General features: G+C 46.1%; 3 protein-coding genes, 2 long non-coding RNA genes and 1 pseudogene across 7 annotated transcripts; 5 read left to right on the top strand and 1 right to left on the bottom strand.

Annotated features, from left to right (window-relative positions):
* The first annotated feature begins 21,997 nt into the window (after positions 1-21,997).
* Positions 21,998-24,527, top strand: LOC147990069 (uncharacterized; annotated as a pseudogene).
* A 2,900-nt stretch (positions 24,528-27,427) lies between these two features.
* LOC125547071 (uncharacterized) lies at positions 27,428-42,420 on the bottom strand. 3 transcript variants are annotated; one of them, XM_048711097.2, is made up of 12 exons: positions 42,210-42,365; positions 40,767-41,028; positions 40,430-40,658; positions 30,652-30,913; positions 30,498-30,540; positions 30,312-30,403; positions 30,056-30,104; positions 29,762-29,835; positions 29,569-29,688; positions 28,662-28,750; positions 28,186-28,231; positions 27,428-28,025 (listed from the first exon to the last, which is right to left on the bottom strand). In XM_048711097.2, the coding sequence occupies exons 2-12, from the start codon at positions 40,927-40,929 to the stop codon at positions 27,954-27,956; spliced, it is 1,239 nt and encodes a 412-aa protein (XP_048567054.1). In that variant the 5' UTR covers positions 40,930-41,028; positions 42,210-42,365; the 3' UTR covers positions 27,428-27,953. The 3 variants fall into 3 exon arrangements, with proteins under 3 accessions (XP_048567054.1, XP_048567057.1, XP_048567062.1); XM_048711100.2 differs by lacking the exon at positions 40,767-41,028; XM_048711105.2 differs by lacking the exons at positions 40,430-40,658; positions 40,767-41,028 and having other exon boundaries at positions 42,210-42,420.
* Positions 42,421-54,627: 12,207 nt separating this feature from the next.
* Positions 54,628-57,485, top strand: LOC125556228 (uncharacterized). The gene is made up of 5 exons (XR_007305045.2): positions 54,628-54,836; positions 54,964-55,078; positions 55,550-55,621; positions 56,695-57,302; positions 57,390-57,485. It is a non-coding gene; the product is annotated as an uncharacterized LOC125556228 (long non-coding RNA).
* Positions 57,486-57,563: 78 nt separating this feature from the next.
* LOC125556158 (uncharacterized) lies at positions 57,564-58,351 on the top strand. Its single transcript, XR_007305031.2, has 3 exons — positions 57,564-57,702; positions 57,782-57,853; positions 57,945-58,351. It is a non-coding gene; the product is annotated as an uncharacterized LOC125556158 (long non-coding RNA).
* A 10,847-nt stretch (positions 58,352-69,198) lies between these two features.
* LOC147990068 (uncharacterized) lies at positions 69,199-70,125 on the top strand. The gene has a single exon (XM_087522160.1). The coding sequence runs from the start codon at positions 69,199-69,201 to the stop codon at positions 70,123-70,125; it is 927 nt and encodes a 308-aa protein (XP_087378286.1).
* Positions 70,126-70,131: 6 nt separating this feature from the next.
* On the top strand, positions 70,132-71,169 carry LOC147990067 (uncharacterized). The gene has a single exon (XM_087536989.1). It carries the CDS (start codon positions 70,132-70,134, stop codon positions 71,167-71,169), a length of 1,038 nt encoding a protein of 345 aa, XP_087393115.1.
* Positions 71,170-71,820: the final 651 nt, after the last annotated feature.

Below are 71,820 nucleotides of genomic sequence, written 5' to 3'. Positions count from 1 at the left end.
TCGACCACTTCGAGACTCCTCGTCATGTCCGTGATCACATCCGGGACTCCGAACAACCTTCGGTACATCAAAATGCATAAAATCATAATATAACTGTCATCGTAACCTTAAGCGTGCGGACCCTACGGGTTCGAGAACAATGTAGACATGACCGAGATATGTCTCCGGTCAATAACCAATAGCGGGACCTGGATGCCCATATTGGCTCCTACACATTCTATGAAGATCTTTATCGGTCAGACCGCATAACAACATACGTTGTTCCCTTTGTCATCGGTATGTTACTTGCCCGAGATTCGATCGTCGGTATCCAATACCTAGTTCAATCTCGTTACCGGCAAGTCTCTTTACTCGTTCCGTAATACATCATCTCACAACTAACATATTAGTTGTAATGCTTGCAAGGCTTATGTGATGTGTATTACCGAGAGGTCCCAGAGATACCTCTCCGACAATCGGAGTGACAAATCCTAATCTCGAAATACGCCAACCCAACATCTACCTTTGGAGACACCTGTAATGCTCCTTTATAATCACCCAGTTACGTTGTGACGTTTGGTAGCACCCAAAGTGTTCCTCCGGCAAATGGGAGTTGCATAATCTCATAGTCATAGGAACATGTATAAGTCATGAAGAAAAGCAATAGCAACATACTAAACGATCGGGTGCTAAGCTAATGGAATGGGTCATGTCAATCAGATCATTCAACTAATGATGTGACCTCGTTAATCAAATAACAACTCATTGTTCATGGTTAGGAAACATAACCATCTTTGATTAACAAGCTAGTCAAGTAGAGGCATACTAGTGACACTTTGTTTGTCTATGTATTCACACATGTATTACGTTTCCGGTTAATACAATTCTAGCATGAATAATAAACATTTATCATGATTATAAGGAAATAAATAATAACTTTATTATTGCCTCTAGGGCATATTTCCTTCAAAGGTTCCATCCCAGAGGTGTCTGAATTGTGGCAACAGGAGTGGTTCTACATCACGGCTCCTAGAAGTGCCAAGTGGGCGGCCGCCCCTATTTTCCGCTCGGGCCCTCCACCACAACTGATGTCATGGATCAGCAGAGGTCTGAGCTGGGGTCCAGCCAAGGACGTGCCTATACTGCAAAGCCGCATTCGGGATCTCTTCAATGGGGATTTCAGTTTGGTTGCGGTAATACAAGTTATGCTGGTTCGTCAAGTCCAGCCTTGCAAACGCCGGCCTCTTCGCCTATGGGAGTTCAATCCCGAGGGACCGCGTGTCATTCAAAATTTTCTCGGCTTGACGCACGAGGAGATGTACAAGTCATTCTTCGGACCTCAGGTGGAGTGTCCGGAAATCACCGAGGATGTGGGCCTGAGTAGTAACCGCGCTGCCGAACAGGTAAGGTATCTTTCAGCCGAACATACTATCTCTCCTTTGTTACGAAGTTATTTTTGGGAGTTTGCTTTTTGACCAGGACTGGCTAACAAAGGCGAAGTTGATTCGGTGTTCGGCCCCCCTCCCTGAGGGTTTGGAAAATCCGGTATTGGAAAAGATGCTCCAGACCGCACCTTGCCCGGAGCCCTTGAAGGAAGATACTGTGGAGGATAATGCGGGCGGACGCGGGCCCTCTACGCTGCCCATTCTAACCGAGGGAGCGAGCGTCTCCATGAAGGAAGACGACCTGAAGAGGAAAAGGACTGCGCCCGGGGACTCAAAAGCCGAAGCTTCCAAACGGGAGAAAAAGTCTCCCACAGAGGGTCCCGCCTTGGGGGGCGCTGTTGCCGCACAAAGTCCGTGGGGTGATCAATTCTCCCGCGAGTCGTAAGTGACTCGAAATACTTTAATAGTACAGATATACCATCTTTTTCTTCTGAGAAGATAACCACCGCATATATTTTTGCAGTTCGGGCCTTAGCCCCTCTCAAATGAGCTCGTCTTCGGGGGATCTTCTTCTAGAGATGATGGAGAGCGAAACGCCTCCTCCGGACTCCTCCGCTCCGGAAGCGGGCGACCCTGAAGTGTCGTCGCGGAGGGCCTCTCCGAGTCCACTGAGGCCAGAAGATAATCCCATTGACCCCCGAAGCTCCCAGTGTCCGGCTCCCGAAGAGAGCAGACAAAAGAGTCCGGCACCGTCTAGTGTGCGATCGGATGTTCTGAGGGAGTTGGCGGGGCGAGCGGCCATCTCAGATGAACACCGTGTGCTGATGAATACGGTGATGGAGAGAATATCGTCCGCCGAAAGCGGATTGCATGAAGCTTTTATGAGTCTACTGACAGGCTTTGAGGTACGTGAAAGAATGTATGATAGTCCTGCACATACTAGGTGTGCCCTGTGTAGATAGTAGCCCCTGAGACTCTGGTTGTCGTCGGAAACGACGATGAACAGAGGATCATATTCCCAGGTAATAACCATACTGCCTCTATGTGCAGGTGATGGAAGCTCCGGTGGCTAGCCGGACTAGCGAGTTTGCCCATTTAGAACGGCAGTTGGATGCGACAGACGCCGACATCGAGCTTGTTAACAAAAGGCTTGACGAGGCACAGGGTAAGTGTCATTATCTGGTAAACGCCACAATAGGAAGAGCAGTATGATGCCAGCATCTTTAATATGTTGTGACTGCAGATGGAGCTGCCACTGTTGAAGCCTTGCGGGCAGAACTTGCCCGAGCCAAGGAACAAGCGAGGTTGGGTAATGCGGCTGCTTTGAAGGCGGCCGAAGAGTTGCAAGCCGAGAAGGCCGCACATGGCGAGAGACGAGACAAGATTACCAAGATGGCCCAAGAATTAAAAGCCGCCGCCAACCGTTGCCGGGTTCTTGAAAAGGAAAACCAGGCGAAGGCATCGGACCTTGAGAAGGCTGCTGCGACGAGAAAAGACCTCCTCTCTGCTATGAGGGCAAACAAGGAGGAGTTGCGGGAAGCCGGGGATATTGTAGCTGGGAAATCCTTTATGTTGCAGAGGAAATTCAGAGATCCACGGTATGCCCCTCTGGATCGGCTATGGAGTTCGGAGGATGTGTATATGGATTTAGCGGCGAGCGCTGCCGATGCGGCCAAGTACTTCCAGGGTCAGACGGACCGTGAAGTAGATCACCTGTTTTGGAGGCAATTCCATTCTCCTGAGCGTCCGCTTTCATTGACTGACCAATTAGCCGAATGGGCCGAACTAAATAGGTTGTCCGGACTCTCCATGAGGTCTGTTGTGGATCAGTTATGGCCGGAAGGGTCAAAACCGAACAACTATTTCGAGTGCAGCAACGTCAGGCCTGAGGACTTTGTCAAGTTTGCCTTGTTCCAACTCAAAGACCAAGCTGCAGAATGGTTTCAGCAATACAAAGATTCCAGAGGAGGCCGTGCGATTACCTGGGATGAATTCCGTCAAGACTTCAAAGCTCATCACATTCCTCAGAGTGTTGTTGAAAGAAAGCGTGAGGAATTTCGCAACCTGAAGCAAGGCAGCTTGTCTGTTTACCAGTATAACATTCTGTTCCAGAGGCTCGCTCGTTTCACCAAGCAGGACGTCCCTGACGAGAAGAGCATGATTTATCAGTTCCGGGGTGGCCTCAGAGAAGATCTCCAACTAGCTCTCCTCCTTTTTGAGCCGAGAAGTACGATGAGTTCTACAATATGGCAATGAAGCAAGAGACTGCTCAACTGAAGTGCGATGCTTCCAAGAAGCGAGTCAGAGATGTGACTTCTTATTCCTCAACTCAAGTGGCTAAGCAGCAAAAGTATTGGCTGCCTCCTCCTCCGTTCCGTCAGCCTTATCAGCAGAAGATCAAAGGTGGCAATGGATCTTCCCACCCACCCAACCCAAGCTTTCAGAACAAAGACTTCGTCTCAAGCTCCAAGATCAAGTGCTCCGTATCACCGTCCGCTTTTAGAGGTCACGTGCAACAAGTGCCAACAGAAGGGCCACTATGCCAACAAATGCTTCAATCAGAGGCGTCTTCCTCCTCCTCCTCCTGTGAGATCTGCCAGTACCGCAGTGGTCAAGCATAACCCCAAGCACGCCAAGGTCAACATGATGAATGCAGCTCAGGCAGAGGACTCGTCAGATGTCATCATGGGTAACCTTCCTTTTAATGATGTTCCTACAAAAGTGCTTTTTGACACTGGCGCATCGCATTACTTCTTGTCATTCCCATTTGCATCGAAGCACAATGTTGATACAGAGGTTATGCCTAAATTCATGCAAGTTGTTTCTCCCGGCAAGCTTTTGACTTCTAGTTTGGTTGCTCCCGATGTCTCTATCACGTTGGCCGACTACAAGTTTCTGTCCTCTCCAGTGGTCCTTGGTAACTCGGATATTGATCTTATTCTCGGAATGGATTGGCTTTCTAAGCATAAGGCTCACCTTGATTGTGCTGCCAGGCAGATTCAATTGACTCATTCGTCTGAGGATGTAATTGTCTTTGCCGCTCGTGATGATACCATTCGTCTGTTTTCTCTCAATGAGAAGGGTGAGCTGTTGGGAAACATAGTAATTTCAAAAATTTCCTATGCACATGCAAGATCATGGTGATGCATAGAAACGAGAGGGGAGAGTCTGATCTACATACCCTTGTAGACCGACAGCGGAAGCGTTAACACAACGCGGTTGATGTAGTCGTACGTCTTCACGGCCCGACCGATCAAGCACCGAAACTATGACACCTCCGAGTTTTAGCACATGTTCAGCTCGATGACGATCCCATGACTCCGATCCAGCAAAGTGTCGGGGAAGAGTTCCGTCAGCACGACGGCGTGGTGACGATCTTGATGTTCTACCGTCGCAGGGCTTCGCCTAAGCACCGCTACAATATTATCGAGGATTATGTTGGAAGGGGGCACCGCACACGGCTAAGAAAACGATCACGTGGATCAACTTGTGTGTCTAGGGGTGCCCCCTGCCCCCGTATATAAAGGAGCAAGGGGAGGAGGCTGGCCGGTCCTATAGGCGCGCCAAGGAGGAGTCCTCCTCTTAGTAGGAGTAGGACTCCTACTAGGAGGGGGAAGGAAGTGGGGAGGGAGAAGGAAAGGGGGGCGCCGCCCCCCCTCTCCTAGTCCAATTCGGACCAGGGGGAGGAGGCGCGCGGCCCACCCTGGCTGCCCTTCTCTCTCTCCACTAAGGCCCATAAGGCCCATTACTTCTCCCGGGGGGGGGGTTCCGGTAACCCTCCGGTACTCCGGTTTTCTCCGAAATCACCCGGAACACTTCCGGTGTCCGAATATAGCCGTATAGTATATCAATCTTTATGTCTCGACCATTTCGAGACTCCTCGTTATGTCCGTGATCACATCCGGGACTCCGAACTAACTTCGGTACATCAAAACTCATAAACTCATAATATAACTGTCATCGAAACCTTAAGCGTGCGGACCCTACGGGTTCGAGAACAATGTAGACATGACCGAGACATGTCTCCGGTGAATAACCAATAGCGGAACCTGGATGCTCATATTGGCTCCCACATATTCTACGAAGATCTTTATCGGTCAGACCGCATAACAACATACGTTGTTCCCTTTGTCATCGGTATGTTACTTGCCCGAGATTCGATCGTCGGTATCTCAATACCTAGTTCAATCTCGTTACCGGCAAGTCTCTTTACTCATTTCGTAATACATCATCTCGCAACTAACTCATTAGTTGCCATGCTTGCAAGGCTTATGTGATGTGCATTACCGAGAGGGCCCAGAGATACCTCTCCGACAATCGGAGTGACAAATCCTAATCTCGAAATACGCCAACCCAACATTTACCTTTGGAGACACCTGTAGAGCTCCTTTATAATCACCCAGTTACGTTGTGATGTTTGGTAGCACACAAAGTGTTCCTCCGGCAAACGGGAGTTGCATAATCTCATAGTCATAGGAACATGTATAAGTCATGAAGAAAGCAATAGCAACATACTAAACGATCAGGTGCTAAGCTAATGGAATGGGTCATGTCAATCACATCATTCTCCTAATAATGTGATCCTGTTAATCAAATGACAACACATGTCTATGGTTAGGAAACATAACCATCTTTGATTAACGAGCTAGTCAAGTAGAGGCATACTAGTGACGTTTAGTTTGTCTATGTATTCACACAAGTATTATGTTTCCGGATAATACAATTCTAGCATGAATAATAAACATTTATCATGATATAAGGAAATAAAATAATAACATTATTATTGCCTCTAGGGAATATTTCCTTCAGTCTCCCACTTGCACTAGAGTCAATAATCTAGATTACACAGTAATGATTCTAACACCCATGGAGCTTTGGTGCTGATCATGTTTTGCTCATGGAAGAGGCTTAGTCAACGGGTCTGCAACATTCAGATCCGTATGTATCTTGCAAATCTCTATGTCTCCCACATGGACTAGATCCCGGATGGAATTGAAGTGTCTCTTGATGTGCTTGGTTCTCTTGTGAAATCTGGATTCCTTTGCCAAGGCAATTGCACCAGTATTGTTCACAAAAGATTTTCATTGGACCCGATGCACTAGGTATGACACCTAGATCGGATATGAACTCCTACATCCAGACTCCTTCGTTTGCTGCTTCCGAAGCAGCTATGTACTCCGCTTCACATGTAGATCCCGCCACAACGCTTTGTTTAGAACTGCACCTACTGACGGCTCCACCGTTTAATGTAAACATGTATCCGGTTTGCGATTTAGAATCTTCCGGATCAGTGTCAAAGCTTGCATCAACGTAACCATTTACGATGAGCTCTTTCTCACCTCCATATATGAGAAACATATCCTTATTCCTTTTCAGGTATTTCAGGATGTTCTTGACCGCCGTCCAGTGATCCACTCCTGGATTACTTTGGTACCTCCCTGCTAGACTTATAGCAAGACACACATCAGGTCTGGTACACAGCATTGCATACATGACAGAGCCTATGGCTGAAGCATAGGGAACATCTTTCATTTTCTCTCTATCTTCTGCATTGGTCGGGCATTGAGTCTTACTCAATTTCACACCTTGTAACACAGGCAAGAATCCTTTCTTTGCTTGATCCATTTTGAACTTCTTCAAAATTTTGTCAAGGTATGTGCTTTGTGAAAGTCCAATTAAGCGTCTTGATCTATCTCTATAGATCTTAATACCCAATATGTAAGCAGCTTCACCGAGGTCTTTCATTGAAAAACTCTTATTCAAGTATCCCTTTATGCTATTCAGATATTCTATATCATTTCCGATTAGTAATATGTCATCTACATATAATATCAGAAATGCTACAGAGCTCCCACTCACTTTCTTGTAAATACAGGCTTCTCCAAAAGTCTGTACAAAACCAAATGCTTTGATCAAACTATCAAAGCGTTTATTCCAACTCCGAGAAGCTTGCACCAGTCCATAAATGGATCGCTGGAGCTTGCATACTTTGTTAGCTCCCTTTGGATCGACAAAACCTTCCGGTTGCATCATATACAACTCTTCTTCCAGAAATCCATTCAGGAATGCAGTTTTGACATCCATCTGCCAAATTTCATAATTATAAAATGCGGCAATTGCTAACATGATTCGGACAGACTTAAGCATCGCTACGGGTGAGAAGGTCTCATCGTAGTCAATCCCTTGAACTTGTCGAAAACCTTTTGCGACAAGTCGAGCTTTGTAGACAGTAACATTACCATCAGCGTCAGTCTTCTTCTTGAAGATCCATTTATTCTCAATTGCTTGCCGATCATTGGGCAAGTCAACCAAAGTCCATACTTTGTTCATATACATGGATCCCAGCTCAGATTTCATGGCTTCAAGCCATTTTGCGGAATCTGGGCTCACCATCGCTTCTTCGTAGTTCGTAGGTTCATCATGATCTAGTAGCATGACTTCCAGAACAGGATTACCGTACCACTCCGGTGCGGATCTTACTCTGGTTGATCTACGAGGTTCAGTAGTATCTTGTTCTGAAGTTTCATGATCATTATCATTAGCTTCCTCACTAATTGGTGTAGGTGTCACAGAAACTGGTTTCTGTGATGTACTACTTTCCAACAAGGGTGCAGGTACAGTTACCTCGTCAAGTTCTACTTTCCTCCCACTCACTTCTTTCGAGAGAAACTCCTTCTCTAGAAAGTTTCCGAATTTAGCAACAAAAGTCTTGCCTTCGGATCTGTGATAGAAGGTGTATCCAATAGTTTCGTTGGATATCCTATGAAGACACATTTCTCCGATTTGGGTTCGAGCTTATCAGGTTGAAGCTTTTTCACATAAGCATCGCAGCCCCAAACTTTCAAAAACGACAACTTTGGTTTCTTGCCAAACCATAGTTCATAAGGCGTCGTCTCAATGGATTTTGATGGTGCCCTATTTAACGTGAATGCGGCCGTCTCTATAGCATATCCCCAAAACGATAGCGGTAAATCAGTAAGAGACATCATAGATCGCACCATATCTAGTAAAGTACGATTACGACGTTCGGACACACCATTACGTTGTGGTGTTCCGGGTGGCGTGAGTTGCGGAACTATTCCACAATTTTTCAAATGTACACCAAACTCGTAACTCAAATATTCTCCTCCACGATCAGATCGTAGAAACTTTATTTTCTTGTTACGATGATTTTCCACTTCACTCTGAAATTCTTTAAACTTTTCAAATGTTTCAGACTTATGTTTCATTAAGTACATATAACCATATCTGCTTAAATCATCTATGAAGGTGAGAAAATAACGATATCCGCCACGAGCCTCAATATTCATCGGACCACATACATCTGTATGTATGATTTCCAACAAATTTGTTGCTCTCTCCATAGTACCGGAGAACGGTGTTTTAGTCATCTTGCCCATGAGGCACGGTTCGCAAGTACCAAGCGATTCATAATCAAGTGGTTCAAAAAGTCCATCAGTATGGAGTTTCTTCATGCGCTTTACACCGATATGACCTAAACGGCAGTGCCACAAATAAGTTGCACCATCATTATCAACTCTGCATCTTTTGGCTTCAACATTATGAATATGTGTATCACTACTCTCGAGATTCAATAAGAATAGACCACTCTTCAAGGGTGCGTGACCATAAAAGATATTACTCATATAAATAGAACAACCATTATTCTCTGATTTAAATGAATAACCGTCTCGCATCAAACAAGATCCAGATATAATGTTCATGCTTAACGCTGGCACCAAATAACAATTATTTAGGTCTAATATTAATCCCGAAGGTTGATGTAGAGGTAGCGTGCCGACCGCGATCACATCGACTTTGGAACTGTTTCCCACGCGCATCGTCACCTCGTCCTTAGCCAATCTTCGCTTAATCCATAGCCCCTGTTTCGAGTTGCAAATATTAGCAACAGAACCAGTATCAAATACCCAGGTGCTACTGCGAGCATTAGTAAGGTACACATCAATAACATGTATATCACATATACCTTTGTTCACCTTGCCATCCTTCTTATCCGCCAAATACTTGGGGCAGTTCCGCTTCCAGTGACCAGTCTGCTTGCAGTAGAAGCACTCAGTTTCAGGCTTAGGTCCAGACTTGGGTTTCTTCTCTTGAGCAGCAACTGGCTTGCCGTTCTTCTTGAAGTTCCCCTTCTTCTTTCTTTTGCCCTTTTTCTTGAAACTAGTGGTCTTGTTGACCATCAACACTTGATGCTCTTTCTTGATTTCTACCTCCGCAGCTTTCAGCATCGCGAAGAGCTCGGGAATAGTCTTGTTCATCCCTTGCATATTATAGTTCACCACGAAGCTCTTGTAGCTTGCTGGCAGTGATTGGAGAATTCTGTCAATGACGCAATCATCTGGAAGATTAACTCCCAATTGAATCAAGTGATTATTATACCCAGACATTTTGAGTATATGCTCACTGACAGAACTGTTCTCCTCCATCTTGCAGCTATAGAACTTATTGGAGACTTCATATGTCTCAATCCGGGCATTTGCTTGAAATATTAACTTCAACTCCTGGAACATCTCATATGCTCCATGACGTTCAAAACGGCGTTGAAGTCTCGATTCTAAGCCGTAAAGCATGGCACACTGAACTATCGAGTAGTCATCAGCTTTGCTCTGCCAGACGTTCATAACATCTGGTGTTGCTCCAGCAGCAGGCCTGGCACCCAGCGGTGCTTCCAGGACGTAATTCGTCTGTGCAGCAATGAGGATAATCCTCAAGTTACGGACCCAGTCCATGTAATTGCTACCATCATCTTTCAACTTTGCTTTCTCAAGGAACGCATTAAAATTCAACGGAACAACAACACGGTCCATCTATCTACAATCAAACATAAACAAGCAAGATACTATCAGGTACTAAGTTCATGACAAATTTAGGTTCAATTAATCATATTACTAAAGAACTCCCACTTAGATAGACATCCCTCTAATCCTCTAAGTGATTACGTGATCCAAATCAACTAAACCATGTCCAATCATCACGTGAGATGGAGTAGCTTCATTGGTGAACATCACTATGTTGATCATATCTACTATGATTCACGCTCGACCTTTCGGTCTCCGTGTTCCGAGGCCATATCTATATATTCTTGGCTCGTCAAGTATGACCTGAGTATTCCGCATGTGCAACTGTTTTGCACCCATTGTATTTGAACGTAGAGCCTATCACACCCGATCATCACATGGTGTCTCAGCACGAAGAACTTTCGCAATGGTGCATACTCAGGGAGAACACTTCTTGATAATTTAGTGAGAGATCATCTTAAAATGCTACCGTCAATCAAAGCAAGATAAGATGCATAAAAGATAAACATCACATGCAATCAATATAAGTGATATGATATGGCCATCATCATCTTGTGCTTGTGATCTCCATCTTCGAAGCACCGTCGTGATCACCATCGTCACCGGTGCGACACCTTGATCACCATCGTAGCATCGTTGTCCTCTCGCCAATCTTATGCTTCCACGACTATCGCTACCGCTTAGTGATAAAGTAAAGCATTACAGCGCAATTGCATTGCATACAATAAAGCGACAACCATATGGCTCCTGCCAGTTGCCGATAACTTGGTTACAAAACATGATCATCTCATACAATAAAATTTAGCATCATGTCTTGACCATATCACATCACAACATTCCCTGCAAAAACAAGTTAGACGTCCTCTACTTTGTTGTTGCAAGTTTTACGTGGCTGCTATGGGCTTAAGCAAGAACCAATCTTACCTACGCATCAAAACCACAACGATAGTTTGTCAAGTTGGTGTTGTTTTAACCTTCGCAAGGACCGGGCGCAGCCACACTCGGTTCAACTAAAGTTGGAGAAACTGACACCCGCTAGCCACCTTTGTGCAAAGCACGTCGGGAGAACCGGTCTCGCGTAAGCGTACGCGTACTGTCGGTCCAGGCCGCTTCGTCCAACAATACCGCCGAACCAAAGTATGACATGCTGGTAAGCAGTATGACTTATATCGCCCACAACTCACTTGTGTTCTACTCGTGCATATAACATCAACACATAAAACCTAGGCTCGGATGCCACTGTTGGGAAATGTAGTAATTTCAAAAATTTCCTACGCACACGCAAGATCATGGTGATGCATAGCAACAAGAGGGGAGAGTGTGATCTACATACCCTTGTAGACCGACAGCGGAAGCGTTAGCACAACGCGGTTGATGTAGTCGTACGTCTTCACGGCCCGACCGATCAAGCACCGAAACTACGGCACCTCCGAGTTTTAGCACACGTTCAGCTCGATGACGATCCCCGGACTCCGATCCAGCAAAGTGTCGGGGAAGAGTTCCGTCAGCACGACGGCGTGGTGACGATCTTGATGTTCTACCGTCGCAGGGCTTCGCCTAAGCACCGCTACAATATTATCGAGGATTATGGTGCGAGGGGGCACCGCACACGGCTAAGAAAACGATCATGTGGATCAACTTGTGTGTCTAGGGGTGCCCCTGCCCCCGTATATAAAGGAGCAAGGGGAGGAGGCCGGCCGGCTCTATAGGCGCACCAAGGAGGAGTCCTCCTCCTAGTAGGAGTAGGACTCCTACTAGGAGGGGGAAGGAAGTGGGGAGGGAGAAGGAAAGGGGGGCGCCCCCCCCTCTCCTAGTCCAATTCGGACCAGGGGGGAGGAGGCGCGCGGCCCACTCTGGCTGCCCTTCTCTCTCTCCACTAAGGCCCATAAGGCCCATTACTTCTCCTGGGGGGGTTCCGGTAACCCTCCGGTACTCCGGTTTTCTCCGAAATCACCCGGAACACTTCCGGTGTCCGAATATAGCCGTCCAATATATCAATCTTTATGTCTCGACCATTTCAAGACTCCTCGTTATGTCCATGATCACATCCGGGACTCCGAACTAACTTCAGTACATCAAAACCCATAAACTCATAATATAACTATCATCGAAACCTTAAGCGTGCGGACCCTACGGGTTCGAGAATAATGTAGACATGACCGAGACATGTCTCCGGTCAATAACCAATAGCAGAACCTGGATGCTCATATTGGCTCCCACATATTCTACGAAGATCTTTATCGGTCAGACCGCATAACAACATACGTTGTTCCCTTTGTCATCGGTATGTTATTTACCCGAGATTCGATCGTCGGTATCTCAATACCTAGTTCAATCTCGTTACCGGCAAGTCTCTTTACTCGTTTCGTAATACATCATCTCGCAACTAACTCATTAGTTGCAATGCTTGCAAGGCTTATGTGATGTGCATTACCGAGAGGGCCCAGAGATACCTCTCCGACAATCGGAGTGACAAATCCTAATCTCAAAATACGCCAACCCAACATTTACCTTTGGAGACACCTGTAGAGCTCCTTTATAATCACCCAGTTACGTTGTGACGTTTGGTAGCACACAAAGTGTTCCTCCAGCAAACGGGAGTTGCATAATCTCATAGTCATAGGAACATGTATAAGTCATGAAGAAAGCAATAGCAACATACTAAACGATCGGGTGCTAAGCTAATGGAATGGGTCATGTCAATCACATCATTCTCCTAATAATGTGATCCCGTTAATCAAATGACAACACATGTCTATGGTTAGGATACATAACCATCTTTGATTAACGAGCTAGTCAAGTAGAGGCATACTAGTGACGTTTAGTTTGTCTATGTATTCACACAAGTATTATGTTTCTGGATAATACAATTCTAGCATGAATAATAAACATTTATCATGATATAAGGAAATAAAATAATAACATTATTATTGCCTCTAGGGCATATTTCCTTCATGAGCTGGATGCCATCTCTCAAATTCCAGTCATTTGCGAATATCAAGACGTCTTTCCAGAAGAGCTTCCAGGAATGCCTCCGCACCGGCCAGTTGAATTTGTCATCGATCTTGAGCCCGGCACGGAACCTATTTGCAAACATCCTTACAAGCTTGGACCTGAAGAGTTGAAGGAGCTGAAAAAACAATTCGATATTCAAGAGCGAATGGGTCTCATCCGATCAAGTTCTTCTCCGTGGGGTTGTGGAGTTCTTTTTGTGAAGAAGAAGGATGGAACGGACCGACTTTGTGTCGACTACCGTCCATTGAACAAGAAGACTATAAAGAACAAGTACCCACTTCCAACATCAACGAGCAGTTCGAACAACTCAAAGGTGCTCAAGTATTCTCCAAGCTTGATCTCTGGATGGGCTATCATCAGATTCGCATTCATGAGCAAGATATCCCTAAGACAGCTTTCAGAACAAGCTATGGTTCATATGAATACACTGTCATGTCTTTCGGCCTCGTCAATGCTCCGCCAACATTCTCTCGCATGATGAACTTCATCTTCAACGCCTATACAAATGACTTCGTCTTGGTCTACCTCGATGACATTTTGGTCTTTTCCAAGAACAAGGAAGATCATGCCAAGCACTTGCATTTGGTGCTGGATAAACTCAGAGAACATCAGTTCTATGCCAAGTTTTCAAAGTGCGAGTTTTGGCTCGATGAGGTTCTCTACCTTGGGCATATCATCTCTGCCAAGGGCATAGCGGTGAATCCTGAGAAGGTGTCTACAATTGTGAATTGGGGAACCACATCAGAACATGAAGCAACTCCGCAGCTTCCTTGGTCTTGCAAGCTATTGTCGAAGGTTCGTTGAGAACTTCTCTAAGATCGCGAAGCCTCTTTCCAACCTTCTCCAGAAGCACGTCAAACACGTCTGGTCTCCTGAATGTGACATCGCTTTCAACACCCTGAAAGAGAAGTTAGTCACTGCTCCAGTTCTGACTCCTCCTGATGAATCCAAACCGTTCGAGGTCTTCTGTGATGCCTCTCTTCAAGGTCTTGGTGCAGTGTTGATGCAAGAGAAGAAAGTTGTGGCCTATACCTCTCGCCAGTTGAAGCCCAATGAAAAGAACTACCCCACTCACGACCTCGAGTTGGTGGCAGTTGTCCATGCTCTTTTAACTTGGAGACATCTCTTATTGGGAAGAAAAGTGGACATCTTCACTGATCATAAGAGTCTCAAGTACATCTTCACTCAGCCTAATCTCAATCTCAGGCAGACTCATTGGGTCGAAATGATTCAAGAGTATAATTCGAGTATCGAATATACTCCAGGAAAGGCCAATGTAATTGCTGACACATTGAGCAGGAAGGCTTACTGCAACAGTTTGATTATCAAGCCTTACCAACCCGAGCTTTGTGAAGCTTTCCGCAAACTCAATCTGCAAGTTGTTCCTCAAGGATTTCTCGCAAACCTCCAAGTCTCTCCTACTCTAGAAGATCAGATTTGTGAGGCTCAACTTCTTGATGCTATGGTGAAGAAGGTGAAGATTGGGATTGCCAAGAGTCAACTCGAGTACAAATGCTATCGTCTTGATGACAAGGATACTCTATTCTTCGAGGATCGCATTGTTGTGCCTAAAGGTGACCTTCGTAAAGTCATTATGAACGAGGCTCACAATTCACTCCTCTCCATCCACCCTGGAAGTACAAAGATGTACCAGGACCTCAAACAGTCGTATTGGTGGACTCGAATGAAGTGCGAGATTGCTCAGTTCGTGAATGAATGTGATGTCTGCAAAAGAGTGAAAGCAGAACACCAACGACCAGCTGGTCTCCTCCAACCTCTTGACATTCCAGAATGGAAGTTTGACCACATTGAGATGGACTTCGTGACTGGATTTCCAAATTCCAAGCGTGGCAACGATGCTATCTTCGTTGTCATCAACAAACTCACTAAAGTGGCTCATTTCCTTCCTATCAAAGAATCCATCACAACAGCTCAATTGGCAGAGCTATATACCTCCCGGATTGTCTCTCTGCACGGCATTCCGCAGTTGATATCTTCAGATCGTGGAAGCATCTTCACCTCTAAGTTTTGGGATTTTTTTCAGAAGGCCATGGGCACCAACATCCATTTCAGCATAGCTTTTCATCCTCAAACTAGTGGCCAAGTCGAGCGAGTAAATCAAATTCTTGAAGATATGCTCAGGGCTTGCGTCATCTCTTTCGGTATGAAGTGGGAAGACTGTCTTCCATATGCCGAGTTCTCCTACAACAACAGCTTCCAAGCGAGTTCGGGCAAGGCCCCATTCGAAATCTATGGCAGGAAGTGTCGTACTCCTCTTAACTGGTCAGAGACTGGTGAACGTCAACTTCCTGGTAATGACTTGATCACAGAGGCAGAAGAGATGTGCAAAGTCATTCGTGATAATCTCAAGGCCGCGCAATCGCGCCAGAAGAGTTACTATGATAGCAAGCATCGTGATTTGGCTTTCGAGATCGGAGACCATGTCTACCTCCGCGTCTCTCCAATGAAAGGTACTCGTTGCTTCGGTATCAAAGGAAAGCTTGCCCCTAGATACATGGGTCCTTTCAAGATCATCAGCAAGAGAGGCGATCTCGCCTATCAACTTGAGCTTCCCTCCAACTTTGCAAACGTGCACGACGTGTTTCATGTCTCTCAGCTCTGCAAGTGCTTCAAGACCCCTGATCGCACCGTCAACTTCGAAGACATCGATCTCCAAGAAGACCTTTCTTATCATGAGCACCCCGTTGCTATTCTTGAAGAAACTGAGCGCAAGACTCACAACAAGTCAATCAAATTCCTGAAAGTCAAGTGGTCACATCATTCCGACCGTGAAGCCACCTGGGAACGCGAGGATCACCTCTGTTCTGAGTACCCGGAGTTTTTCCAGTCCTAGATCTCGGTATGAGATCCTTTCATAGTGGTGGAGTGTTGTAACACCCCGGATGTAATTTTACCTTATTTGTACTCCAACTCTTGCCGTTTCCGGCACTAAGTTATATTATTTCCTCGTTGTCGGGTTTTTGTCTCTGTGTGTTTTGTCCTTGTCATGCATCTCATATCATGTCATCATGTGCATTGCATTTTCATACGTGTTCGTCTCATGCATCCAAGCATTTTCCCCGTTGTCCGTTTTGCATTCCGGCGCTCCTATGTCCTCCAGTGGTCCTTTCTACCTCTTTTCGTGTGTGGGGATTAAACGTTTTCGTATTGGATCGATACTTGTCATGCGGCCTTGGTTTACTACCGTTAGACCGCCTGTCAAGTTTCGTGCCATTTGGACTTCGTTTGATACTCCAACGGTTAACCGAGGGACCGAGAAGGCCTCATGTTTTTTGCAGCCCAACACCCCTCCAAACTGGCCCAAAACCCACATAAACTTCCTCCATCATCTAGAGCGTTCGATCACGATCGTGTGGCCAAAAACCGCACCTCATTTGGAGCTTCCTACCTCCCTCTACCTCTATATATAGACCCCCCCCCCTTTCGAAATCACGGGCAAAACCCTAGAAAAGCTCCACCCGCCGCCGCCGGACAAAAATCCGTGCGCCGGACGTGTCCGCCCGGCTCCGCCGGACGAATCACGCCGCGCCACGCGTCCCGGGCCGGTCCCCACATCGCCGCCGACCCCGCGGGCCCGTGAGCCCGTGCGAGGCCCTCCCGGCCCGCGTCCTCGCCCGCGCCGCCTCCTTCGCCCCGCCGCCCGCTAGTTCTCGCCGGGGCTGCGTGCCGCCGCCGACGAACTCCGCCCGCGCCGCCCAAGTCCGGCGCCGCCCTCCGCCACCTCGCCGTCCGGCCGGCCTCCTCTCCCCAGCAACTCCGGCGGCCCCGTGCAGCTTCTCCGGCAAGATCCGCCGCCGCATCGCTACAGTACCCCGCGGAGGAACCCTAGATCTGTTCTTGAGGGTTGACTTTTCCCCTCTCCTCTCATTAATTTTTGCATTCTTTGACATGCCATAACTTCCTCATCGTAGCTTCGATTCGTGCGTGTAGCATATCAAAATGTTCGTCTCGACGAGTACATCATTTCATCTCATTGCATCATTTGCATTTGAGCTCATCTTGATGCCTGAAATGCTGTTGGAAGAGGGCTATGTGATGATTATTTCAGATCTGTTTCAGCAAATGGCCTTTTGTCATTTTTGCCATGTTTAATGTGTGCATGCTATGATCTTGAGCTCTACATGTGTTTTGTAGAATGCCATGCCATCTTTACAGGGGTGTATGCCATGTATTTTTGTGATCTTCGTGGTGACTAGCACAAGCATGCAAAGTAGCCTACTCAATGATGCTGATTTCAGGGACTTAGAATTTCAGCAAGTCCTTGTCCTGTTTTTGTTTTATGCCATATGTTCATGTTGTTTCCTAGTGATCCGTGCCTCTTTTGAGGATGATCAGTAAGGATGTTTTGTAGATATTGTGGTGCTCTATCCATCCATTTCTTTGTTTGCAATTATGGAGCACCCTAGCTTGAGTCAATCGAGCTCTACTTTTGCTATAAAATGTTCCTGGCAGATTGTTAACATGTTTAGGAATTTTGCCGAGGTTGTTGCTATTGATCCGTGGATGCTATGTTGTTGTTCTTGCCATGTCTAGCTTCTATGCCATGTCTATTTAATGGGTGTATGCTCAGTTTGTCATGCAATGCCTCGTAGTGAGTGCATCGAGCTCGTAAACATGCCTACTTGTTAATTGTTTTGCCATGCTCCAGTTTTTCACTAAGTCTGAATCTGTTTATGTTTTTGCTATGTTCACATGCTTGCAATTGTATTTTATGATCCCTTTTGGCTCATGGTCACTAAGGGACTTTTATTATATGCTTTGAGTAGCTTCATGCCATGCCTTGCTTTGCCATGATATGTGCCTGTAGCATGTAGTTATCGTGCTCTAAACTTTGTTTTTCCCGCTGATAAATTCCTGACATGCTGTTAATTTCACGAAGTCTGAAACCTGTTATCTTTTGCACTTTTGCCATGCTTGTTTGAACCTGTTAATGAGTGATTTAGCCGTAGCTCAGTGTTCATCTTTTGTCAAGCATCATGAGTGGATCCCTGCCATGTATTTTGTTGTCATGTTTGAGTGCTGTAGCATATTTATCTTGATGCATTTAGAAGGCTACTTGCTGTTAATCGCAGACCGGTGCCATATTTGTTTTGCTTGCCCTTTCCAAACCGTGCATCCGATTCCGGTGATCTTTATATCGATTTCAACCGAAATCAACTCCTATTTCCAATGGCACTCTTGGATTTCCAAGTTGAGGCCAGGTTCATTCTTTCCTTTCCAAATCTTGCATATGCATCGCATACCGCATCCCGCATATCACACCATGTTTGCATCATGTTGTTTGAGCATTGCACGTGGTTGATTGTGTTCCTTTTTCTTGTTGTTCTTGCTTGGGTAGAGCCGGGAGACAAGTACGTGATCGAGGAGCCCGTTGAGTACGCTTTCGAGGATCAAGGCAACTCTGAGAACTTTGCAGGCAAGATGACCATACCCTCGAAATCACTTCTATCTTTGCTTGCTAGTTGCTCGCTCTTTTGCTATGCCTATGCTATGATACCTACCACATTGCTTATCATGCCTCCCATATTGCCATGTCAAACCTCTAACCCACCATGTCCTAGCAAACCGTTGTTTGGCTATGTTACTGCTTTGCTCAGCCCCTCTTATAGCGTTGCTAGTTGCAGGTGAAGATTGGAGATCGTTCCTTGTTGGAACATGTTTATTGTTGGGATATCACCATATTATCTTGTTTATCTTAATGAACCTATATACTTGGTAAAGGGTGGAAGGCTCGGCCTTATGCCTGGTGTTTTGTTCCACTCTTGCCGCCCTAGTTTCCGTCATATCGGTGTTATGTTCCCGGATTTTGTGTTCCTTACACGGTTGGGTTATAATGGGAACCCCTTGACAGTTTGCCTTGAATAAAACTCCTCCAGCAATGCCCAACATTGGTTTTACCATTCGCCACCTAGCCTCTTTTTCCCTTGGGTTTCCGGAGCCCAAGGGTCATCTTTATTAAACCCCCCCTGGGCCAGTGCTCCTCTGAGTGTTGGTCCGACCGAGTAGACTGCGGGGCCACCTCGGGGAAACTTGAGGGTTGGTTTTACTCGTAGGATGTCTCATCTGAGAGTGCCCTGAGAACAAGATATGTGCATCTTCTATCGGGATTTGTCGGCACATTCGGGCGGTGTTGCTGGACTTATTTTACCATTGTCGAGGATGTCTTGTAACCGGGATGCCGAGTCTGATCGGATTATCTTGGGAGAAGGAATACCCTTCGTTGACCGTGAGAGCTTGTGATGGGCTAAGTTGGGACTCCCATGCAAGGATTTGAACTTTCGAAAGCCGTGCCCGCGGTTATGGGCAGATGGGAATTTGTTAATGTCTGGTTGTAGATAACCTGAAACTTAACTTAATTAAAATGCATCAACCGTGTGTGTAACTGTGATGGTCTCTTCTCGGTGGAGTCCGGGAAGTGAACGCGGTGTTGGAGTAATGTTTGATGTAGGTTGTTCTAGGATCACTTCTTGATCATAGTTGTTCGACCGTGCTTTTGCCTTCTCTTCTCGCTCTCTTTTGCGTATGTTAGCCACCATATATGCTAGTCGCTTGCTGCAGCTCCACATCATACCTTTACCTTACCTATAAGCTTAAATAGTCTTAATCGCGAGGGTGTGAGATTGCTGAGTCCCCGTGACTCACAGATTACTTCCAAAACCAGATGCATGGACCGATGATACCGTTTCAGATGATATGGCCGAGCTCAAGTGGGAGTTCGATGAAGACTCTCGCCGTTACTATGTGTCTTTCCCAAATGATCAGTAGTGGTGCCCAGTTGGGGCGATCGGGGACTATATTGCATTTGAGGTTTATCTTCATTTTGGTTCCGTAGTCGGACCTTGAGTGTATTGGATGAATGTAATGACTTATTTATGTATTTGTGTGACGTGGCGAGTGTAACCAAACTATGTACCTTTCCCCTTTATTTATTTACATGGGTTGTTTTGAAGATTACCTCACTTGCGACATTGCTTTCAATGCGGTTATGCCTCTAAGTCGTGCTTCGACATGTAGGAGATATAGCCGCATCGAGGGCATTACACTGGTAGCTTGGGATAAGGTTTGCACTCCAAAAGTCGCAGGTGGTCTAGGTGTCAAAAATTTACGCGCACAAAATTTTTGTCTACTGCTAAAATTTGCTTACAAGTTCATGCACTCCACCAACCTTCCTTTTTTCGATAAAGGGAGATTTTATTATCTCAGAATGTAGCATCAAGGGGATACAAAACATTATGAGTAACACCTAGCCTCTGCATAACTAAGATGCACACAGCCAAATCCAAAAGTCTGACAAAAAACAAGAAATATAAACCGACATATCGGCAACAGTAAAGTCCTATAGACCGACACTATGCCTATGTCGAAGGTGGTGGTGGATCGATTCGGAGGTTATGCTGCCACCCATGTTGGGAAAAAACCTCCGTAGCCACCTGCTCCAACCGCGTACACACCGCCTTGAACAACGATTGGTGCTCCAATCGTTGTAGTATAGACCACGTATGAAGCGAGTGCGTACAACAGAAAATAACCTGCAGAGGAGAAGCATTTTTCCATTAAAAACCAAATCGTTTCTACATAGCCAGAGCGACCAAATTAAGGCGTACGCTCCCACCCTTATAAGCGCTTTAAACCTATTTGGAATACCGTCCAACCAGTGACCAAATATATTGGCAACACTTGTGGGCGATTTGACGCTATTTGGATGATTGACCACGTAGAACGTGCAAACTTGCATTGGAAAAAGAGGTGTTTGATTGTCTCGTCATGAGTACAAAAACAACACTTCTTACTCCCTGGCCAGTTGCGTCGTGCGAGGTTGTCTTTGGTCAACACAACTCCTTTACGAAGATACCACATGAAAATTTTCACTTTTAGTGGAATCTTGGACTTCCAAATTTTCTTGTTATTACTCACTGGTACCTCAGAATGTGTGAGCGCACGGTACATAGAGTCTACTGTAAAAGACCCTGATGTAGTAAGGTTCCAGCGAAACACATCCCGGCCTTGTGTCAAGTTAATCGAATCCAACCGGGACAAAAGATTATGCCATGACAGAAGTCTGGGGCCAATCAAATCCCTCCTAAACTAAATGTTCGGCGGGGATGAACTGAGCACGTGCGCAATAGTGTTGTTCTTATCGCGAGCAATGTTATATAAGGCTGGATATTGTTCTCTGAGACTGGCATTGCCTAGCCAGATGTCTTCCCAGAATCGAATCTCCGATCCGTCTTTTATCGCGAAAGACCCAAAGCGAAAGAGATGTTTCTTTGCCGCCATTAGGCCAGCCCAGAAGTGCGAGTCACCAGGTTTCCAATATGCCTGGGACACCACCTTTTGGCCTAGATACTTGTTGCGCAACATGGTTTGCCAAACACCATCCTCGGTAAGAAGTTTGAACAACCATTTACTGAGCAAGGCCTCATTCTTGACCTATAGGTCATGAATTCCAAGGCCGCCTTGGTCTTTTGGCCTACAAACCATGCTTCATTTGGCCAACCGATATTTTTTCTTTTCTCCATCTCCTTGCCAAAAAAATCCGGATCTAAAATAATCCAATCTTTGTAGGACCCCTTTTGGGAGTTGGAAGAAAGAAAGCATATAGAGAACCATATTTGTGAGAACGGAGTTAATCAAAACCAACCGTCCTCCAACTAAGAGCAGCTTGCCTTTCCAACTGCTCAATCGTTTCTCTAGACGCTCCTCTACATGTTTCCACTCCGCAATGGTGAGACGCCGATAGTGGATCGGTATTCCCAAATATTTAATCGGGAATTGGCCATGTGCGCAACCAAAGAGGTTAGCATAATCGGCAGCCGCCTCAACGGCTTCTCCAAAGCAGAAAAGTTCACTTTTATGGAAGTTAATTTTGAGACCCGACATTTGCTCAAACGCTGAGAGCAAGAGTTTTAGGTTTCGAGCCTTGTCTAGGTCATGTTCCATAAAAAGAATTGTGTCATCGGCGTATTGCAGAATAGAGAGGCCACCATCCACAAGATGTGGCACTACTCCTTCTATCTGACCGTCCTGCTTAGCACGCTCAATCAGAATAGCCAACATGTCAGCAACAATGTTAAATAACATTGGAGACATGGAGTCACCATGCCGTAGTCTTTTTTTTGTCTGAAAGTAAGAGCCTACATCATCATTGACTTTGATGGCCACACTACCTCCAGTTACAAAATTTTGGATCCACTGACGCCATTTATCGGAGAAACCTTTCATTCTTAGGGCTTGTTGGAGGAAAGACCATTTGACCTTGTCATAGGCTTTTTCAAAGTCAATTTTGAATACTACTCCACTCATGTTTTTCCGGTGCATCTCGTGAACGGTCTCATGCAAAATTACTACGCCATCGAGTATATTCCTTCCTTGCATGAACGCCGTTTGAGATGGCCGAACAACATGATCAGCTACCGAGTTTAACCTATTTGTGGCCATTTTGGTGAAAATTTTGAAGCTAACATTAAGGAGGCATATGGGTCTGAACTGTTGGATCCATTCGGCCTCCTTAATCTTGGGCAACAAGACAATCTCGCCAAAATTAAGTCTAAATAGGTCTAGTCAGTCGGCATGAAGACAATTGAACAAATTCAAAAGGTCGATCTTGATGATATCCCAAAAATTCTGATAGAATTCTGCGGGGAAACCATCTGGCCCTGGAGCTTTGTTATGTTCCATTTGGAACACCGCCGCTCTCACCTCCTCTTCCGAGAATGGTGCCGTTAGGATATCATTTTCTTCTGCCGTGACTTGTGGAATATCATCCGTTCGGGTCTCGTCAAGGGTGAATTTCCCTTCAACTGACGCTCCAAACAGAGATTTGTAGTATTTGGTGATATACTTCTTGAGCTCCTCATGTCCTTCGATCCGCCCCTCATCTTGTTGGAGACTGTAAATGCATTTTTTCTTATGCCGCTCATTGGCGATCAATTGGAAGTATTTTGTATTACTATCACCCATCAAGATGAAGTCAGCTTTGGATCTCTGGTAGTATTTGATCTCCTCTTCTCGCAAAAGACGTGCAACCTTCTCGTTAGATTGATTTTTCAGCTCAATCTCATGTTGAGATAAGGTGCGCGTCTCTGCAATTTTGTCGAGGTCGTCAATAATGGTAGAGAGTCTTTATTTTTCTTTTTTATATATCCCGTTGATGTGTTTCGCCCATCCAGTGAGGTGTTTCCTCATGGCCCTTATTTTAAAGTTCCATCTCTGAATAGGCGTACGACCAACAGCGGGCTTCTCCCAAACATTCTTAATTATGTCTATAAATCCATCCCGATGCAGCCATCCCAATTCAAATTTGAAAGGGCGACGGACGTTTGGCTTCGTAGTGTTAGAATCCAGAATTATGGGTGCATGATCCACCAACCTTCATTGGAAAGATTGGATCTTACATCACTCGCCACTTCACATTGGTTTTGGTAGTAACAGCTCCTTCCTTGCCAAAACTATCTATAAACAGTTGCAGAGCCTGAGAGAGATTTCTCACTGTTTCATTGGTAATGGACAGTCCACCTTCTTTTGGTTAGATCGTTGGCTTCTGCCTGAGCCTCTAGCTATCATTTACCCGGCTCTCTTCTCCCACCACACCAAACAAAATGCCCTAGTAGCTAACATTTTAAAGGAAGGGATCGAGCTTGCTCTTCGTACTCGACTAACCAATACTGCGGTCGCAGAACTTGCCTCTCCCAACTCTTTGTTGCAGGATGTGTCTACCTCACAGGAACCGGACACTAGGAGGCTGCTGAATGGTGAAAATTTTACCACGCGAGGCGCATACGCAGCCCTATCCACCCAGCTCAAAGACCAAGTCCTTGCCTTGGTTTGGGACTCAAGGGTGCCGAAGAGAGTGATGATCTTCGGTTGGTTATTTTACTTGGATCGCCTGAACACCAAGAAGAACCTGCGCAAGAAGCACATCTTAAGCTCCAACACTTGTCCTCGTTGTAACATCGCGGTGGAGGATCGTGACCACCTCTTCTTCACCTGTCCGGCGGCTCGCAGGGTATGGCGTGCTACCGGTATTCAACCTCAGTTCTCCCCGATCGCTGAGTTCTTCACCTCCGCCTGGCCGCCTGCTCTGCCGTCCACAATCCGCCCCTTCTTGCTACTTCTCATTCTCTGGAAAATCTGGGATGCTAGGAACAAAAAAGTTTTCTAGAATCTCGAGATTGATGCGAGAAGTACGATCAAAGCGATCCTAGATGACCATATTCTTTGGTCTCACCGTCTCAGGACGACATTACTTAAGGATCACGCCGGGCTGTGCCGTGATTTCCTCTCCTCTCGCTCTGCGGGAGTTCTGTAAACATTTCACCTCTTTTTGAAATATATTCAGGTGGGGAGCCTTCCCCCCCCCCCCCCCCCCCCCCCCCCGTTGACCATTTCAAAAAAAAAGAACATAGATAGGGGACATGTTTTTATTTTTGAAATAACCGACAAACTAATCGTTAACCAATCAGCATTTGTCATTGCCATGGTAACTGCTAATAATCTTTAGTGATTGCAGTACCTAAATATTGTGAAAGAGCAAAAGACATCCTCAGGACACCGACCTAAATTTGCAAGTACCTCATGTCATCACTTCTAGACCATTAATCAAGGTCAATATGCATCTAGCAACGAGAATCACAAGGCACAATTCATAGGTGCACAAAATCTACAGTACCATCTGCTCCACACTGGTTTCAGCATTCAGAGAATTATGACTGCTGTTTTAATCAATCCCGACTTATAACAAGCAGGCGTGAATTAAAATCAAGTTCACAACAAAGTAAATACCTCTGGAATGTCCGCACGGATAACAGAGATGAACTTTGAGAAGCGCAGCCGATGCAGGACATTATCGAAGATGGCCAGGTAGAGCGTCACCATCCTATTGCCTACAATCACAGAAAAATGGAGTCACGGACTAGGAGGGCATCAAATCAAATAAAATACTCAAGGATTTGCATATGGGCTTGCCTCTCGTCGATGAGAAGGCCTGAACGCAATTGTGCTGGATGAGGACAAGGAGAGAGTTCTTCACTTGGCCTGGCGGGAGCTTGAGACGGCGGACAATCTCTGGCAGCTGCAGCGCTCCGTGACGGAGGAGGCAGTCGCACACTTTCTGCGAGAGGGATCGGGTGGCGGGAGTTAGGGCATCACACGCACGCATGAGCTGACACACTAGGGTAGGAGGTGGAGAGAGATTTTACAGCTACGAGGGGGCCGAAGTGGTCGGATTTGAGGCCCATGGCGAGGACGATGCCGTGCTGCCACACCATGGCCTCCGGCGGAACCTGAGCAAAAAATGTATGAATAAACAAGAAATCAACAATTCCTCTTGTGTGCACACTAGCACAATCTGAGCCAAAATACAGAAAGGCTTGCAGCATGGCATGCCACGAAAGGTGGAACCTGAAGATCAATCAGCTAACATGCAAAAGGAGAAACAATCACTTGAAATGGTATTATTTTAGGTCTGACTGTTAAAATCAACAACACAGCGTAACAGTACACTATATTCCCAATCATAAACAAGATTTGGGACATCTACCATGCCAACAATACAACTACTCATGTGTTAAGCAATTTCGGCCAGTATAACCAAGACAATTAGACAAAGCTCCTGCTCTCTCAAATTGCATGTTACTGCTAGTCTGCTACTAAGATTTGATTTCATGTCAAGACGGTGCAGATAAAACAACTTAATCTTTTCCTTCTTATATATTGTCAGTTATTGCATTTTTTTTTGACGCTGCGACGGCGGGCTTACGCCGGCCTGAACGAATATATTAAACCAACGTGAAACTTACAACCGGGTGAAGAGGAGGTATGGAGGTGAGGGAGGGAGGAGGTGAAAAAAGAAAAGTTACATTCTCCCAGCTAAAAGCAACAACATTGAGCTCCACTCTAAAAGAAGAGACTTCTTTAGCTCGGCGGGGCATCTATAAGACCATAACATTAGATCGTCCGCGTAGACGCAGAGTAGCGTGTACGCATCCTGTACTTCAGCTCTGAACACTTTAGCATTTCGTCGCTTCCAGATATTCCACAGGATAGCAATGATCACCGTAGACCGGATTTTGTCGTTCCTCAATGAGCCCCAGCAGGTTGTAATGGAGTTTGGCGTAGTATGGCACAGGATAGCATTTCGTCATTGCATGTTTTCACCGCTAAGATGTTTAAACCAGAACATTTGCTCATCTGAAAAAAGAATACAAACTACAATTTGTAAACATTCGTTCCTACAAGCATTATCACAAACACCTATCAAACAAAAATCCTTGCACATGTAAACTTTTTTTTGTAGGGTACGTAAACTTGAACATGCACTGGAAAAATCATGCAGCAAGCATTCATCAAGAAATAGTCATCATTATATTCTCACAATATGCAATGTACCGCACGTGCTCATCGAATACAGAAAATCAGGAAAGAAATTGAACAAACAGAGGGTGCAAGAGGAAGGAGGGAGGACGAAGGAGTGGTGGCTACCTGCATATGGACCGGTGGCCGCCGTAGCTCCGGGCTGGAGCGGCTGCTCGACGGAGGGTGGAGCTGATGGGTTCCTATACCGGCGGCGTGGCGGCGGCGGCTTCGGCCGGCGGCGGCTTAGGCCTTGTATAATGGAAGGTGCTTAGAAAAATAAATCAGGCTTTCCTTAAGCACTGGTGCTTATTTATACATGGTAGACGTTTAACTAAGCGTCTGTCCTATAAAAATAGGCACCGGTGATTCAGAAAAACTCGGTTTATTTTTCTAAGCACCTCCCATTGTACAAGACCTTAGGAACTGTCGTGCTCGGGAAGGAGACCTCTCTGGTCGTTCGCTCGGTTGAGGGAATAGTGCTGCAATTAATAATTAAGAAACAAATAAGACCGCTCTCAGCCGTCAGATCTCACGCACGTACACGTACACATACGTTCCGGATCGATCGCCCGAACCGCCTTCAGTCAGTTATATTAGTTTTTTTATGATGGAATTCAGTCAGTTATCTTTCTTTTAGAGAGAAAAAATTCAGCCACTTATCTTCACGGCGTAATTTTACACTTGCCATTGCCAGCCAGTCCAGCGTAATTTTACACTTGCCACCCAGTCCAACATAATAGGGTTGCTGGCTTGCTGCTCTGTTTTTTCTTTTCATCGAGCATTAGGCCAAACTTTATTGATTAACCGAAAGGTGTAAAAGGATGCAGAAAGGGCCGTGCGGAGCAACCATGGCGATTGTGGCCTAAAGAAGAAGAAAACTTTGCTAAAAAAAACAGGCTTACAATCACACGAGTTAGACAGCAGCTCGGCACCCGACATTACTATGGGCCATGGCCGCCTTGAAAATCTTGCCTCTGCACAGGTTACTAGTTTCTGCATACAAACTTTGGGAACAGGATGCCGAAGAAAACGAGGTAGTACAGCCATTGAGCCTCCCATCTGCGCAGCGAGCTTCCGCTGCCGTCTCCATCACGTTGCGTAGCCAACTCGCTGCCGTCGCCCCGACCTTCTCGTCCCCGGCCTCTCATGAGGTGCTTTTCTTTCTAGTTCCAGGGCACAACACAAGCGACTTATGTTCGTCAGGTCACTTTTCCAATCTCACTCAGTAACCAACAAATATTGGATCCTTAACAGCGGAGCAGACACAGACATGCATAGACCGATAAAATGCAGGAAACCAAAGCTTGTGCTTTCATTCTGCACACAAGAATCACAAGCCAAACTTAAATATCTTTAAGCAACCCCAACCTTCTACTCTACTCTACTCCAACTTGGAGGCGCCCAATCTTCGCTCTAATCTTCTCAATAGCCTGCATTTCATTTCATCATGTACCTAATAAAATCAAAAAAGAACATGTGAACTTATTGCTCCGACTGCATATCATGATATATATCCTACGAAAACACATGACAGTGCTAACTTCACGTGCATATATAGTAGGCACGAATCAAAGCCAGTTCAAATGACAAAATGTTAGACAATCAACTCGTACCTGCATCCTGAACGCCCTCAGTATTAGAACAATAGTATCTCGTGATCTGCAAAATCCAAAGAACCAACACTTAGGCCCCGCTTGGAATGGGGGTAGATTTATACACCTGTATTACTTTTACAAGTGTATATCACCAGCTATCTGTTATTTCCAACCGGAAAAGAAAACGACTGATTGAGGTCTGTATCTTTTACAGGTGTAAAAGCGTGGAAAACAACAATTCAATCAGGCCCTTAGTACCTATGTCCCCATACAATTCTTACGTTCTAAAATATAAATACAGCAGAGACACAAACAATGATGATATTAAACTGAAAAGTGTTATTTGTCGAGCCTTCGGCAGACCATCGAATTCAGATTATGTAATGAAATACTCCCTCCATCCCATAATATAAGAACGTTTTTCAAGCTAACATAGCTTAAAAAATGATCTTATATTGTGGGACGGAGGGAGTAGTACATAGTTTCAAACTCACTGGGAATTTTCTGCAGGCTTGAGACTATACTCATCACCATCAGCAGACTGAAGTGAAAATTCAGTAGGACGCCCACATGGGATACTGATCTGAAAACATAGACCAAGATTAGTTGTCTTCTTCATTTTGTGAGGAATGCTAGATTAGTTGCCTTCTTCATTTTGTGAGGAATGCTAGATTAGTTCCCTTCTTCATTTTGTGAGGAATGCTAGATTAGTTGTCATCTGTGCATGCACAACAAGACAATGCAATGCTCAGTTCAACATTTGAGAACCCAAAAGTAAATAATGCATGAAGCAAAACTAACAATTACTATCCCCGGTCAGGAAAGAAGTGCTATTTTTACTTGAATTCCTGCAAACTTGACAAGTCATTTTATTAAATTCACAAAACCTACTAAATTATACCATTATGAAAGTACTTTATGTGAAAATATGTTACTAATATAAATTCCACGGCGCCAATCTATGCTCCCTGTCCCTCCATTCCAAATTAACTTGACTTCTACTCCCTCCGTCCCAAAATAAGTGTCTTAACCTTAGTACAACTTTATACTAAAGTTAGTACAAAGTTCAGACACTTATTTTGGGACAGAGGGAGTAGCTTTCAAGGCTAGAGAAAATATATCAACATCTAGAACACCAAATTAGTTTCATTAGATTCATCATAAAATATATTTTTCATACTATACATATGATGTTGTAGATATTAACAAATTTTTATATAGGCTTGGTAAAAAGATTGAGCCAAAACAAAGCAAGACCTTCAACTAATTTGGAACGGAAGGAGTACTTGGCTATTTACAGAGACAACACTATTTTACAAGATTCTATCACGAAGTCACGCTTTACTGTGACTGGACAGAGTATAATCAGAAACAAGAGACAGCCAACTATAGGAAACATACAGCCATGTATTGCTGGAATGTCTCTGTAGCAACAACACCACGCTGTCCGTTGCACTTAATGCTGTAACCTTTCCTCGTTACTGCCAATACAGCAGGTTCCCACGTTTCTAAGACCGGAACCTGCAAAGTTAATGTTTCAAAGATTATGTGACATAAAAAAGAGTGTAGAAAATTCTTTGAGCCTTGGACCGACCGCCGGCAGAAGGACTTCATAAGACACATGGCCAACTGAAAGGGTTTGCTTGATAAGCTCCTTTGTTTCAGGATCTGCACAGATAATGATTCTGTACTCAGTGCATGCATGGTTCTTTAAATATTCTCTTGTTGCACTCAAACAAAACCATTGCAGAATTAACATTATTCGAGAAATTCTTTAGGGGGGGCATGGAGCTGAGATACATCATTAGTTGAAACAAAACATGTGCAATTTGAACAGGAAAGTTCACGACATCTATGCAAGATGCAAATATCATCTCAGCAAGCTCACCGCAAGGAATTTTTCTTTCCTCATTAGCATAAACCTTAACGATGCCCCCCTGCAAAACGAAAGAAAATCTTCAATTAGAGTTAAATATAATGAGCATCCTACTGAAAGTTATAATGGCCAACCCTTTTGTACTATCCAAACAAACAATGTATGGGTGCCGTACTAATTTCTTGATGGATACGGAGATAGTCCTAACCAAAGAAGACCAAGCTAAAACAAAAATTCCAATCGAGAATGGTCAGACGAGAGGATTTACCTTTCTTTCTCGGTCATCTAGTGGCTGGACCTCAACGGCTAGTATAGTGTCCACATCATCCGCGGTAACTAGATATATGGGCTGCCGTGCACCTGCATCAGGGAAGGACAATGTTAATTTGAATTTTCTTACAGTACACCAATATAAAAATAAAAGCCTCCTAGCATCTAGTGGAAATATATATACCTTCTATGAACTTCTGCGATCCATCTTCCAAATGGCGTACCCACTGAATGCATAATTTATTTTCATTTTGCAAACGTGAGAGTTGTACAGGACTCAGAAACACAGGAATTTAGTAGAATGTCAGAATATGTTGAAACACATTTATAAAGCGCACCTCAAATTTGCAGCTTGTGGTCCCGTTGATGGAATACCCACTCACTTGAAGTTCTCTTCCAGGAAAAGCTTCACCGGTGATTCTTAGCCCTTCCACGCCTGGCAGCGGGTCGTCCTCTTCATCTGAGTATTCATTCTCAACCCGCTCTATGTTTTCTGATATGCTCCTAAGAGGGCCCATGAGTGATGGGTTTTCATCATGTACAGCATGATAATCACGTTGATCACTTCCTTGCGCTACAACATCCCTGATAATATTGTTGCTGCAAAAAGAGAAAACAGACCTGGTAAGACAACCAACTTTGTCTATCTCTACAATCTTGATTGTTTGACTACCAAAATCTTTCTGCTAAAAGGTCCCATACATAAATTTAACTGTACCAAAATCTTGACAGAATAGCACGCTTTACCTTGGTGCATCGTGAGCCATGGCCAAACTGGTGTTTCAAAGACATAAAGTTCTCCATTATTTGTAAAAATAGGTGGGCTTAAGCAATAATTCAAAGGCTTTGCTTCACTTTTTCACTCGTAAATGTTTGGAACAAACATGGGTCATCTCCTCTCTCCCCCGACCTCTCTCCCCCGAGGCGGCGGCGCCGCGCCGCCCCCGGGGAGTCCCCGTCCACACCGCCATCAACCCTCCCCCTCCATCGCCTCCCACTACCGCCGCCGTCGCTAAGGACACCGCGGGGCGAAGCCCCTGTGGTGAGGCGGCGGCGGCGGCGCAGTCCTCGGCCGGCGATAACGCGTGGGGGCAGTGGCGTCCATCTCCCTCCTCCTCCAATGGCAGTGCGCAGCGGGTTGGCGGTGGCCAGGATATCTCCGGCGGCCATTTGGCGGATGAGATTTTGGCTCCGATGAGATCTGATCTGAGCTCGAGGGGTTTAGATCAAGATCCACTGCGGCTGCGCCTCGTCTCGACAACGGCAAGAGGAGATCCCCCTGGGTAATCTTCGCGGCACGAGGACGTCCGGGTCTCTTGGCCCAGGCATTGGTGACTGCCTTCTCCACCGAAGGCGGTTGGCCAGGCTGGTAGTGACGGATCTTGGATCCCATTATTAGCATCGGCGGCAAGTTGGGGAGACATAGTCGCCGGTGAGAACCGAGACGACTCCGGTCATGGCGGGCGATGGCGGCGTCTATGTCGTTACCTTGATGAAGGCATCGTCAAGCAACTATCGGCAACCCGCTCGTGCCGCCCCGGGAGAAATCCTAAGATCACCGGATCGGACGATGGTGGCGCTGCGGTGTCATGTTCCCTATTGGGGGGCATCGTTTGTGGAGCGGCGCCGGATGGAAGAGGCGTGAGGTGGTGTGGCATGCCTTCTCTCGCGTCGATGACGACGGGTCGACTCGGCGGCATGGAGAAGCGGGGTCTCGGCGATGGGCGTGTGATGATGGACGAGCGCAGGATGGTTGCGTTGTCTGGCGTCGTGGTGGCGTCGACGGCAGCTAGACCGGGTAAGGTAGATGCAGCAGTACATCACTGAAGATGGATTGGTGGCAGGTGGCTGCGGCGGCCTCATACCCGGCAGCCACCTCCATTTTATTTTTTAAGTAATTTTAGAATGCATGCGGTCGGTCATTCTTTTTTCATGTATAACTTTGACCCTTAATCTGCACACACAAATTTGGAGTGGGCAAATGCAATAACTAGATTAGCCACAAAGCTACTCTCATGCCATTGCATCATTAGGATTTTTTACAGACATGTAGTAAGACATAGTAATGATCAATATGCATGTGTGCATCATTATGATGCAGAGGCGGGGGACTGATCCTCCTTTTCCAAAAAAAAAGACAAGAACAAGCAAAAAGGATTGAAGTTGTAGAAAATAAAGTTGGATATTTACTAGGTGGTTAAAGGAAACATAAAACTGGTGTTGCAACAGAAATTTGGAATATGAAATACGTTCATGTTTATGAACAAAATACACTAATATGTTAGGAAAGGGTACTTTGCAATGTAAGACTATCATAATATTTGCAAAAATGACAGTTGATCTGTTTGATGAAGTGAAAATATCATTACTTACTTGATTAGTAAACTCTTGGTGTGTCATTTCAGCCCTTCTGGTGGGGCCTCTAGGTCCCGTAATTATCTTTGTCACTACAACACCCAGACTGAATATGTCCAGCTTTTTTGAGACTACGTGTTCAAATAAATATTCTGGAGGAACACGATTCAGAATAAAGACAAGCAGCCTGCAGCTCTCCAGGGCTAAACCTCATCAATGATAGACTCAAACAACATGTCAGGAAAGAAAACACAGATGAAGTTGATCGAGGTCACGAGGAGACACTAGAGGATGGCTCTCGCGTGCGCAGGCTCTGGCGATGCCCTGGTCGCCTCGGCGGCGACGCCGCTGCCGCCCTCGCCCCTGGTCTCGCCCGCGGACAGCCCGCCGGCGCCCCCCTCGCCCGATTCCCCGCCGTCTCCTCCGACTGTTTCTCCACACGAGTTCTGGGCGGACCTCGCCGAAGCTGCCGATGTGGCTGCGGGCCGCCCCATCGCCTGCCGCGACCGCATCCCGCCCCGCGCTCCGGTCCGGCCGCCTTCATCCGTCCCTGCCGGCAGCCCGACTCCCAGGGGTGGGAGTTCGGCCTCCCGCGGGACCGATCGGCGCCACCGGCGGCCGTCGGGCGCGCTGCCATCTCCTGGGTCGAAAGGGGACGCCTTGGGGTCTCGGGCCCCTCCCCGGCGGCGCCATGCCGACGGCTGGGGCGTCGCCAGCCGCGCCGACCGCGGTGCTGCGCTCGACTCTTGGCGGTCCCCGCGTTGGCGGCATCCGCCTCTGCTCCGGCCGGCCAGTCGCCGGCGGCGGCGCTCGCGCTTTCGGGCATCCTTGTTCGGAGAGCCCCCTTTCGCCCGTTCATTTCCTCCTTCGGGGCTGCTCCCTCCCTGTCTCCGGCCGGCCGGCGTGCCGTGCCCTGGCCGCGCCGCCCCCGTCCTGCCCCGACGGCGACCTCCGCGGCGGCGCCTGGGGAAACCCTCGTGCCCCGGTTGGTTGCCCCAGGCCGGTCGTTTCGGGCTGCGCTGCTGCTGGGCCTCCCTAGGGCCCAACCAGTCGAGCCTTCCCCCAGGCTGTCGGCTGCTGGACCCCCAGGTGGGATGCGGGCCGCCGACCGCTGCGTGGGCCGGCCGTCCAGCCCGGCCGCGCGTGGTGTGGCCCAGCAGCGCCCCCCGGCGCGGTCTGACCCGTCCCGGCGCTCGATTTGGCCCCCTGTAGGGTTTCCCCGTGCCCCCCGTGCCTCGCCCCTCGCTCCCCATCCCGCCGCCACGCAGGCCGCCTCCCTTGTCCCCTCCGGCCGCCGCGCCCCCTCGCCCCCTCTCCTCCGCCGGCCATGCCCCGGGACTGGGGCGATGCCGAGCCCCGCCCCAAGCGGCGTGTGGATGACCGCCGGGATCCTCCGCGCTCCTCCCCCGACGGCCTCCGGCGGGAGGCTGACCTCCGGAGCCAGCTCACCTCCCGCCCGGCTCGCCGTTCCCCTGCTCGTGACTCCCGCGACCCCCGCCGCTCCCCTCCCCGCCAATCACGCCGCTCCCCGGCGCGGGATGACCGCCGTTCACACTCGCCAGCCCGCCGAGATCCGCCTCGCGAGGACTCCCGGGACCGGGCCAACTCGCCTGCCCGGCGCTCCCCTGCCCGAGGCCGGTCACCGACCCGGCGCTCGCCGGCCCGTGACGGCCGTGGCTCCCGCCGACCTTCCCCTCCGCGTCAGGCTCCTCCCGCCTCCGGGTCCACCGCCCCTGAGAACCGGCATTACCAGCCCCCGCGCGCCCAAGCCGCTTTTCCGCCATCTAACGGTGGCAACGGGAACCGTGGGCGCCCGGGCGCTAAGAAGAAGAAGAAGGGGCCGCCTTGCCCTCCACCTGCCGCCTCCTCCGCCGCCGTGGTGACCCCGGCCTCGGGTGCCGTCGCCGCCCCCGAGGGTCCGTCGTGCTTCAACTGCGTCCTGCCCGGCCACTTCCAGGTGGCTTGCCCCAACCCACCGACCTGCTACCTCTGCAAGGAAGCCGGGCACCCTGCGGTTCTCTGTCCGGAGCGCCCGGTCACGGAGGAGATCATGATGTACGGCCACGGCATCGAGGACATGGGCTTCTTCCACATTGAGGTGCCGGAGCTTCCGCCTCCCTCACCCTCGCTCCTGGCCCTTGTGACGGTCGTGGGGAAGGGCGTCGCCACTCCGGAGCTGATCGAGGCCAAGCTCAACCACCTCTGCCGATGCAAGTGGGATTGGCAGGTGACCTCCACCGCGCCCAACGCCTTCTCGGTGATCTTCCCCGACGCCCTGAGCATGGGCCTCTGCACCCGTAGCGACAGCATCACCTTGGCCCTCAACGGGATTGTGGTGAACATCTCCGAGCCGAGGTGGGATCCCAAGGCCGTGGCGGTCCTCGACACTGCTTGGATCCTCATCGCCGGCCTCCCAGACGTGGCCCGGTCTGAGCGGGTCATTCGCAGTATGTCCAAGATCCTGGGCAAGGTGGTGGTGGTCGACGAGCTCTCTCTGCGCAAGGAGGAGGAGGTCCGGGTCAAGGTGAAATGCCTGGACGCCTCCAAGCTCCACACCACGCTTCGGGTCTTCTTCAACGACGACGGATACGACCTCACCATTTGCCCCGAGCCGCCGAACCACATCTGCCGCCCCCGCCTCTTCGCCGACAGCCTCCAGGGGATGGGCCCGCGGATGCCGATGGCTCCCACCACCGGCGCCCCCGCCACTCCCGCTTCGACGACCACGAGGAGGACGATGACATCTCTGAGCGCTCCCGCTCCCCGTCTCGTGAGCCCGCCAACCCCCCCTCGGGTCGCGGCGGCTCCGGTCAGGGCCGCACCCCAGTGTCTGCCGCTGACCTCGCGGTGGCTCTTCAGCTGGCCGCACCCCCAGTGGCGCCCTCTCCCCCTGCCTCGGAGTCGGCCAGTGACATCTCGAGTGTTGGTCTGCTCGCCGTGCCCCCCTCGTCGCCCCGTTCTCCGTCCGCCGACTCCGCTCGCCGCTCCTCTCCATCGAATCCGGAACCACCGTCCCCCCGGCCCCGACCCCTCCGGTCCTCACGGGTGGTGACGGTGGGACCCCTCCCCTCGGAGAGCCCTCTCCGGTGCTCCCGCCTGTGGGGGATGCGTCTGGTGACACCCTGGTGCTTGTCGCCCCGCTTCCCCCGCTGGTGGCCCCCGATGCCCACCCCACTTCCCCTACCTCCCCGGCTTCGGCGGTGGCCGTGGTCATCACCACTCCGGTCTCCGCGATCCCTCCCCATACGGTGGCGTACACCAGGCGGCCCCGCTCCTCCTCGACGCCGGTGATGGCGTCTCACCGCAGCGCCCGCCTCGATGCGTCCCGCCCGGCCGATGCCTCGGTTCCGTCCATCGCCGAGCGTGCTGAGATCCGGGCGGCTTCCTGGAACCTCGAGTCAGGTGTGGATTCTGTCCTCCCCAGTTCTTCCTGTTGTTCCTTTTCCGCGCTTGAGGCCGTTCCTCTTGGACACCTTGCCAAGGTGGCCACTGACTCGGCCATCGTTTTCAGGGGGGAAGTGGGTCCCCCCTTAGAGTAGATCGCGGCCATTAGGGCTCGCAAGATCCTGGATGGTAAGCTGGCTGAGACTCGGGCTCGCCTGCGTAGGACCCTTGAGGACCAGGCTGCCCGTACCGCTGTCCAGGCCCCTCCGGTGGTCGACGGGGCTATTCGTGGGCGCACTCGGTCCCGCATTGCTGCTCTCCGCGCCCAAAGCGCATCTCGTGTTCTAGGGTCAAGCAGCCCCCCGATGGGGGCTTAGATGCGGGCCCTTTTTTGGAATATCCGCGGCTTCGGTCATGATGGCCGACGCCGCCAACTAGTCGAATACGTGCGTGACAAACACATTGACATCATTGCGATCCATGAAACCTTGTGTACTGAGTTCTCCCTCCATGAGCTTGACTGCATCAACTCTCACCTCTTCGCCTGGCATTGGCTCCCTTCTAGTGGGACCACGGGCCACTCCGGTGGCATCCTTTTAGGGGTTAAGGATGCCACCTTCGAGGTGGGCGGCATGGACCGGGGCAAATTCTTCGTTTGCATGGAGATTCTTGAGCGAGCTCTGAACTTCAAATGGGAGGTCGTGATTGTCTATGGTCCGGCGGATCACCGCCGTTCCCCGACCTTCCTTGCGGAGCTCCACCAAAAGATCTCCGCCTCCCTCCTCCCAGTAGTTGTGGGCGGAGATTTTAACCTCATCCGTTCTCTGGACGAGAAGAATAATGATAGGATTAACCTCCCCCGGATGCAGTTGTTCAATGACTGGATCGCGGAGCTCGGCCTCCGGGAGATCGAGCGGATGGGGGCGCGATTCACCTGGACTGACCGCCAGGCCGACCCGATGCGATCCGTCTTGGATCGTGTCCTAGTTTCCCCGGAGTGGGAATTGAGGTGCCCCCTGACCTCGCTCCGGGCGATTACCCGGATTGGGTCTAACCACGTCCCTCTCCTCCTATTCTTTGCGGACGAGCGCCCCCCCTCCCGCCGCGGTTTAGGTTTGAGTCCTTTTGGCTCAACCAGGCCGGCTTTCGGGATGCGGTCTCTGCTCGTTGGACTCTTGCTCGCGCCTCTCCCCGTCGCTCCATGTCCGCCGTTGACTCGTGGCACTTCTGCGCCAAGCTTGCCCGCCAATTCATGAAGGGCTGGGGCGCTAACCTTGGCCGTGACCTCCGCGAGCGTAAAAGATCTCTCCTGTTGGCTATTCAGGCTCTAGACGCCCGGGCCGACTCCTCCGGGCTCTCCCCGGATGAGTGGATGCTGAGATATGATCTTGAGGATCAACTCTCCTCCATCTACACAGATGAGGAGGCATATTGGAGGTTGCGTGGTACCCAAAGATGGGTGCTCCGCGGCGATGCGAACACTGCATATTTCCAGGCGATTGCGAATGGCCGACGCCGGAGAAATTCCATCCACTGCTTGTGGGAGGGTGACGCCCCCCTTGTCCGCCCCGCGGCCATTCGGGCTCATGTAGACGGCTTCTACAAAGCCCTCTTTACCCCCACCCCTCGGGGTGGGGCTAGTCTCGCCCCCGACACTTGGACGGGGGTGGAGTTGGTTTCCGACGAGGCCAACACGGCCCTTGTTGCCCCCTTCGCCGAAGAAGAGGTACTCGCGGCCATTAAAGGAATGAACCCCTCCTCGGCCCCGGGTCCGGATGGCTTGCCCGTTACGTTCTTTAAAACGTTCTGGCAGACAGTCAAACCTGAGGTCATGGCCCTCTTCGAGGAGTTCTATTCGGGCTCTATGGACCTTGGTCGCCTCAATTATGGGATCATTACCCTCATCCCAAAGGTTCCGGGCGCCTCTGATATTCGCCAGTTCCGTCCCATCACCGTGATTAACGTGATATTCCGGATCCTGGCCAAAGGGTACGCCAATAGGGTGACCCTGCTTGCTAACTCGATCACTCACCCGAACCAATCGGCCTTCATCCAAGGCCGGTTTATTTTAGATGGCGTGTTGGTCTTCCATGAAGTCCTTCATGAAGTTCGGGTGAAACAACATCGCGATGTCTTCCTGAAGCTGGACTTTCATAAAGCTTATGATACTGTGCACTGGCCTTTCCTTCGGGAAGTGCTGCTGCGTAAGGGCTTTGACGACCGCTGGGTGACTCGCGTGATTCCATTAGTCTCCTGTGGGCGGACCGCGGTGAACATCAACGGCGAGATTGGGCCATACTTCCCCACTCTCTGTGGGGTGCGTCAGGGGGACCCGTTCTCGCCGTTCCTGTTCAACATGGTGGTCGATGCTCTGGACGCCATCCTGGACAAAGCCAAGGGTGCCAGTCATATTCACGGCATTGTCCCCCACCTAGTCGGAGGGGGAGGGGTCTCCCTTCTTCAATACGCGGATGACACCATAATAATGGTTGAAGGTTCTACTCAGGACGTGGCTAACCTGAAGTTCCTCCTTCTGTGCTTCCAGCAGATGTCGGGCCTAACAATCAACTTCGTAAAGAGCGAAGTGATGGTTCTTGGTTACCCTCCGGTGGAAGCTCAGGCTATCACTGACCGACTTAACTGTCGGCTGGGTTCTTTCCCCACGACCTACCTGGGGATCCCCATTAGTGATTCGCGCCTCACCGTGGCGGACCTCCGCCCCACGGTGACCCGTATGCAACATCGCGTCGAGCCTTGGAAAGGGCACTGGCTATCGAAGGCTGCGCGTGTGATTCTCATCAACTCCTCTCTCGCCAGCCTTCTTTGGTACCTCATGAGCTTTTATAGCCTCCATGAAACGCTGCACACGGAAATTGCCAAGTACCAATCCAGGTTCTACTGGGCTGGCGAGGATGACAGACAGAAGTACCATATGGTCAGTTGGCCGGACATATGTAAACCCAAGGACCAGGGGGGGTCTGGGGATTTTGTCCTCCCGACGCATGAACATCGCCCTCCTGACCCGGTGGCTATGGCGTATTGCTAATGGTGACGGAGGGCTTTGGCTCACCATCATCCGGAACAAGTACCTCCGTGGACAGCCTCTGGCTTTCTGTCAGCGTTCGGGCGGATCCCAGTTTTGGCAGGCCATCATTCAGCTGCTCCCTGTGCTTCGCATTGGCACATCCATCTCGGTTGGGTCTGGGTCCGCGACCCTGTTCTGGTTTGATCGGTGGATCGGCGACACCCCTCTGGCCGCCCGCTTTCCCGAGCTCTTCGCCATTGCTGTTGACCCGCGGGTCTCTGTTGAGACGGCCCTTATTGACTTAGGGCGCCTCGCGTTTCGCCACCCTTTTGGCTCGCCCGAAGTGGCCGCCTGGGATGCCCTCCTCGAGGACATCGCCCTTCTCCCGATGAACGTCACCGACACCCCGGACGCCATCTCTTGGCGCCTAGAATCTTCCAGACGCTTCTCTACTAAGTCCCTATACGCGGCCATCGCGCCTTCGCCCGCCCCCGAGCCCTTCAGTTTGATCTGGGATATCCGCCTGCCACTGAAGATTAGGATCTTCCTTTGGCAATGGATCCGTGGGCGCCTCCCCTCCGGAGTCGAAGTCCTCAAGCGTAACGGACCTGGAGATGGGCTTTGCCCCCTGTGCGGCACGGTGGAGGACGCTAACCACATCTTCTTCGCGTGCTCCACGGCCCAGTTTCTTTGGTCTAGTTTCCGCGAGACGGTTGGTGGACAGTGGTGCAATTCCAATTTCCCCGACCTTCTCGTAGAGATCCATGCCTCCCCCCCCCCTCGCTACCGACATATCCGTTGGCTCTGCGTAGGGGTCCTCGCCTGGACGCTGTGGACTGTCCGCAATAAGCTTGTCATCCAAAAGGTTACTCTCAGACGTGCTACTGACGCCATTTTTAAAATGTGTGGGTACCTGCAGCTTTGGCGGCCGCTTAGCCGCCCTCAGGATCGGGACGTCATCAACACCCTCCTTGCCGACCTTCGATCGCTCGCCTTCCGCCTGGCGCCACCGCTTCCGCCCCCCCCCCCCCCCCGGAGCCCGACTAGTTGCAGTCGTTTATTTCTGTTCTAGGGCTTATTGAGCTGTGCCCTCAGCATTAACCCTTATGGATCATGTGTTCTATATGCACTTGGTGTGTGTGTGTGTGTGTGTTTGAACCTCTGTGGATTGTTGGCTTGGGCATGTGCTTTATAATATAAAGCGGGGCGAAAGCCTTTTTCGGTAATAAATATTCTCGCGGCAAGTATCCACTGAGCATGGCAGCATAAATATTAAACGTACAATGTATATAATTAGAATATTCTGCTTCACTACGAAACAACTTATTTGCAGGAGAAATTTGATCACTCACATTGTTCCCGCAAGACTTTGAGTGATCATCGATTGTTCTCCATCGTAGAGCTTAGACAAGCCAAAATCTGCTAGTTTTGGCATCATATTCTTATCTAGCAGTATATTGTCAGGTTTTAAGTCCATATGGTAAATTGGTTCTTTGAATCCTTCATGAAGGTATTTTAAGCCCTCACATGTCCCTTTGATAATTTCATAACGTGTGTGCCAGTCAAGTCCATCACATTCCTCTACAAATTAAAACAAAAGATTCAATGAAATAGAAATATAGAGAAAGCTTATTTTCTTCAGATGCTAAATACTCCGTATGGTATGCTCGAAGTGGAGAAGTCTTGTACCAGAAATATGCTTTTGAAGGCTCCCATTTCGCATATACTCAAAACAGAGCACTCTGTTTGTTTCTTCAGCGTAAATGGTTTCTTCATTATGCAGCATAGGTTTATGATGTGTTTCGTAGCAATAGCCAACTAACTGTACAATGTTGTGATGATCAAGCCTCATAAGGTTTTCAAACTCACGTTTGAATTGCTCGTCGTCAGTTCCTTGCAGGTTATTATGGAGCAGCTTTACAGCTATCTCTTCCCCACTGGCATGCACCCCCTACTCAAGTCATAAGTCCAGGGTACAGCCTCAATTTCATCTCATAAATCCATATCATTTGAAAAGCAGAAGGAAATAAGTATCTTGTTATCTTAAGTTTTCTGTTGTGTTTTACTTCCTCCGTCCCATAACATAAGAGCGTTTTTGACACTACACTAGTGTCAAAAACGCTCTTATATTGTGAGACAGAGTGAGTAGTTAAAAAGTGTGTCACAAGGTTGCCAGTTGTAATTAAGCAAGTGAGATTGCTTAATGCACTTCATTATTGTATTCAGAGTCGAAAACCAAGCATGTCATGTTATCTTGTAAACTGTTCCATATGCGCCTTGACCAATTTTTCGCTTCTCGGAGAAATTATCTGTGATTTGTTGTAGTACTCGCATAGTTAGACATGCTGCATTTTGTAACTTTCTAGCCATGTTACTGTCTCTGCTGGTACAAATGAAAACCCTTAAGAATGAGTAAATTAGAGAACAGAGTGCACCCATTGAAAAGAGATGATGTCCTAGAAGAGTGCAGTCAAACTTCTATAACTTTGACTATGTCCGTGTAAAAGACTATTGAATTAAAAATATTACTAACAATCATGACTTGGGAATAATATAACTCCCTCTGTAAAGAAATACAAGAGCGTTTAGATCACTAATAGTGAACTTAACGCTCTTATATGTCTTTACAGGGAGAGTATTAGATTTCCCATGTTAAATATTTATCGCATATTATATGGAAAATATTATTCGCATATTAGTAATAGAAACAAATACTAATAATCAGAAGCAACAACCGGATTACTATGATTAATAACAGATTTGCAAGCAGGAATCTGTATGGGAGCAAGTCAGAGAGACATAGCATAGCATACATACACACGTAATTAGGAGATGCGTAGTTCATCATGAAATTTTAAAGTCTCTATGTCCATGTGTATTTTTTTCAGGGTTTTTTAAAACCACAAAAGATGATTTTCGTGCGTGAACAGAAAAACGGGTGTCATGGAGCCTGAGTTCCACCAAAACTTTCCCATAAATAGGAGGATCATATGTATACTAATTCCACGGAAAAAAAGAGAAGAAGTTCAGGTGTATTACGGTATCTGGATCATGAATGAAGTTAGCTAGTCAGGGGATTGCGCAATATCGACCGCAGCCGCAGAGCAAAACATAGAAACACTACGTACTGACCTGGAGATGGGGTTGGAGCTGGAGCTGGAGCCGGCGGAGGGGTGCAGCCCTGCCTGCGGATCTCGATCGGAGGGAGATGCCACTTCCATGGCCGTTGACGGGAGGACGCCCGGGAGGGGAGAAATTAAGACGATGGATGCAGTGGGCGGCTAATCAGTGGAGATGGAACAACGACACCTAACCTTATCGAGGCTTGGAAAAGTGGAGACCTACATGCTCTCCCTTTCAACGTTCAGACTAAGGGGTCTCAAGATCAGTTGGCACACAATGTGGTCGCGCACATTATTGTGCAGTTTGGTAAAAGTGGGCTAATTACTTACTTAGGTGACAAAAAAATGTCTCGTATGGTTCAGTTTTGATAGCACTACTGCATGGTGTCATGACCTTTTTTGTGGAGGCGATTTTTAACGATCCGTCTATACAATTGCAACACCCCTACGCGCGGTTTATTGAGAGCTAGACTAACTCCAATAAGTTGTTAATGATGCTAAAAGCATGATTAACATGAACACGAGGTTCTAATCCCTGTTGACAGTCAAAGACAAGCAAAGGGAAGCTCAAAAAGGAAAGACAAGCAAAAAAATATTACTATATATTAATAGTTCGATTGAGATGAAAAAAAAGAGAGAGGTGAGCTATAAATTACTTTGACAAAAACATCAGACAATTGATTAGGTGGACTCTCATAGTTAAGTACTCCCTCCGTCCCAAAATAAGTGACTCAACTTTGTAATTAAAGTTATTACAAAGTTGAGTCACTTATTTTGGGACGGAGGGAGTAACTTTTAATGGCTTGGTTTAAACAATTTTTTTAAACCCGCTTAACCTAAGAATACATGTTTCGATATGGAAAAATAAATACCATATTCACAAACAAGATGTTACTATGGGCATGAAAACACAAGAACAACAGGTCCATCCTCTTCTTCTTTTTGCAATGCTTCCTGTCTTGGACTCGATGTGCTCTACTTTACAGTTGTGTCTCTTTTGATATGGTTGCAAAATACAATGCATAGTCCTTGCACCACCCTTATTTTCTTCATCAACCCCTAGGGCTATGCTTCCAACTCTCGTTGGTTCACAATGTCGTCATCATCATTTTCTCTCTCATAGCATGCATGCTCTGTTGGATCATGAACGACGAAGGCGACCAATGCGTCATTGGGAGATATTGTGGTAAAATTCGGTCTTTGTTCGATCATCAACACCATAGTGGGACCATAGCTCCAAGGGACTAGCTCACAATGAAAGAATCATTCACGCATTCACATCCATTGCTCTTCAATGACACGACAAGATATTTCAAGCTCCGAAAAATATAGTATTTGGAGTGTTCATGAACATGTTGACTTCTTCCGTGAGAAACTCCATTTTTTTCTATTGTTGAATACGTTCATCACCTTCAAAATATCTTGGCGAGACAATCCCGAATCTCATTGGAAGTCTTTAAGAGGGTGGTGGAATCTTGATGGTTCTAGGGCACGGCTTGACGGAGCATGTGAAGGGTGGTAGCATTGAGTTGATCATCTTCGGCTTCCATTGCAGTGAGATTGTTCGGATCATATGGGTTGAAGCCAAGAATGACGACATCCCAAAATTGAGGGGAAGCACTAGGAACATGAGAATCCATGGAAAGTTTCCAGTTAAAAAAATGAGAAACGTCCAAGGTGGGTGGAGCATACGTGTGGTTGATATGTGGATGCAGGTTGGGCCAAAGTACGTACAATGGGGGTACGAAGCCAAGGGTTTTGGTAGGTATTGTTAGGGAACGTAGCATGTAATTTCAAAAAAAATCCTACGATCACGCAAGATCTATCTAAGAGATGCATAGCAACGAGAGGGGGAAAGTGTGTCCACGTATCCTCGTAGACCGAAAGCGGAAGCATTAGATTAACGCGGTTGATGTAGTCGAACGTCTTCACGATCCAATCGATCTAGTACCAAATGTACGGCACCTCCGAATTCAGCACACGTTCAGCTCGATGACGTCCCTCGAACTCTTGATCCAGCAGAGAGTCAAGGGAGAGTTTCATCGGCACGACGGCATGGTGACGGTGATGGTGATGTGATCTGCGCAGGGCTTCACCTGAGCACTATGACGCTATGGTCGGAGGAGTAAACTGTGAAGGGGGCACCACACACGGCTAAGAGAATAATTGTTGTGCTTTGGGGTGCCCCCTACCTTCGTATATAAAGGAGGGGAGGAGGAGGCCGGCCACCAGGGGCGCACCAAGGAGAGGAGAGTCCTACTAGGACTCCAGTCCTAGTAGGATCCCCCCCCTTTTTCCTTCTCAAGGAGGGGGAAAGAGGGAAGGAGAGGGAGAGGGGAAAAGGAAAGGGGGGCTGCGCCCCCTTCCCCTTGTCCAATTCGGACAGCCCATGGGGGGTGGGGCGCCACGCCTTGTAGGATCCCCTATCTCTCCCCTATGGCCTATGTTGGCCCATTACTTCCCCCGGGGGTTCCGGTAACCCCTCGGTACTCCGATAAATATTTGAAACGTCCCGAAACCATTCCGGTATCCAAATACTATCATCCAGTATATCAATCTTTACCTCTCGACCATTTTGAGACTCCTCGTCATGTCCGTGATCTCATCCAGGACTCCGAACAATCTTCGGTCACCAAAACACATAACTCATAATACAAATCGTCATCGAACGTTAAGCGTGCAGACCCTACGGGTTCGAGAACTATGTAGACATGACTGAGACACGTCTCCAATCAATAACCAACAACGGAACCTGGATGCTCATATTGGTTCCTACATATTCTACGAAGATCTTTATCGGTCAAACCGTAATAACAACATACGTCATTCCCTTTGTCATCAGTATGTTACTTGCCCGAAATTCGATCGTCGGTATCCTCATACCTAGTTTAATCTCGTTACTGGCAAGTCTCTTTACTCGTTTCGTAATGCATCATCCCATAACTAACTCATTAGTCACATTTCTTGCAAGGCTTATATTGATGTGCATTACCGAGAGGGCCCAGAGATACCTCTTCGATACACAGAGTGACAAATCCTAATCTTGATCTATGCTAACCCAAAAAACACCTTTGGAGACACCTGTAGAGCATATTTATAATCACCCAATTACATTGTGACATTTGATAGCACACAAGGTGTTCCTCCGGTATTCGGGAGTTGCATAATCTCATAGTCAGAGGAATATGTATAAGTCATGAAGAAAGCAATAGCAATAAAACTTAACGATCATTATGCTAAGCTGACGGATATGTCTTGTCCATCGCATCATTCTCCTAATGATGTGATCTCGTCCATCAAATGACAACACATGTCTATGATTAGAAAACTTAGCACTACTAGGGAAAACCCTAGTAGTAATGCTTGTTTTAAAGCTAGCAGTAGCGCTTGTACGAGCGCTACCACTAAGGCGCTACAGCTAACTAGTAGTAGTAGCGCCGGAAAGGGAACGCTACTGCTATACCTAGTTAACAGTAGCGCTTTCCTTGGGACAACACTACTGCTAGTAGCAAGTAGCAGTAGCGTTTATTCTGAAAAGCACTCCTGCTAACTTTTCCTGTATTTTTAAAAATACAGCTTATTTTCGTTGTGGTTTTATATACAGTACTTTCATCATATGATTTTATGACCATGATTAGTTATTATATATACAGTACTTTCATCATATTGGGTTTGGATTAGAGTAGTACTTTTGACATGCACCACATGTTGCCTCCACTTAAATCTAATCCATGTTCATTTCACCTACTGATATATATATATAATAACTCATCATGCTCATATAACAATTTAGCATCATGCATCATCGATCATAATAATAAATAACTCATCATTGGTATCATAATAACAAGTCATACTCATCATCATCGATCATACAACTTCTACTTGATACCACATCATCATCATAGTCATCTAACCAATCCTACTTAGTTGTTCTTAGCACATGATCATGAGTATTATTAGCTAGGACCTACTACCTTCTCTTAGATAAAATAGCATAAAAAAAGATAGGCCCTGACTCTCCATTACGAAGAATGGAGATTATCATGTCTCCAATTCTTGCCTTTCACACAATGTTGCTTCCAAGTACCTCCTTACGACTGTCCATACATTTTTCCATTCTTTGATTTTTATGTCTTCACTGGTTTTAGAAATCTGATATGGACAGGTGTGATTCGTAGGATGACCTGGCTGTATGTTCAAAACATCAAGGCGACCATTCTGATACATCAGATGAGGCACACAATCCTTCAGGATTTTCTGTTGAAAAACATAGTAATAACTTCGTAGTTAGCAATGTAGTTAAGTTTTAAAAGAATTTATGCAAAAGATGCACGAATGTCATAATAGTAAAAAATCTTACCGTGGCATCTCCATGGATGTTACCATAGTTCAACACGTGCACTAGTGGCACGTATTGACCATAATGTGGAGGAGTTTGATAATAGATATTGTAATTCTCAAGATCAATACAAAATGCGATCAGATGATTTTTCTCTTGATAAGTTAACTCAGAGCCATCGGTGTCTTCCGCACATTGTTTGAAGAATGAAAATAAGATGTCAACTATTTTGAAATAAACAATATAAATTAGTTAATAACTATGTTTGAGAAACTCACATAGCGGTAGAATTGGAAGCATATCAACAAGGACCCAAATGTCCATATTGTCTTGGTCGATGTCAGGATCACCAAGATCCATGGTGACAAGCATACACTCATAAAAACCATACATCTTGCAAAGTGCTTCCCAATTTGTGCAACCAAAATGGGTTACGCTCTCAGAATTATACAAATTTACTTCAAAATCCATACCATGATGGGTCCTTAGGTGAATTTTCTTTGTTTCAAAATTTTCATGGTCTTCAAAATCCATCCTCTCCAAGACATAGCGTCTTGCATGGCATGGGATAAGCTACTCGAATTGTAAAAGATGAAAATTACACGTTGAAATATTTGAAGTCATGCTTAATTTTGAAAAAAAACACTTGTCGTCGTTGCGTACCGTTTCAACATCGAAGGTCTCCTGAAGCTTAATGCTGAAGCACCGACCTTCGTCCAGGTGAGGCCTATCACACAGACCCCGGCCGTCGTTGCACCAGACACACTCCCCCGGGAGACTTTCGTCGTCCAATACGACATTTCCTAGGTTCATAATTCAAAGATTAAACTTGTACAATTCAATATATGTACTACAAAAACTAAATTAGATCATTATTATTCATCACGGTTTAACTATCGGTCTACCGAGTCTTTTTCTTGGAAACTCTCAGCTCACGTGGTGTATACATTCAACCGTTGGTGATGATCGCTCCTCCTTTCGTCCCCGAGTGCATTACATCAAAATGTCTAGCACACAGAAACGAAGGAGAAGTGACCCCCCACGACAATAGTCGGGATTTTTCATCCTCTCATATGTGGTGGAGACTCCCACTCACTGATTCCTCTCTAACATTTGCGACCATCGGTGATGGTCGTTACTCCTCCTTCCCCTAGTGCATAACAAAGGTCTAGCACCCGGAGAAGAAGGAGAAATGACCCCCACGACAACAGTCGGGCTTCTTCGTCCTCTCTCATATATGGTGGATACACTCCCTCACTGATCTTCTGACCTTCGGTGATGGAGCCTCGACAGACTTAAAGTCAACCCGAAATGTAGTTTAATTATTTTTCTAGAAAATTCAAGCCACTCAATATTTCCTACATATTCTAGCACAAGTCATGCCAGAATTCATGAAAAAAAATCTGGCATGACCATTGCTAAAAAAGGACTTATCGAGCGCCTGAAATTTGCCGGAACAGAAATTAATCAACACTCCGGCAAAACATAGGCCACTATAGGAGGTGTAACCTGCAAACATGGCTGGCCACTTGGGCAAGCACATATCCTATTTGAGTAACACAAGATATATGTTTATATCTACATCATATGAGCATTCAAACTTGATGGAGTAGTTTTCCTATTTGAGCATTCAATAAGCAAAACCAAATCGTAAAATAAATTAGTATTCAAGTTAGCATTCATTCAATAAGCAAAACTAAATCATCTCTTCCGTACATACATCATCGAATATTATCACTAATACATCTCGAATAGTGATCACTAATACAGCTAAAACCCTAGTGAACGACGGGTATCGGCGCGGGCGGTGGACACTCAAAGAGAAGGAACCACCACAGGATCATAGCTCCAGTGAGATCCCTGAAGAACCTGCCAGGTATTGGAGAACCTGCCCTCCAACGCAACCATGTAGCGACGGACGTGCTCGTCCTCCTCGCTGACATGGTGACATACCACCTCTGCGGGGTCCTCAAGCCTCTACACCGCCACTGGCCCACGTGACCGCCACCAAAGAAGGTTCGGGTCAACGACGGGCTGGCTCCTCACCAAGCTGCGCCCCCGGAAGGGAGCACCTCCCAGTACCAGCCCGGCGCCCAGTCCCGGACATGGCCCCTTTGATCAAGTAGGCCTCCTCCGTCGAGTCGATGACGAGGATGCGGGATAGGCATCGTCGACGTCGATGCGGGAATAATTGCTTTAACTAAAAAAATAACAACAAATGTGACACCTAAAACATCTAAATTCTATTAACTACACCTAATTAAAAACCTACATTTTGAATATGATTCGATCATAACTAGGGTTCATACTACATTATTCTAAAATTAAACACCTAAAATACCTAAATTAAATTAGCAACATGGGGTGGCTGGTCTCACCTCGATCGAGGTCGGAGGGGGTCGGTGACGGGGACGACGGCGGGGGTGATGCAGGGCCTCCTTGATTTCTGCAAAAACAAAATATAAACAAAAACATTATTATCGTCATCTTAGGACTTAGTGAAACTCCATAAGCTACATTTAATTATTCTATTCAGATTTACTTATAATTCCCTATTCTATTCAAATTTACTTATTCGAATTTTCTAAAAATTTCCTATTCTATTCAAAAGACTTACATTTACTTATTTTTTCAATTTCATATTTTATTCTATTAAAATTTACTTATTCAAAATTTCTAAAAATTTCCTATTCTATTCAAAAGACCTACATTTACTTATTCTTTTCAAATTACTTATTCAAATTTTCTAAAAACAAAATATACTAAAAACCTGCATTTACTAAAAACAAAAACCTACATTTAACAAAAACTAAAACCTATTTACATAAAGGGGGAGGAGGAGGTGGGAGGAGGCCAAGAGGAGGAGGAAGGAGGAGGAGGAGGAGGTGGGAGGAGGCCAGGAGGAGGAGGAAGGAGGAGGAGGGAGGAGGAGGGGAAGGAGGAGGGAGGAGGAGGAGAGAGCAGGAGAGGAAGGAGGGAGGAGGATCGGAGGGGGCCACCGGCGGAGAGGGAGGAGAGAGGAGGGCGACGAGAGGAGGAGGAGGGAGGGGAGGGCGGTGAGAGGAGGAGGGAGGGAGGGAGGCAGATACCTTGGGGGAGTCGGCGGGGACGGTGGGCGACATGCGGCGAGTGAGTGCGTGAGTGTGTGAGGGAGAGTGAAGGACGCGTGCGGGGTGGGTAAGGTGAGCGTAGTAGTAGCGCTCTTTAGAAACAACCGCTACTACTATTTAGCAGTAGCGCTCATCAGAGGATGGCGCTATTGTTATGTACAATAGCAGTATCACTTTTTAATTAAGAGCACTACTAGTATACCTACATTGCCATGCAACCGTTGGCAACTATAGTAGTAGCGTTTTTTATAACAAAAGCACTACTGCTAGATGGATAGTAGCAGCGCTCTTCGGTGACAAGCGCTACCATTATTTAGCAGCAGCGCTTTCTTATAAAAAAGCGCTACTACTAAGCTTCTATGTATAAGCATTTCCCTAGTAGTGTAACTATCTTTGATTAACGAGCTAGTCTAGTAGAGGCTTACCAGGGACACGGTGTTTTGTCTATATATCCATACATGTATCAAGTTTCCGGTTAATACAATTCTAGCATGAATAATAAACATTTATCATGATATAAGAAAATATAAATAACAACTTTATTATTGCCTCTAGGGCATTTTTCCTTCAGGTATAGGGGGGACACAAGTATTTGTGGTCCCTTCAATCTCAAGGGAGGCATTAAGAGCAACAAAAGGTATTGACTTCATAGCTTTCCCCTAGCTCCTCTTTGACGGTTTAAGGACCTCCTCAGAGATGGTTTCTTTGTAGGACTACAACAAGATCATGAGGTCTGATTAGTGTATTTTTTTACACTTACTCCGCCATTTTTAAGGCACATATTCTTGGATATTTAAAGATGCAAAGATTGCAAATCCCTTTGTATGATTAGTGCCCGCATGTTTTGGACCCCAAAAGGGAAGAAAATGGAGTGCTACATGAAAAATATGAACATAGGAGATCAGATCATGTCAAAGGGAAGCGCCACGGGCTATCCAGAGCCAAAGACGACATCTAGTACGAGCAGGCGCACTCGTACCACTCGCCACAGACACTGTGATGTCATCCCTGACACACTTCATAAAAGGGGCGAGACCCCATTCACAACAGAAGGCATACCATTCGCAATAGAGAACCAGGATCATCATCACCCATTCCCAAAAACCCTAGCCATCGCTGTGTCCATCTCCATAGCCATCTCCGCATAGTTAGCATACTTGTAATCGATACATCGCATATGGCGACATTGTAAGACATTATACAATCATTTATCTTTTTATCAATAGCATCCACAATTTTTTCCATATGTGATCTGATTGCGATATGCGAGTAACCCTTAGGCAATGGGCTGAGGCATAGCCTTGCAGCGCTATCCACTTGGTGCACAAATTGTTGATATGACTTTGCTTAAGTTGAATGTTATTCGTATGTGTTATCTGCAACGTATTTGTCTCTTGTCTTCTTCTTTTTCTAAGACTCTGCATGTACCCAGAATCCCTTAGATCGATCTAGGAGGAGGTAAAGTGTAGGGACACATGGAAGGCTACACTGAACGCCGATGATGGTAAGGATTGGTAGGTAGCCGAAAGCAACTCCTTGGGGATCATGAGGTGCAGTCATTAAACGCTCAATGTGTTGGTCTGGAGAAATCCTTAATAATCGAGGTAACCCTGCAGGGCCTTGGTTGGACAATAGACTCACGATGCATGTTGTTGGTCGATCGTGATGTTATTTGGACGCGTCCCACATATCTATTCGTTGAGACCACATCATAACGGTGTTTACCAGTACCATGTTAGAAATTAAGATAAGATCCCAAGTGCAAGTATAAGGTTGTAAGTAAAGTCCTCATGCCAATTCTTGTTTCCATCTATTTGATCTCTCTCTCTCAATCACAACTCCTGGGAAGCTGAAACCTCATACGAGAATGATATCTTGCTTGAATCCTTGTCTAATAATAGAACTTACTGTGGGATCTATACCAAGGGTCACCCTTGAGGAAAGATGTGAGTACTATCTACATCTGAAACCAGATCAAAGGTAATCAAGGTCCGTGGTCATCAAAGGTGCAGTGGAACTAGTTTGGGGTGGAGCATTCATTTGCTCCCCGCCATCGACCATCTTCCTCTTAAGGCGGTTGATACGTCTCCAACGTATCTATAATTTTTAATTGTTTCATACTATTATATTGTCTGTTTTGGATATTTAATGGGATTTAATATGCCCTTTTATATTATTTTTGGGACTAACCTATTAACTGGAGGCCCGATGTCAGTTTCTGTTTTTTACCTATTTTAGAGTTTCGCAGAAAAAGAATACCAAACGGAATGAAACCTTCACGATGATCTGTCTTGGACCAAAAGCAATCCAGAAGACTTGGAGTAGAAGTCTAGAACTCCACGAGGCGGCCACGAGGCAGGAGGGTGCGCCCAGGGGGTAGGCGCGCCCCCACCCTCATGGGCCCCTCGTAGCTCCACTGACATACTTCTTTCGCCTATATATACTCTTATACCCTAGAAACATCTGGGGGAGCCACAAAACCATTTTTCCACCGCCGCAACCTTCTGTCCCCGTGAAATCCCATCTGGGGGCCTTTTTCGGTGATCTGCCGGAGGGGGAATCGATCACGGAGGGCTTCTACATCAACACCATGGCCTCTCCAATGAAGCGTGAGTAGTTTACCATAGACCTTTGGGTCCATAGTTATTAGCTAGATGGCTTCTTCTCTCTCTTTGATTCTCAATACAAAGTTCTCGATGTTCTTGGAGATCTATTCAATGTAATACTCTTTTGCGGTGTGTTTGTCGAGATCTGATGAATTATGGATTTATGAACATGATTATCTATGAATATTATTTGGTTCTTTTCTGAATTCTTATATGCATGATTTGATATCTTTGCAAGTCTCTTCGAATTATCGGTTTAGTTTGGCCTACTAAATTGATCTTTCTTGCAATGGAGAAGTGCTTAGCTTTGGGTTCAATCTTGCGGTGTCCTTTCCCAGTGACAGTAGGGGCAGCAAGGCACGTATTGTATTGTTTCCATCGAGGATAAAAAGATGGGGTTTATATTATATTGTTTGAGTTTATTCCTCTACATCATGTCATCTTGCTTAATGCGTTACTATGTTCTTATGAACTTAATACTCTAGATGCATGCTGGATAGCGGTCGATGTGTGGAGTAATAGTAGTAGATGCAGAATCGTTTCGATCTACTTGACACGGACGTGATGCCTATATTCATGATCATTGCCTTAGATATCTTCACAACTATGCGCTTTTCTATCAATTGCTCGACAGTAATTTGTTCACCCACCGTAATACATGCTATCTTGAGAGAAGCCACTAGTGAAACCTATGGCCCCCGGGTCTCTTTATTATTATATTGCATCTCTTTTATTTACATCGCATCTCGTCTACTATCTTTACTTTCCAATCTATACAACAAAAATACCAAAAATATTTACTTTACTATCTTTATTAGCTCTCACTTTTGCGAGTGACCGTGAAGGGATTGACAACCCCTTTATCGCGTTGGTTGCAAGGTTCTTGATTGTTTGTGCATGTACCAGGTGACTTGTGCGTTGTCTCCTACTGGATTGATACCTTGGTTCTCAAAAACTGAGGGAAATACTTACGGTACTTTGCTGCATCATCATTTTTTTTCAAGGGAAAACCAACGCATGCTCAAGAGGTAGCAGCGGTAAAGATCTTAAAGAGAGCCTTGCCCCTATATGATAAATTCTTAACTTATTATTATTAATTTTATGATTAATGCTTCTCTAAATATGTAACTAGGTGAGAAAAATCTATATGACAAGGCAAGCTACCTACAAAAGATAAGGAAGATCAAGAAACTAGCGAGCAAGCACAAAGTGAAATGAGCGGAGCAAAATAACCATAAGTTGGAGACAATGATGTATCCCCAAAGTGCACACTCTTAAGGAAGTGCTAATCTCTGTTGTAAAGGTGCAAGAGCCAAAGTCTCTCAAACAGTACCGTGGCTCACCCTATTCTCCTTGGGAAGGATGTCAATTTCACTGATGAGTGGTCTTGTGACGACCACCAAACCTTCACAAACTTTACTACGAAACACCACACTTTTGAAAGCTTTCGAATGGAATCTAATCATCTAAGGTTCCCCTTAACTCAAAGAGTAATAAATCAATGATGAACTAAAGGGGGTTGGAGGCTAATTTTCTTCGGTTGAAGTGTATATCGGGGGATACTCTATCTTTTCACTCAAAGGCTTGGATGGATTTGAGCAAAGGATGAGGAGTTTTAGAGCTTTGGAATAATGGAGTAGGTAAGAGAAACAAGCTCAACTCAATTGCGGAAGAAGATACCCCTTGGGAAAGAAACGACGGGCTATAGCCTACTCAAAATCTGCATGTTAGGATATTTTCCTACAACTTGGAGATTTGGTATGAAATCTATAGCTGAAACCAAAGCCATGTCGGATTTCGGGTGCTCCCAAAGTCCACGAGGAACTTGGGCCAACCTTCAGATAAAGTATTCGGCTAAAACCGAAGCTACTAATTTCAATCGGAGACTTTTTAGGGGTATTTCAATCGGAAACTAAGCCGAATTCCGGGCATCCAGGAAGTCCGGCCCAAAACCTTGGCCTCGAGGCCACACTAAAAAAGCATTAGGGTAAGATGTTTTCCCTAAGATTTTTGGGTGTCACTCTTGGGGAACTTGGGATGAGGTTTTAGGATATCCAGAAAGAATCACGACAGGAGGAACCCCGCGCTCTCATAGATCAGCGCTTCCTGGCCGTTGGATTCATTGCTTGATGCTTCCTGGCCGTCGGATTCGTTGCTTGATGCGTTCTCGGCCGTGCGATCCGCCTCGTGGATGACAACGGCCGTTGGATCAGAACGCAACACTATCGATCGAAACAGTGTCAAAATCTAATGCCACCGCCCGTAAAACTTGTGACCTGCCGAGGGCAATTTCGGTATTTCACCTTGTTGGAAAAGTGCCCAATTAGAGCTAGGGCTAAGAGTGAGCTGGGTCGTTCCCCTCCCCCTCGAGCCCGCTCTCCTCTCCTCCCCGCCGCCACCAGCCATCCTCCCCATCCCACTGCCGCCACCCGTCTTGCTCTCGTCCTCTCTGTCTCCTCCCCTCCCATCGCCCATTAGCCCTGGCATGTCTCCTCCCCACCTGCCGAGCGCGAGGTGCTGGCAGACCGCGCCGTGCCGAAGGCCGCCGCCATAGGGACCGACAAGGGCATCGTGATGAGGTGAGGCTCCTTCTGCCAGTGCGGCTCCCCTTCGTGGTGCTGATCGTGCTTACCCCCCCCCCCTCTCTCTCTCTCTCGCCGCTCGCTCGCTCACTCATCCATGCTCCTTCCATCTCCCGTCGTGCAGGTTGCCGCTGTGGCCGGCATGCCGCATCTCCCATAGGTGATTTGTGAAGGCAGAAATCCTCCTCCAAGCCTTCATCTACTACCTTGCCAGGTGACAAGAGGGGCAGCTCAAACAGGTACAACTAGCTCCATCTTCCTTCTTCTCTGTTTGAGCATGTAGCTACTATTCAGATTTATGTGGTGGAAACATGTTTAGAGAGGTTGCCTAGAGAATTAGATTTATGTGGTGGAAACATGTTCAGAGAAGTTGCCTAGAGAATTGGTTCAGTTAACCTATCAGATTTATTCTTTATGTCATAAGAATTGGCTATTCAGAGAACACATGTGTTAGTGGGCTATGTGTGTAGGAAGTAGGTTTCACATATGTTCTGTGTAGCTTCATGCCTTTATGAAATGGGATGTCTGGTTCATCCGTAAGGGGTCGAAGACATGCCATATTGTATACTGAAACCACACCCTTGCAGTGTTCACAATTGTTGTAAAAGCTTCTATTTTGTTTGTTTGTTTATAGCAAACGTATGAAGTCGATCAACAAGGAACAACTTTATTCATGCACCCTTTTTTTCTCTTCCGCTCTGAGTTTATAGGAAGTTGCTGAAATCACAGAGGGGCATGGAAAGATCGACGAGGCTACTGAAATCAATATGGAAGTTGTTGTTGTAAGTTTGCACGCGCACTATAATTTTGGATGAACTGTTCGTCCACTATAATCATGATGTGTTCATTTGTTGTTAAGCTCTTGCTCTGAACTCACGTGCTCTAATTAGTGTTCTATATAGAGCAACACCTTTTTGTTTTGGCTAATCTCTCAAATCTCCATAAACATATGTTGTCCAAGTATGCCTAATTTTATATTCAGAGGTAGCATCGATCTACTTGCCTCCTTCAAAAGACCATATGTGTTTCTTTGTTTTACTTCTCTTTCGTATCCAGTTATTTAGGTCTGGCACTTAAATACGATTAGGTGTAATGTGAAGCATTTGCTTCATTTTCTTGACAGAGGTACCAATTGCTGGATCGTTTATGTTGCTATCTGTTGCAGCAATGTGTCCATGAATTGGGACACCTATGAACTGTTTGATATGCCTTTTACGTGTTTGCTTTTGTTCTTGACAGAGGTGCTTGTGCCTCTTGCATCCTCTCGTGTGCAATTTTTCAATTCTGAAATAGTACATTTAATTGAAGGCTAGAAAAGATTTAGTTCTTATATCAGGAGTCACTACAATCGCCTATTTATTGGAACATTACCCAGTTGCTTCACTTAGGAATTATGACTTGATTTAGATTTATTTTCTTCAAACTTGCACCAATCAATATTTCTAGCTCTTCGCATTGTCTAATCAACATTTTCTGCTTTGGTGAAACCTAAGCAGTAAACTCATGGCTACACTCTCTCTAATGGTGAAACCACTTCTTATGTAACCACCACTCTTGTGTGCTGAGTTGATACTTGACACATGCAATATGAATCACAGGCTTGCCATTATTTCTTTATTTCAACATTTGTTATAGAGGCTTGACATGGTTTTGCCTATATTTTTCGATGTTGGTACTTCTTATGTGAAGGTCTTATTCGTTATTCTTTTATTCAATGACAGTATTATCATGTTTCTGATTATGTTGCTTGTGTACCGTGTTTTATACTCGGTTGCCTGTTGTTGTTATGCTATCTCAGATGCCTGTTATGCTATGCTCTGATATATGGTTACGCGGTTCTTGCTTATTTTTCCAGCGTGTGTGTATGATGTTGTTGGGTTGTTGACATGGCGTGTGGTCTGGTTTCTGCTCACGGTCGAGGCTGATGTTGGGTTGCTAGGTGGCTGTGGGCGTGGTCGTGGGCGGTCTGCTGGTCGTCGTGGACGAGCCACTGGCCGTGGAGGTTCTAATATAGGGCGTGCCCCTGTTTCTGATCATGTCGCTGTCGGTGGGGTTGCTGCTTGCCGGGTGCCTGCCGCTGGGGCTGAGCCTCTTGACAAGCGTAGGGGTGTGAGTCGGCGGGTGCCTACTGCTGGAGCTGAGCCTATCGCCAGGCGTGGGCGTGGCGCTCGAAAGGTGCCTGCCGCTGGGCGTGGCGCCCTACCTCGGCCAAGTGGTAGGGGTGTTCATGGCCGTGTCCCTGGTCATGGTGCTGATTCTAGGCTTGCAGTCGCTGTTGTACATGTGTCTGTCCCTGGTCGTGCTGCTGATCCTGGGCACGACACCATTTCTGTGCATGTGCTTGTCCCTGCTCGTCCTGCTGGTCCTGGGTACGCCGCCACTCCTAGGCGTGCTCGGCCCCTGGGATTGCTAAACGTTACATCCCGCGTCAGCCTGTTGGTTTTCCTCCTCGAAGCCATACAAGTACGTGTCTCTCCAGTGTTCTTCTTTAGTATTTTGTTGGGGTTGATGATAATTATTTCATTACTGTGTTGTTTGCGCTGTGGTTAGGTGATGGTTGGTTTCCTTTTCTGAGCTTGACCGTGGCTGTGGTAAATCGCAAAAAATGGAAAATGTGCGTTGAGTTTCGGCGCGCTCGATACGAAGGTACATGAAAGTTCTTAGTTTGTTGTTAGTTGTTGTTGTTGGCCGTGTGGTGTCTTACTTGGTTCTGCATGTCCTGTTAAGAACATGTCGTTGATGGGCCTTTGCTGAAAGATTGGCATGTTCTCGGTTTATGTGAGTTCAGAGGTGACTGGGGTAGACCGCAACAAACGGAAAAAATGAAAAGGGTCAATTAAATTGCGGCGTCCTGGATGTGAAGGTGCATGAGATTTCTTGGTTTGTTATTAGTTGTTGTTGTTTGGTGTATTGTCTCTTATTTGGTTTTACGTGCCTTGTAGAGATTGTTGTCCAAGGGCCTTTGCTGAAGGACTGGCAAGGTTTCTCGGTCAAGTTTGCCGAGTCCCTTAAAGGTACTTATTAACAAAACCTTTGTTGTTCTGGTTATGTGATTATTGCCTTCCTTTTACCCTTGCTGATAGTTTTTGCTTTGGTGCCCGTTAGCTTGCTATGCAGATAGGTCGTACTACGGCCCTCCGGATTTCTTGTGTCAGTACTGTGGTGCCTCCTTTTGGTTTGCTGAGTGCTCAAAGTCTAGGTCATCCTGGACACAACATAAGATGGTTTATAATCGCTGTTGCAAAGGCGCTAAGGTATATATCCCTCCCTTTAAGGATCCCCCGTCCTATCTCCGGGAGCTCCTTCGATTCGATGGTACTTCTCGTTCTAAAAAATTCATCCGGACTATACGTGAGTACAACTGTATGTTTGCTTTCACTTCGATGGGTGCTACCATTGAATGCTCGTTTGGTGGCAGCCGTGGACCTAAGATTTTCAAGTTCAGTGGTCAAGTGTCTCATCGTATTGGTTCGTTGGTGCCTAGCGGTGATGATACCCCTAAGTTTGCTGAGTTGTATATACATGACCCAGCTAATGAGATTAGACATAGGATGAACGACTTAAATCCAGATGATAAGCCTACTGGGGGTGTGGATGAGAGTATTGTGGTTGGTCTTAGAGACATGCTTAATGAGTTTAACCCATTGGTACAGACCTTTAGGGAGGCGAGTAAGATGATAGCGGATCGTGGTGATGAACCCATTGAGGATATCTCGATTCGTATTATTGGGCCTTCGGAGGGCGATAGTCCACAATTTAGTTTGCCTACAACCACTGGGCTTGCTGCTTTAGTTGTCGGTGGTGGCTTCACGTTAGAGGCATCTTCTCGGGATATTGTTGTTTGCAGTCGTTCCGATGGTTTGCAGCAGATATCTTCTCTGAACACCGCATTCATGCCTCTGCAGTACCCTTTGCTTTTCCCTTATGGAGAGAGGGGGTTCCAGGTGGATGTTCCTCACTTGATTGTTCCTGAAGAAGATGATGACGATGGACCTGGAGATCCCAATCCTACACCTGGAAGTCCGGCCGTTGAGGCGTCCTCTTCATACCCTTCTGGAGGTGGTGATGCTTCCACAAATAGCAGGAATAGGATGACCATGCAGGATTACTATCGTTTTATGTGCCATTACAAGGGTGATTAGCCCAATCCATATATATGTTATGGTCTCCTCTCCTCTCAGTCGGTTGTCGACGCACGTGCGTGCATCGATGAATGTAGACTGTGGTATATCATAAGAAATCAGGATATGCTTAGATCAGAGCACATGCAGGGTATTACTGATGCGGTAGGTGATGGGTGTGTTGATGGTGATGCTCTTGGGAAGAGCACCATTGTACCTTCCAGTCACATCGGCGGTCGTCGTTACTTCCATGAAAATTTTCATGATGGCCTTGTCGTTTGTCGGGTGCACGGTGCACCCGACATATTTACCACTTTCACTTGCAATCCCAAGTGGCCTGAGATCTCCAGTGCATTGGAGCCGGGTCAGACGCCTTCTGATAGGGCGGATATTGTTGTTAGGGTCTATCACATGAAGCTCACCGAGTACTTGGACGAGATTAAGTCAGGCCGGGCTTTTGGCCCCATTACGGCTGGTATTGTGTACTGTTGTGCTCCGTGTGGTCCTTGTTTTTTAATGGTGTCTTACTTCTTCTGCTGGCTAGGCTATCTAATTAAGCTTTTTATGTTCTTTTTTCAGTGTTGTATAACGTTGAGTTCCAGAAGTGGGGACTGCCTCACGCGCATATACTTGTCTGGCGGAGAGGGGGTAATGGTGAGATTGGTGTTGAAAATACTAATTCATTAATATCTGCTGAAATACCTGATGCATTGCTTGATCCTCTAGGATATGCTTTAGTTTCTGAGTTTATGATGCACGGTCCATGTGGTGAAATGAATGATAAATGCGTCTGCATGAAAAAAGGTGTTTGTTCTAAATATTTCCCAAAAGATTTTAGAGATACCACTGTCATTGATGATAATGGGTTTGCCTTATATCGACGTCGTGACGACGGTCGAAGGGTCTATAAAAATGGTCATTACCTTGATAATAGGCATGTTGTTCCTTATAATATGGCGATGCTCAAGAAATTTTAGGGTCATATAAATGTAGAGTGGTGTAATAAGACACAAGTGATGAAATACCTCTTTAAGTATGTCATCAAAGGTGCTGATTACTCTAAGGTCATGTTAGAAAGGCTAAAAAATGACTAAATCTGGTTGTCGTATAGTAGATGAGGTTCAGGAGTATCTGATATGTCGGTATATATGTGAGTACGATGCATTGTGGCGCATATTTGGCTTTGAGATACACTTTAAAATGCCGTCGGTTCGAAGGCTGACCGTTCATATGCCTGGCATGAATACTGTTCACTATCGTGCTGGTGCTGACCTCACGAAAATTGTTGATTCTGACTTATTGCAAAAGACTATGCTTACCGAATGGTTTGTTGCGAATGAGATGTTCGAAGATGCTTGATCATTAACTTATTGTGATTTTCCAACTGCTTGGACCTGGGACGCTAAAAGTAGGTCATGGCATCCAAGGGGTAGGGGTGAAAAGATTGGACGCGCATATAATGTACATCCTTTTAGTGGTGAGTTGTAGTACTTGCGCATGCTTGTGATGATTGTTAAGGGGGATAGGTCTTTCGAAGATCTCCGAAGATATGTGCTACCTCTTGAGCTTGCGTTGGATTTCCCCGAAGAGGAAAGGATGATGCAGCAGAGTAGCGTAAGTATTTCCCTCAGTTTTTGAGAACCAAGGTATCAATCCAGTAGGAGGCCACGCTCAAGTCCCTCGTACCTGCACAAAACGATAGCTACTCGCAACCAACGCGATTAGGGGTTGTCAATCCCTTCACGGTCACTTACGAGAGTGAGATCTGATAGATATAATATTTTTGGTATTTTTGGTATAGAGATGCAAAGTGAAAAGTAAAAGGCAAAGCAAAAAAGCAAAAGAAGATTAAAGTGATGGAGATTGATATGATGAGAATAGACCCGGGGGCCATAGGTTTCGCTAGTGGCTTCTCTCAAGAGCATAAGTATTCTACGGTGGGTGAACAAATTACTGTTGAGCAATTGACAGAATTGAGCATAGTTATGAGAATATCTAGGCATGATCATGTATATAGGCATCACGTCCGTGACAAGTAGACCGAAACGATTCTGCATCTACTACTATTACTCCACTCATCGACCGCTATCCAGCATGCATCTAGAGTATTAAGTTAAAAACAGAGTAACGCTTTAAGCAAGATGACATGATGTAGAGAGATAAATTCATGCAATATGAAATAAACCCCATCTTGTTATCCTCGATGGCAACGATGCAATACGTGCCTTGCTGCCCCTTCTGTCACTGGGAAAGGACACCGCAAGATCGAACCCAAAGCTAAGCACTTCTCCCATGGCAAGAACTACCAATCTAGTTGGCCAAACCAAACGGATAATTCGAAGAGACTTGAAAAGATAACTAATCATACATAAAAGAATTCAGAGAAGATTCAAATATTATTCATAGATAGACTTGATCATAAACCCACAATTCATCGGTCTCAACAAACACACCGCAAAAAGAAGAAGATTACATCAAATAGATCTCCACAAGAGAGGGGGAGAACTTTGTATTGAGATCCAAAAGGAGAGAAGAAGACATCTAGCTAATAACTATGGACCCGAAGGTCTGAGGTAAACTACTCACACTTCATCGGAGAGGCTATGATGATGTAGAAGCCCTCCGTGATGACGACCCTCTCCGACGGAGCTCCGGAACAGGCCCCAAGATGGGATCTCATGGATACAGAAAGTTGCAGCGGTGGAATTAGGTTTTTGGCTCCATATCTGTTCGTTTGGGGGTACGTAGGTATATATAGGAGGAAGAAGTACGTCGGTGGAGCTTCGGTGGGCCCACGAGGGTGGGGGCGCGCCTGGGGGTATAGGGCGCGCCCCCCTACCTCGTGCCCACCTCGAAGCTTCCTTGGCGTAGGGTCCAAGTCTCCTGGGTCATATTCGGGAAGAAAATCACGTTCCAGAAAGGTTTATTCTATTTGGACTCCGTTTGATATTCCGTTTCTTCGAAACACTGAAATAGGCAAAAAACAGCAATTCTGGGCTGGGCCTCCGGTTAATAGGTTAGTCCCAAAAATAATATAAAGGTGGAAAATAAAGCCCAATATAGTCCAAAACAGTAGATAAAATAGCATGGAGCAATCAAAAATTATAAATACGTTGGAGACGTATCAGGCATCCCCAAGCTTAATTCCGGCTCGTCCTTGAGTAGGTAAATGATAAAAAGAGAATTTTTGATGCGGAGTGCTACTTGGCATAATTTCAATGCAAATCTTCTTAATTGTGGTATGAATATTCAGATTAGGAAGATTCAAGGCAAAAGTTCATATTGACATAGAGAATAATAATACTTCAAGCAAACCAACAAAGCAATTATGTTTTCTTAAAGTAACATGGCCAAAGAAAGTTCATCCCTACAAAATCATATAGTTTAGTCATGCTCCATTTTCGTCACACAAGAATGCTCTCATCATGCACAACCCCGATGACAAGCCAAGCAATTGTTTCATACCTTAATAATTTCAAACTCATAAACTTTCACGCAATACATGAGCGTGAGCCATGGATATAGCACTATGGGTGGAATAGAATATAATGATGGGGGTTATGTGGAGAAGACAAAAAGGAGAAAGTCTCACATCAACGAGGCTAATCAATGGGCTATGGAGATGCCCATCGATTGATGTTAATGCAAGGAGTAGGGATTGCCATGCAACGAATGCACTAGAGCTATAAATGTATGAAAGCTCAACAAAAGAAACTAAGTGGGTGTGCATCCAACTTGCTTTCTCATGAAGACCTAGGGCACTTGAGGGGGCCCATTGTTGGAATATACAAGCCAAACTCTATAATGAAAATTCCCACTAGTATATGAAAGTTATAACTCAAGAGACTCTCTATATGAAGAACATGGTGCTACTTTGAAGCACAAGTGTGGAAAACGGATAGTAGCATTGCCCCTTTTTATTTATTTTCTCTTTTTTGGCCTTCTTTTTTTTCTTTGGCCTTTCTCTTTTTTTGGGGACAATGCTCTATTGAATGATGATCATCACACTTCTATTTATTTACAACTCAATGATTACAACTCGATACTAGAACAAAGTATGACTCTATATGGATGCCTCCGGCGGTGTACCGGGATATGCAATGAATCAAGAGTGACAAGTATGAAAAAATTATGAACGGTGGCTTTGCCACAAATACTATGTCAACTACATGATCATGCTAAGCAATATGACAATGATGAATGTGTCATGATAAACTGGATGGTGGAAAGTTGCATGGCAATATATCTCGGAATGGCTATGGAAATGCCATAATAGGTAGGTATGGTGGCTGTTTTGAGGAAGATATAAGGAGGTTTATGTGTGAAAGAGCATATCATATCACGGGGTTTGGATGCACCGGCGAAGTTTGCGTCAACTCTCAATGTGAGAAAGGGCAATGCACGGTACCGAAGAGTCTAGCAAGGGTGGAAGGGTGAGAGTGCGTATAATCCATGGACTCAACATTAGTCATAAAGAAGTCATATACTTATTGAAAAAATCTACAAGCCATCAAAAACCAAAGTATTACGCACATGCTCCTAGGGGGATAGATTGGTAGGAAAAGACCATCGCCCGTCCCCGACCGCCACTCATAAGGAGGACAATCAAATAACACCTCATGTTTCAAATTTGTTGCATAACGTTTACCATACATGCATGCTACGGGACTCGCAAACTTTAACTCAAGCACTTCTAAAATTCAGAATTACTCTACTAGCATGACTTTGATATTACTACCTCCATATCTCAAAACAATTATCAAGCATCCAACTTTTCTTAGTATTCAACACACTCAAAAGAAAGTTTCACAAATCTTGAATACCAAGCATGTTATTATTAAGAAAATTACCATGCTATTAAGACTCTCAAAATAATTTAAGTGAAGCATGAGAGATCAATAGTTTCTTTAAAACAAATCCACCACCGTGCTCTAAAAGATCTAAGTGAAGCACATAGAGAAAAATTATAGCGCTCAAAAGATATAAGTGAAGCACATAGAGTATTCTATCAAATTCTCATTCATGTATGGCTCTCTCAAAAGGTGTGTACAGCAAGGATGATTGTGGCACACTAACAACCAAATACACAAATAATACAAGACGCTCCAAGCAAAACACATATCATGTTGGTGAATAAAAATATAGCTCCAAGAAAATTACCGATGGAAGTGGACGAAAGAGGGGATGCCTTTCGGGGCATCCCCAAGTTTTGACTTTTTGGTGTCCTTGGATTATCTTGGGGGTGCCATGGGCATCCCCAAGCTTAGGCTCTTGCCACTTCTTGTTCCATAATCCATCAAAAGAATTCACCCAAAACTTGAAAACTTCACAACACAAAACTCAATAGAAATCTCGTGAGCTCCGTTAGAGAAAGAAAACAAAAGACCACTTCAAGGTACTGTAATGAACTCATTATTTATTTATATTGGTGTTAAACCTACTGTATTCCAACTTCTCTATGTATTATAAACTATTTTACTAACCATAGATTCATCAAAATAAGCAAACAACACACGAAAAACAGAATCTGTCAAAAACAGAACAGTCTGTCGTAATCTGTAACTAACGCAAACTTCTGGAACCCCAATAATTCTAAAATAAATTTCTGGACGTGAGGAATTTATCTATTAATCATATGCAAAAATAATTAACTAAATAGCACTTTCCAAATAAAAATGACAGCAGTTCTCGTGAGCGCTAAAGTTTCTGTTTTTTACAGCAAGTTCAACAAGACTTTCCCCAAGTCTTCCCAACGGTTCTACTTGGCACAAACACTAACTAAACACAAAGAACACAACCAGAACAGAGGCTAAATAATTTATTTATTACTAAACAGGAGAAAAACACAAAAACTAAAAATAAAATTGGGTTGCCTCCCAACAAGCGCTATCGTTTAACGCCCCTAGCTAGGCATAAAAGCAAGGATAGATCTAGGTATTGCCATCTTTGGTAGGCAATTCTTCAATGAGGCATCTATCTTTCTTAGAAATTTCTTCTTTTCTAGTAATTATCAAACTTTTAGGCACAAGATCAAAAAATTCATTCGTAGCATAAGGTTCTTTAATGATAGCAAAAATATCGGGATAAATGCTTATAGATTTAAGATCCGCAGTTTCCTTACTAGATGATTCACCCTTATTCTTAGGAACATACATAAGCTTGGTAATTTTAGTGGGAGGACTAGAAGTATTCTTTACGGAAGAAAATGTGGTTCCTAAGTTGGTAATGATACCCTCAAGTTTATCGATTTTAGTGGAATCTAGATTTATTTTCTCATTAACCATGGGTTCCTTTTCCTTAATATTTTTCAAAGTCATTCCTACCTTAGATCCATATTGGGTAATTTGATCATGGATCTTTTTATCTAGATTATCAATTGATTCAATGGTAGAAACTTTATTTTCAATAATTTCAAGCCTTTGCATAACATGCTCCAAAGATAACATAGTTCCATTAACAAAAAGAGGTGGTGAGCCAAATAAATCTATCATAGCATTATAAGAATCAAAAGTGTGGATACCCAAGAAATTCCCCCCAGTAATGGTATCAAGGATATATCTACACCAAGGACTAGCACCTACATAAAAATTGCGAAGAAGGACTGAAGTAGATTGCTTCCTGGTAGATCTATTTTGAGCATTGCAAATTATATACGAAGCGTCTTTCAAATTTTCTCCCTCCCTTTGTTTAAAATTTAGGACTTCATTCTCGGGAGATAATGGAGAAGAGATAAGATTAGCCATGACGACAAGGCAAGAGAGAAAAAGGCAAACGGAAAAGAGAGGCGGAGAAGGAGAAGGAGATTGGGAAAGAGAGGGCGAATAAAACGGCAAGGGTGAAGTGGGGGAGAGGAAAATAAGAGGCAAATGGCAAATAATGTAATGCGAGAGATAGGGATTGTGATGGGTACTTGGTATGTTGACTTTTTGCGTAGACTCCCCGGCAGCGGCGCCAGAAATTCTTCTTGCTACCTCTTGAGCTTGCGTTGGATTTCCCCGAAGAGGAAAGGATGATGCAGCAGAGTAGCGTAAGTATTTCCCTCAGTTTTTGAGAACCAAGGTATCAATCTAGTAGGAGGCCACGCTCAAGTCCCTCGTACTTGCACAAAACGATAGCTACTCGCAACCAACGCGATTAGGGGTTGTCAATCCCTTCACGGTCACTTATGAGAGTGAGATATGATAGATATAATATTTTTGGTATTTTTGGTATAGATATGCAAAGTGAAAATTAAAAGGCAAAGTAAAAAAGCAAAGCAAGATTAAAGTGATGGAGATTGATATGATGAGAATAGACCCGGGGGCCATAGGTTTCACTAGTAGCTTCTCTCAAGAGCATAAGTATTCTACGGTGGGTGAACAAATTACTGTTGAGCAATTGACAGAATTGAGCATAGTTATGAGAATATCTAGGCATGATCATGTATATAGGCATCACGTCCGTGACAAATAGACCGAAATGATTATGCATCTACTACTATTACTCCACTCATCGACCGCTATCCAGCATGCATCTAGAGTATTAAGTTAAAAACAGAGTAACGCTTTAAGCAAGATGACATGATGTAGAGAGATAAATTCATGCAATATGAAATAAACCCCATCTTGTTATCCTCGATGGCAACGATGCAATACGTGCCTTGCTGCCCCTTCTGTCACTGGGAAAGGACACCGCAAGATCGAACCCAAAGCTAAGCACTTCTCCCATGGCAAGAACTACCAATCTAGTTGGCCAAACCAAACGGATAATTCGAAGAGACTTGCAAAGATAACCAATCATACATAAAAGAATTCAGAGAAGATTCAAATATTATTCATAGATAGACTTGATCATAAACCCACAATTCATCGGTCTCAATAAACACACCGCAAAAAGAAGAAGATTACATCGAATAGATCTCCACAAGAGAGGGGGAGAACTTTGTATTGAGATCCAAAAAGAGAGAAGAAGCCATCTAGCTAATAACTATGGACCCGAAGGTCTGAGGTAAACTACTCACACTTCATAGGAGAGGCTATGATGATGTAGAAGCCCTCCGTGATGACGGCCCTCTCCGGCGGAGCTCCAGAACAGGCCCCAAGATGGGATCTCGTGGATACAGAAAGTTGCGGCGGTGGAATTAGGTTTTTGGCTCCGTATCTGTTCGTTTGGGGGTACGTAGGTATATATAGGAGGAAGAAGTACATCGGTGGAGCTTCGGTGGGCCCACGAGGGTGGGGGCGCGCCTAGGGGTATAGGGCACGCCTCCTACCTCGTGCCCACCTCGAAGCTTCCTTGGCGTAGGGTCCAAGTCTCTTGGGTCATATTCGGGAAGAAAATCACGTTCCAGAAAGGTTTATTCTATTTGGACTCCGTTTGATATTCCGTTTCTTCAGAACACTGAAATAGGCAAAAAACAGCAATTCTGGGCTGGGCCTCCGGTTAATAGGTTAGTCCCAAAAATAATATAAAAGTGGAAAATAAAGCCCAATGTAGTCCAAAACAGTAGATAAAATAGCTGAAGGAAATATGCCCTAGAGGCAATAATAAAGTTATTATTTATTTCCTTATATCATGATAAATGTTTATTATTCATGCTAGAATTGTATTAACCGGAAACATAATACATGTGTGAATACATAGACAAACTAAACGTCACTAGTATGCCTCTACTTGACTAGCTCGTTGAATCAAAGATGGTTAAGTTTCCTAGCCATAGACATGAGTTGTCATTTGATTAACGGGATCACATCATTAGGAGAATGATGTGATTGACTTGACCCATTCCATTAGCTTAGCACTTGATCGTTTAGTTTGTTGCTATTGCTTTCTTCATAACTTATATATGTTCCTATGACTATGAGAATATGCAACTCCCGTTTACCGGAGGAACACTTTGTGTGCTACCAAACGTCACAACGTAACTGGGTGATTATAAAGGTGCTCTACAAGTGTCTCCGAAGGTATTTGTTGGGTTGGCGTATTTCAAGATTAGGATTTGTCACTCCGATTGTCGGAGAGGTATCTCTGGGCCCTCTCGGTAATACACATCACTCAAGCCTTGCAAGCATTGCAACTAATAAGTTAGTTGCGGGATGATGTATTACGGAACGAGTAAAGAGACTTGCCGGTAACGAGATTGAACTAGGTATTGAGATACCGACGATCGAATCTCGGGCAAGTAACATACCGATGACAAAGGGAACAACGTATATTGTTATGCGGTCTGACCGATAAAGATCTTCGTAGAATATGTAGGAGCCAATATGAGCATCCAGGTTCCGCTATTGGTTATTGACCGGAGACGTGTCTCGGTCATGTCTACATAGTTCTCGAACCCGTAGGGTCCGCACGCTTAAAGTTCGGTGACGATCGTAATTAGGGTTTTTGTGTTTTGATGTACCGAAGGTTGTTCGGTGTCTCGGATGTGATCACGGACATGACGAGGAGTCTCGAAATGGTCGAGACATAAAGATTGATATATTAGAAGCCTATATTTGGATATCGGAAACGTTCCGGGTGAAATCGGGATTTTACCGGAGTATCGGGGGGTTACCGAAACCCCCCGGAGGTTATTGGGCCTACATGGGCCCTAAGGGAGAAGAGGAGGGCCCGCCAGTGCAGGCCGCGCGCCCCCTCCCCCCCCCCCCTAGTCCGAATAGGACAAGGAAGGGGGGGCGGCGCCCCCCTTCCCTCTTTCTCCCTTCCCCCTTCCTTTTCCAACAAGGCAAGAGGGGGGAGTCCTACTCCCGGTGGGAGTAGGACTCCTCCAGGCGCACCCCTTGGGCCGTCCGCACCTCCCCCTCTCCCTCCTTTATATACGGGGGAAAGGGGCACCCCATGACACACAAGTTGATCTTCGTGATCGTTCCTTAGCCGTGTGCGGTGCCCCCTTCCACCATATTCCACCTCGGTCATATCGTAGCAGTGCTTAGGCGAAGCCCTGCGTCGGTAGAACATCATCACCGTCATCACGCCGTCGTGCTGACGAAACTTTCCCTCAACACTTTACTGGATCGGAGCTCGAGGGACGTCACCGAGTTGAATGTGTGCAGAACTCGGAGGTACCGTACGTTCGGTACTTGGATCGGTCGGATCGGGAAGACGTATGACTACTTCCTCTACGTTGTGTCAACGCTTTCGTTGCCGGTCTACGAGGGTACGTAGACAACACTCTCCCCTCTCGTTGCTATGCATCACCATGATCTTGCGTGTGCGTAGGAATTTTTTTTGAAATTACTACGTTCCCCAACAATAGCATGGAGCAATCAAAAATTATAGATACGTTGGAGACGTATCAATATGCTGGTCGTCTTTATCACACCTTTAAAGAGGCTTGTTCCGCGCGTGGTTTGTTAGGAGACGATAATGAGTGGTACATAGCGTTTGATGAAGCGGTTGTCTGGGGGTTGGGGCATCGACTTAGAGAGCTGTTTGTGACTATGCTCATGCATTGTTCTATCAGGGATGAGATGGGTTTCTTTGAACGTTACTGCGTTAGCATGTATGATGATATCCAGCATAGGTTGCGGCATGCCCTGGGTAATCCAAACTATGTTGTTCCTCCTGAAAGATTAAGAAATATGCTTCTTGACGAGTTGGTCGACGTTTTCTCGAAACATGGTTCTGTTATAAGAAGTTTTAACTTGCCATCTCGCTCTAGCGAAGGTGAGCAGTCTGGTGATAATCGCCTTATTCGTGAGGAACTGTCTTATGATGCATGTGCTCTGTCTAAACAGTCCTTGGTTATGTTTGCCAGTTTAAATGAGGACCAGTTGGTTGCTTATAAGACAATTGTAGAGTGTGTGAAGGCGGGGAAATCGGGCTTTTTTGTCTCTGGGTATGGTGGTACTGGGAAGACTTACCTGTGGAGTGCAATATGTGCTTTCCTTAGGGGCGAGAGGAAGATAGTGCTTACTGTTGCGTCGTCGGGCATTGCGTCACTGTTGTTGCCTGGTGGTAGAACTGCTCATTCTCGCTTTAAGGTACCTATTCTTCTTGAAGATAATACGCAATGTGATATTAAAAGAGGCTCTACGCTTTATAAGTTGCTGATGGTATCTTCGCTTGTTATTTGGGACGAGGCGCTTATGACACACAGGAAATGCTTTGAGGCTGTAGATAGAACTTTGCGTGATGTCCTCTCTGTGGCTAATCCAGATCTTGCGGATATTCCATTCGGTTGAGTAGTGATGGTCTTGGGTGGTGACCTTAGACAAATCTTACCAGTCGTTGAGGGAGGTACTAGGCCTCAGATCATTGATGCAGCAATCACAAATTCTCCGTTGTGGCGTTCTGTTCAGAAATTGTCACTTTCTATTAAAATGCTTTTGGCTGTGCATGTTGCGGATACCCAAGCACAGAAGGATGTTGCCTTATTTAGCAGATGGGTGCTAGATCTTGGGGAAGGGAAGTTGCCTCTCACAAGGCGAGGTGATGAAGTCGAGGCTTCTTGGATACAGATACCGGATGACCTTTTGGTTTGTACATCTGGTGATCCAATAGCTGCTATTGTTTCTTCTGTCTACGGTGATTTTTTGCTTAACTACTTGAACTCTGGTTACTTCCAAGAGAGAGCCATTTTAGCCCCTACCAACGACCATGCTGAGGACATTAATGATTATATTCTTACATTGGTTCCTACTGATAGCAGAGACTATTTGAGTGCTGATTCTATTGACGATTCTGCAGATTCTGTTAGGGACAAAGATGTTTACTATCCAGTCGAGTACCTGAATGCAACTAAAATTATAAATTTCCCAAATCATAGGCTGACTCTTAAGGTTGGTGTTCCGATTATGCTTCTTAGAAACCTGAGCCGGGCAAATGGTTTGTGTAACGGTACATGGCTAATTGTAAAAGAATTAGGTGATCGGCTTATCAAAGCTGTCATTATGACTGGCTCACATGTGGGTGATACCGTTTATATCCCCATGATTGAATTATTGGGAAAGAAGGGAAATGCGCCCTTTGTGCTTAGACGTCGCCAGTTTCCTGTTCATGTATGCTATGCCATGACAATTAATAAGAGCCAGGGACAGACCCTATCTGTTGTTGGTATATATCTTAAGGGTCCTGTTTTTACGCATGGGCAGCTGTATGTGGCAGTGTCTCGTGTTATGTCAAGGGCTTCTTTGAAAATCCTTATATTAGATGTTGATGGCAAATGCGGCTCTGCGACCAAGAACATTGTTTTCCCTGAGGTCTTCCCGGCCGCAGGAATGACCTAGGTTTGTTGTGTATGATGGTAGTCTTCATTTTGGTAGGTTTTGGCATGCTTTTATGAGGTTGATGATATTTTGGGTGGCGACATATATTGTTGGTTGAATAAATATGTGGTCTCGTGTGATGGCTGTGTTTTGGTGCTGATACTTTTGTTGTAGACGGCGATGGTTGATCTGCAGGCTCTTGTTGTGGGGAACAAGAACTTGAGCATCCGTGTGTATGTTTCGAGTGTGTGGCAGCATCGTGGGTCCACTGATAACGGTCCTATCAAACACACTGACATGGTCCTTTTGGATGCCCAGGTATATGGCATCTCTAGCCCCCGTGCCCTATGTTGTTTGTAATTTTCTCTTTCCTTTTCTGCTTGGTAATTGATGCATGTTGTTTCTTGGCAGGGCAATCACATGTATGTTGAGATTGGTGAGAAGCTTGTGCCTAAGTTCAATTGAGACAACCACATCCATGTTGTTTCTTGGCAGGGCAACCATACCTATGCTGAGATTGGTGAGAAGCACATGCTAATACCCTCTTTTGTGTCTTGTATTGATATTTTTCTTGTGTGACCCCACCAAAAGATATCTCGATGCAGCTATTTTCTAATCTAAACATGGATGAATTTCAGCAGTCTCTTAGTTTTCTGCATTTAGCAAGAATGC

This window comes from Triticum urartu, chromosome 1A, assembly GCF_056163025.1.
Source record: "Triticum urartu cultivar PI428250 chromosome 1A, HENAU_Tu73, whole genome shotgun sequence".
NCBI classification, from domain to species: domain Eukaryota; kingdom Viridiplantae; phylum Streptophyta; class Magnoliopsida; order Poales; family Poaceae; genus Triticum; species Triticum urartu.
This window is presented reverse-complemented; position numbering and strand designations above follow the sequence as displayed.

Bases quoted from the DNA above. Each gene is read 5' to 3' on its own strand.
- LOC147990068 (XM_087522160.1), top strand. From the start codon at position 69,199: ATGGAGCAATCAAAAATTATAGATACGTTGGAGACGTATCAATATGCT.
- LOC147990067 (XM_087536989.1), top strand. From the start codon at position 70,132: ATGGTCTTGGGTGGTGACCTTAGACAAATCTTACCAGTCGTTGAGGGA.
- LOC125547071 (XM_048711097.2), bottom strand. From the start codon at position 40,929: ATGAGGCTTGATCATCACAACATTGTACAGTTAGTTGGCTATTGCTAC. The intron at 30,105-30,311 runs GTAAATCCTCTC...TTCGTTTTGCAG, and splicing joins TAGATGACCGAGAAAGAAAG to GGGGGCATCGTTAAGGTTTA. The intron at 28,751-29,568 runs GTATGTTTCCTA...CTATGTTTTCAG, and splicing joins CATTCCAGCAATACATGGCT to ATCAGTATCCCATGTGGGCG.